This window comes from Miscanthus floridulus, chromosome 5, assembly GCF_019320115.1.
Source record: "Miscanthus floridulus cultivar M001 chromosome 5, ASM1932011v1, whole genome shotgun sequence".
Classification (NCBI taxonomy): Eukaryota; Viridiplantae; Streptophyta; class Magnoliopsida; order Poales; family Poaceae; genus Miscanthus; species Miscanthus floridulus.
In genome coordinates, this window is record NC_089584.1 from 143,644,715 (window position 1) to 143,716,238 (window position 71,524).

The following is a 71,524-nucleotide window of genomic DNA, read 5'->3' on the forward strand; positions in this document are numbered from 1 at the left end:
TGTCAAGAGGCCAGGGCTCTCCAGGCAGATCTTGGAGACGCGGTGGCTCGAAGGCTAGAGGCTGAGGAAATTTCTACCAGGCTGGGCACGGAACTCGTCGAGGTGCGGGGGATCCTTAGGTTGAAAGTGATCAACACGATCTTTTGTGCTCTGCCATCGTGGTGGTCTATGATGACCTACAAGTGGTGCAAGAGGAGGGGACCAGCTCCCTTACGACTCGTGCCGCTGGTATCATGGTGCGGGTGGGCCAGCTTGAGGAGGACGCCTTTCATGTTGGGATCAACCAAGCCTTCACTATTGCCCGTTCTCATTATGATCAGGAGATCAACTTGGAGGTAATGAGCCAAAGCTTCGCGCCTAGCTATGAAGACCTCGAGCTGGATGAGATTGAGAAGGCGATGACTCCCATTGTGCGGAACATGGCGAACAGGCTAAAAGACATGGTTCTCCCTTCGAGGAAGTAGTTGGTTAAATAAGTTTAATAAATATTTATCTGTAATATGTGGACAAGTGTCGGTACTTTCGTGTCTGAAAGCAGATTCGTGACTTTGTTTTGCAATTTTGTTTCATTTGTTTGATCTTACCTTCTTCCCTTTTTCAATGAAAAAAGATTTATGTGATCCTGACCCTTCCGCTCGTTACGACTTTAGGGCCAGAGGTGTTTAGGGTAAATTTCAGTTGTGCTAGGTGAGCAAAATTGTCAGTAGCTGTCTAGGAGTGGGCTTTTTACTGTCTTAGCCTATCTATTCCCCTGAACCTTGCCGCCAGTCCCGACACGAGGAAAAGGTCTGATGTAATGACTATTTTGAAAAAAGAAAGGAGGTACTCATACCTTTGTCAGCCCTCGAGTGAGATCTAACCCCTTATGGTCGCTAGCGCCAGATGTTACTGGACACCTGGAGTGAGGGTAGCGAACTTACTCTTGCACTGTACCCTTTACTTGGGATTTTGGCGATCGTTGTGTGACCGTGCTTTTTGGTCTTATTGCTGGCCCTGGCCTTCCCTGAGCCCTCGCGCATGGTGGGGATTCGGTCAAGGGCCAGCTCATTTTGTGACTGTCTGCCCCATCCTTAGTTTCCGTAACTGGAGGGGTTAAGGCGACGTCACTTGCCTCGACGGCTCGAGTGACGCACTTTATGAGCTCGCTAACGGAGATGTTCGAACGGAATCTGATCACGTTTGCTTTGCGATAGGGTCAGCAAAGCCCTCGGGTGGCCTTCCATTGCTCCTTGACCCACCTTCCAACAGATTCCCCCTTAATGGGGATTCTATGGGCTCGGCTAGAGGCTAGATTGAACTAGAAGGTTAAGATGACCCTTCCTGCCTTAATGCAGGTTGGGCAAAGGCCGCTAAGGCTCATCTACGTTTTTCTCCCTGGCTCTTATTGGATGTGAGGCGGCCTTAGACCCTTCGTGGGTTAGCCTTCAAACATCGGTCTCTCAATCATGGATCGAGCGGCTCGAGCCCCAAGCCCCTTAGGGTCTGTTAGGGGTCGGCCATGTTTTGCGCGTTACCCCATCCTCGGTTTCCATAACCGGAGGGGCTGAGTTGACGATACTTGCCTCGATGGCTCTAGTGTCGTGCTCAATGAGCTCGCTAATAGGTATGTTCGTGTGAAATTCGGGTCCATCATTTGTTGACGGGGTCGGCAGAGCCCTCATGTGGCATTTCACTACTTCTTAACCTGCCTCCCGGCAGATGCCCGAGCCATTTGATAGGCTCAGGTGGCCCATTGGCCTCTCCTCGATGGAGATTCTATGGGTTTGGCTCAGAGTTAGAATCAAACGAGAAAGGTCAAGATGTCCCTATCCGCTTCTGAGCGGGGTCAGGCAAGGCCACTAGGGCTCATCTCAGTTTTTCTCCCCTGGCTCTGTTTGACGCGAGGCGACCTCAAGCCCTTTACAGGCTGGCCTTCAAACCTCGATCAGTCACCGCTCATGTTGAATGAGGTGGCTGCCGCTTCGTGATGTGACACGAAGTGTTGAGATGCAGCGATTTGCATATGCAACGTTTGGATGATGGGATTAATATGCGATTTAATTGATACGAAAGCAGGGATTGGTAACGTTACCTTAGTGGCATGAGCGATGAGAAGCTCTTACTAGACATGTCCATGTGGGGTTCGAGTCTGACGTTTGCAATGGGGTTGGTGTGACCTGCATGAGCATCGTGATTTTTTGTTTTTGTCTCTCGGTAGCGATTTGAGCCATTCGATTGATTTAGGCGAACTAATAGCTTCTCCTCGAAGGAGATTCTATAGGAGGACCCCTCTGAACCCTTCTCGAGAAGGCAAGAGCTAAAGCTTGCAGTGCGGGGAACTGTGAATTCAATTATGCTGGTGAACAAAAAACACCATAGCCGTCGGAGCGTAGGGTCTGGCGGTTCATCCAGTTGTATTCAAAGTTTTATACCCACACACCGTGCTTCTGGTTTTAGACATAAGGAGGGGTCGAGTGAAGAGGATGTCTAAATAGGTAGACACTCTCGGTAGCCCCCGAGTGGTGTCCGTGCCCCTGCCGTTGCTGGGTTAGAAACTCGATAATGAAATTAACGCGCAAAGTAAGAAAATAGATGTGCTTATCTTTTTGCGGCCGTTCGTTCGTAGTTTCACCTAGGCCATCCGATCGACCTAGGAGGCCCATTGGGCCCCCTGGATAGGGGTTCCATCGTTGGGTCATTCCATGGTCCTACCTAGGGAAGCGGAGAGTCGCCTGCATGCGGGTGTGCCCTGGTTCTCGTGCCCAGCACGCATTAGTGGTGGGCCACTCCCAGGCAATGTCCTATTTGACCAGGCGATGTCTCATCGACCAGAGCACGTCTCATCGATTCTGACGTGTCCTCTCGGGTTCTCGTCGGCATTGATTTCCCATCTGCATTGAATAAAGGAAGGAAGAGAGTTTTTTGCCCCAACCATTCGCCTTTCCTCAGCCGTCGTGCCTCTTCCTTAAATAGGGAGGGGGTGGGAAGTTCTCATCCCATTCTCTCGCTTGTTCTTGGGCCGCTACCTCCTCTCCTTTCTTTCCATCGAATGCGTTTGTGCGTCGCGGTGGGTCCTAAGTGAGAGAGGGTAATGCCAGGGAGAGAAAAACTCATAGATCTGCCCATGAATCCGGAGCGCGATGTCTAGCTAGAGGTCATCCAACGTAGATGAGATGGTGCAGGCTGCCTTTGCTGACAAGGGGCCACTGCTGCCGAAGGAGGAGGGGCACTGGAGGGTGCTGAGCGTCGTCGGCTTTGCCGTCGTTCGTTGCGGCCTTTCCTCGGCAGGAGACGCCCCCACCCAGACACCGTTGTCAGGGTTGCGGCTGATGATGATGGCATAGTCCCTGGATGCCTCGGCGGAGGTGCCATTGTTAGGGTTGCGGCTGATGACGATGGCATAGTCCCTGGACGCACCGAGGAGGGCACCACAGTCACCGACGTGGTGCTCGACATTGCAGATGATGGTGCCCTCGAGGATCCCATGGAGCGGTAGGGCATCGCCGATGGAGAGCATGGCACGACGACCGTAGCATTGCTCATAGTAGGGCTGGTCAGAAACTTTAATCAACTAAGTTTGTGGGGGAGATCCCGAGTGAACACTCTTTTGTATTTATGAATACATTAGTCCTTTTCGTGATGGGATCACTATGTAAGCGGTGAATTTGTGCAAAAATGAACAAATTTTCATCTTTTGTTATGGCAAACAGTTTTTCAGCTTCCTCTTTTTTGTAGAAGAGGTTTCGGTGCCTTCCGACCCTTCCTATGGTTCAGGTCGCAAAAACTAGGAGTGCGGGTGAATCAATTCTGATCACGCTGGTGAGCAAGGAGGTCATAGCAGCTAGGGCATGGGATTCTCATAGTCCTACCAGTTGTACTCAGAATTTGTTCCCAAAATCTTAGCCCTTAGGACTTGTTATGAGAAGAATGGAAAACTTAGAGAATGTTTGTAAAGGTAACACAGGAAGTGTTTGTAAGACAAACGTACTTACATCAGCCCTGAGTGAGGTCCGACCCCTCGCAATTTGTAGGGTCGGATGTCACTAAAGATCGGGGATTTCTAAAGACAAAAACTGATAAGGGAAAGTATGCGTTTATTAAGGGGAAAACGATGTAGCTGCTCAATGTTCTAGGCATTGGTGAAGACCTCGCCGTCGAAGGTTTTCAACTTATAGGCGCCTAGCCGAAGTACTTCTGCGACGACGTACGGCCCCTCCCAGGGTGGGGAGAGCTTGTGGTGGTCCTTGTTGCTCTGCATGAGGCAGAGAACTAGGTCCCTAACGTTGAAGGCTCAGTCCCGCACCCATCGGCTGTGGTACCGACACAGTGCCTACTGGTATTTGGTCGAACAAAGGAGGGCGATGTTGTGGGCTTTGTCTAGTTGGTCCAAGGCGTCTTCGTGGGATGCCTCGGCTCCCTGTTCATCATATGCTCTAATTCTTGGCGCTCCATAGTCGAGGTCCGTCAGGAGGACAGCCTCGGAACCATAGACCATGAAGAAAGGTGTGTAGCCGGTGGCCCGGCTGGGAGTTGTCCTCAGGCTCTAGAGCACCAGTAGGGAGCTCAGCGACCCAGCGTGCGCTAAACTTATTCAAACGGTTGAAGATCCTAGGCTTGAGGCCTATAGCAGCATGCTGTTTGCAGCGCTTGACCTATTCGTTCGTTCGGGGGTGCGTGACGGTAGCCCAATCGACTCGGATGTATTGTTTATCGCAGAATCGAATGAATTTCTTACTAGTGAACTGTGTGTTGTTATCTGTGATGATAGAGTTTGGTACTCCTGAAGCGATGGATGATGTCGAGGAAGAATAGCATAGCTTGCTCGGACTTGATCGCGGAGATCGGCCGAGCTTTGATCCATTTTGTTAACTTGTCCATGCTGACAAGCAAGTGGGTGTAGCCCTCGGGCGTCCTTTTTGAGAGGCCCAACCTAGGTCAAGCCCCTAGACCACGAAGGGCCACGTGATGGGGATCATCTGGAGTGCTTGGGGCTAGAAAGTGAGTCTATCAAGTGTAGTACTGACACCCTTTGCAGGTGCGTACGATTTGCTCGGCGTCGGCCACTACAGTGGCCCAGTAGAAGCCCTATCGGAATGTGTTCCCAACCAAGGTTCTTGGCGCGGCATGGTGGCCTGCAAACCCCACCGTGGATGTCACTCAGCAGAAGTTTTCCCTGTTCGATGGGGATACAGAGCTATAGGATCCCGGTGTGGCTCCGCTTGTAGACTTCACCCTCCACAAGAACGAAGGATTTGGCATGACGTGCGAGCCATCGAGCCTCCATTCTTATCCATCAGTAGCGCGTCGCAGAGGAGGTAGTCGAGGTAGAGTGTTCTCTAGTTATCTAGAGGGTTAGGCTCTATCGCTGGATCCTTAGCCCCTGAGGTTGGATCAGATGGGCCATCGTCGGCCCATTCTGACCCTTCATAGCGCACGGAGGGTTTGTGTTGGTCGCTGATGAAGACGCCTGTTGGCACCGGTTCTTGTCCGGATGTCGCCTTTGTAAGTGCATCGGCTACCTCGTTGAGGCGTCTTGGGATGTGATTGAGTTTGAGGCCATCGAACTTGTCTTCCAGTCATCAAACTTCTTGGCAGTACGCAGCCATCTTGGCATCATAGGCAGCTTGACTCCTTCATGACTTGGTTAACGACAAGCTAAGAGTCACCCCGAATGTCGAGGCAGTCGGATGCCCAACTCGATGGCGATGCGTAGGCCGTTGACGAGTGCTTCGTATTCGGCCACATTATTTGATGAGGGGAAATAGAGCCAAACCATGTACGTCAAGTGGACCCCGAGGGGTGATACGAAGACCAGCCCTGCAGTCGATGCCCTTTTTCACCAGCGATCCATCGAAGTACATCGTCCTAGTACCCTTGATCGACGACCGCTGGTGGTATCTGGACCTCGGTCCATTCGGCGATGAAGTCAGCCAATACCTGAGATTTGATCATCGTTCGGGAGGCATATGTGATGCCTTGATCCATCAGCTCGAGTGCCCACTTTGCAAATCTTCCCATGGCGTCCTGGCTCTGGACAACCTCACCGAGGGGGAAATGCGTAATGACCGTCACTGGGATGTGACTCGAAGTAGTGGTGCAGCTTCCTCTTGGTGATGAGGACGGTATATAGGAGCATCTAGGATTTGGGAGTAGCAGGGTTTTAGAGTTGGACAGTACCTCGCTAATGAAGTACACATAGGTGCTGGACCTTGAGGGTGTGCCCCTCTTCCTCTCACTCTACCACTAGGGCGACTGCTGACCACTTGCGTGGTCGCCGCTATGTATAGCAGGAGGGATTCTCTATTGCTTGGAGGAATTAGGATCGGGGGCCTTGTCAGAAGTAGTTTGACCATGTCAAGGCACCTCTTGGGCCTCGGAATGTCCACTCGAAGCGGTCGGCTTTCTTCAGGAGCCGACAAAGGGGGAGTCCTCATTAGTCGAGGCGCGAGATGAATCGGCTGAGGGTGGCAAGGCACCCTGTGATTCGCTAAACCCCCTTTATGTTCTGAATCGGGCCCATCCTTATGATGGCTGAGATTTTCTCTAGGTTAGCTTCAATGCCACGCTCGGAGATGATGAAGTCGAGCAGCATACCCCTAGGGACCTCGAAAATACATTTCTCAGGAATTGAGTTTGATGCCATTCGCTCGAAGTTTCGCAAAGGTTTGCTCAAGATCGGCAATGAGGTGGTCAACCCGTTTGGACTTAACTATGATGTCATCAATGTAGGCCTCAATGGTCCGCCCGATGAGGTCCCCAAAGCATCTGAGCATACATCGCTGGTACGTTGCCCCAACGTTCTTCAGACCGAATGACATTAAAACATAGCAGAACGATCCAAAGGGGGTGATGAAAGACGTCGCGAGTTGGTTGGACTTTTTCATTGTGATTTGATGGTATCTAGAGTACTCTTCAAGGAAGCAGGGGGTTTCGCACCTTGAGGTATAGTTGACTATTTGGTCTATGCGTGGCAAAGGAAACGGATCCTTTGGGCATGCCTTGTTGAGGCCCATATAGTCAACACACATCCTCCATTTCCCGCTCTTCTTTCATACAAGGACGGGATTGGCTAACCACTCTGGGTGGTGTACTTCCTTGATGAATCCGGTAGTCGACAGTTTTGCTATCTCTTCACCGATGGCCCTATGCTTTTCCTCATCGAAGCGGCGTAGGAGTTGCTTTACTGGCTTGGAGCCTAGGATGGATTTTCAAGGTATGCTCAGGTGACCTCCCTCAGAATGTCTGGTCTATCCAAGGGTTTCCATGCAAAGATGTCTTTGTTGTCGCGGAGGAAGTCGACTGAGCAGCGCTTTCCTATTCGGAGGAGAGCGTGGTACCAATGCATACTATTTTACCCTTGAAGCTACTGGGATCTATGAGGACCTCCTTGGAGCCCTCTACCGATTCGAACGACCCAGGTCGACTTCTTTGCGTCGGGCGCTCCTTCGACGACCTCCTCCTTGTGGGCGGATGAGTTCCTCAGAGGCGACGATTGCTGTGGCTGTGACCACAGCACTCGACCTCGCACTCATAGGCACGCTAGAAGGAGGTGCCAATGGTGATGACCCTGTGGGAGCTCCGGCATCTTCAGCTTGAGGTACGTGTAGTTGGGGATGGCCATGAACTTCATGTAGCATGAACATCCTAGGATGGCGTGGAAGGTTCTGGGGAACCCAACCACCTCGAAGGTGAGGGTCTCAGTCCTATAATTGAACTGATCCCCAAAGGTAACGGGCAAATCAATCTGTCCAAGTGGCATGGCCTGCTTATCAGGCACGACGCCAGGGAAAGGCGCTCGGATTGGGTGGAGGTGCGTTCGGTCGACGCCCATTACATTGAGCGTCTTTGCGTACATGATGTTGAGGACCGCTGTCTTCATCCATCAGAACTTTGGTGAGGCGCTTTGGGACGATGATCGAGTCGACCAAAAGCGGATACCTTCCCGGGTGCGGGACGACATTTGGATGGTCGGTTCGATTAAAGGTTATGGCGGACTCCGACCATCGGAGAAAGGGAGGTGTGGCCAGTTGGGCCATGTAGACTTGGCGGCGTGCGACCTTCTGACAATGTTTGGAGTTATAGGCCGTTGATCCCCTGAAGATCATGAGGCAGCCGTCTGGCGTTGGAAAGCCATCGTCCTTCTCCATGGCGTCGTCAGTAGCGGGGGCAGGTTCCTTCCCCTGCTCCCCTTTGTTGGAGCCTCCAGACAAGAACTTCCACATGAGGCTGCAGTCCTTGAGCGGATGCTTTATGGGAAAGGCATGGTTCAGGCATGGCCCCTCAAGCATTTTTTTCGAAATGGATCGGAGCGCCCTCTGTGGGCTTCCGACCACCCTTGCGGTCAGCAGTAGCCACGAGCAGGTCCTCGCACCGTTGCTTCTTATTTTTTCTTTTAGCAGAATGATTGGAGGTGTCTTCACTAGTACCCTCGTCCCGCCTTGCCTTGCCCTCGAGGTGATCGAAGATCGCTTTGACCGCCTATTCTCCTGAGGCATGGCTGGTGGTGATGTCTAGAAACTCCTTGGTGGTCCGCAGGCCCTTGCATCCCAGCTTATGAACTAAGGACTCGCAGGTCGTCCCGGATAGGAAGGCTCCTATCATGTCGGCGTCAGCGACGTTAGGAAGCTCGTTGCACTGCCAGGAGAAGCACCGAATGTACCCGCAGAGGGTCTCACCGGCCTTCTGGCGGCAGTTCCTAGAGATCCCATGGGTTCCCAGGGCGTTTGTACTGTGCCCTGGAAGTTTCCCACAAAGATCTCCTTTAGATCCGCCCAACTCTGGATTGCGTTGGACGGTAGGTGTTCCAACCATGCCCGGCTCGAATCAGCCAAGAACAATAGAAGGTTGTGGATAATGAAGCCATCATTGTCCGCACCATCAGCTTGATAGGCAAGTCAATAGTCTTTAAGCCAAAGTCTAGGGGTTTGTCTCCCCAAAGTATTTATGAATATTGGTAGGTGGTCGATACCTTGGCGGGAATGCAGCATTGAGGATGTGCCTGGCTGAAGGCCTCAGGCCCTAGGGAGGTCAGGGGCTCGGGCTTCGGTCCTCGCCGTTGTCGTAATGTCCGCCGCATCGAGGATGATAGCCGTGGAGGGCTCCTTCCCTCGGGTCGCTGTAGGTGCGTTTGCGGGTGTCGAGGGTGTTGCGGGCATCGCAGGTTGTGGCCGAGACATTCCTATACCGAGATTGCGACGCGCTGCCCACCGCCTTGCGGCGCTTGGTGGACCGATGCGTCTCTGGTGGGGTGCACCAAGGGCGTACGCTGCTGGTGTCAGGCTCGTGTCGCCGAGACAACGAGCTCTCTGCCTGTTGCGCTGCTGCACGCTCAAGTAGCGTGCGAATTTTGTGGTGGACCCAGCAATCCTCGAGCGTCACAGCCTCTAGAACGCCATGAAGTAGGGCCGTTGTGGCGACGATGTTCTAGCTTGCCCGAACAAAGTGTGGAAGGGTTTCACCATCGGCGATGATCCTTCGGTTTACATCGTGGGCCACGGCGCGTGCGTGCCCACCATCTCCGTGGCGCTTGATCTCCTCATTGACCTCCACATACTCCCGAACAAGCTGTTGTCCGGCTTCCCGCTTTCGGGCTCTCAGCTGCTCCAACCCTACGTGAGGTGGGGCCACTGTCCCCCTTTCGGTTGCGCCACCGAGGTTGCATGACGGGGTAGTCTCCTCCGTGGAGACGCTTTCAATGTGTCCCTCGGAGGTTTCCGCCATGAAACATTCTCAGGAGGGATGATGGCTCCCCCTGCCGAAGTCAGAGCTAGAGTTCGACCTCAGACCTTCTGCGAGGAGGCCGTGGAGGGATTCTATTTTGCTTTTGATCATCCCCACGAACTTATCGTTCGCGGGGGGGGGGCGAGATCATGCGATGTGCCACAAGGTGGCTAACGGTCGTCGCGGCGTTGCGGAGACCGAACGGAAGCGCCATCAGGGTGCCTCCATGCGGAGTGTTTTAGAGAGAGGGTGAGGTGGCGTGGGTCCTCCCTGGATGGCTGTGGTCCAAGGGAGACACCAAGCTGGTGCCCAAGCCTCCCGTAGTTGAAGCTGACAGAGGGGAGAGACTGGACAGCGGCGTGGGCTAGCGCCAACTCTCCTCCCAGTGTGACAATGAAGTCTAGGTCACCGAAACACACGTGTGTGCCTGGGACCTAGCTGATTGCCTGGTTAGCCATCCAAGGCCTGATTTGGAACGCGCAAAGGCCCCTACCTGGCGCGCCAACTGTCGATGTTTCGAACAAACACCGGCTAGTAAATTTATAATTGTTGCACGTTAGGCCCAGATGGTGTACTAAAGGACATAAGGTTTATACTGGTTTGGGTCGAATGTCCCTACGTCTAGTCTGCCGCTGCTCGTGTTATTAGTACCGAAAAATGTTCGTAGTAGGGGATACAAACGGTCGAGAGAGGGAGAGGTCCTAGGTCTCTGATGGAATGGTCGAAAGGACGCCAAGAGCTTGGTCGCTACTTGGCTGTATGTGTGATGTGTTGTGTGTGTTGAACTGATCCCTTAAGAGTCGGTCTTCTTAGTGGGGGGCCCTGTCCTCCCTTTTATAGACCAAGGGGGAGCAGGGGTTACAGATGGGAGAAAGAGAAAAATACTAAAGGTATAGAAGGTCCTTTGAGGGAGCCGGGCCTTTCTTTTTCCCTGTGTCTGCCCTGCTTAACATGGTAGACCAGTGTCAGTGGTGGCTGTGTTCGCTGATCCTCGTAGGCCATGCCCTGGCCTCATTTAGCAAGTGGGTGTGTCCCATCCTACGCCGGCGGACGGTGCGGCGTGCCAGAGAGCCGAGCTATGAACCCTCGGGGAAGTGACCATACGTCCATCACTGTAGATGATGTGATTTCTGTCTTGAACCATAGTGGCTGTCGTATGCCTATGTTAGTATCCGCGCCCGAGGACTGAAGGCGGCGCCTACTACACTGTGGGACAAAAGTCGGCGCCTACAATACTATTCAGGGCACTGTTATGTCGGAAAGGGCTTAAAGCGCCCATCCCATGGTATCCTGATGGTACCTTCCTGTAGGCGTGCAGGGCATGGTCCTCGGTACTGCGTTTGACTCAAATGTCATGTCATACCATGTGCTTGTCATCATGAAGTAGGGTGCAATCGTCGAGCGAGGCGGAGCCCGCCCTCGGACGTCGGGCGAGGCGGAGCCAGCCCCTAGCCTTTGGGTGAGGCAGGAGCCCGCCCTCGACGTCGGGCGAGGCGGAGCCAGCCCTTAGCCATTGGGCTGAGGCGGAGTCCAGCCCTCGAGGGTCGGGCGAGGCGGAGCCAGCCCTTAGTCCGTCGGGCGAGGCGGAACTAATCTTCTGCCTGTTCGGGCAAGAAGCGTAGTAGTGTTTTTGTCTGATTGGAAGCGTCGACGTTCGATGGTTATTAGTTCCACCTCATTAGGTACACCGGTATTAGGTCCCCGACAATATGGAAACCAAAGTAGAGTACTCCTAGACAACAAACTAAAAATCAAACTAGTCGAATTGAACAGAGGAGAGAAATGATATAATCTTGTGTAGTGCTAGAAATCAAACTGGTCGAATAGAGGAATCGGATAAAAGCAGGGATCTATCACCCTAAAATAAAGAAACAGTTAAAATCTGAGGGAGCAAAATTAAATACAGGTGAAGAACAGCCATATAGTATAGAGCGAATCTCAAATTTTTGACAAGTAAAAGCTAAAATATCAACAAATATATATTTAAAGACCAAGTGAATATCTTCTCACATAAGGCCAAGTGTGACAAAGGTCCAGGAGGCATCGTTTGCTTGCATGCTCGTTGCCGCCGACAGGGTCCTGACGGCCCACCAATTACCGATAGGTCCCCTATCGGCTAGCCAGGGCCGACAACGTACTATATTTACAATTCCTACAATCCAAATGCTAGATTTGTATTTAATCATTAAAAAATATTATTTAAAATTCCCCAGAATTGCGGTGGGAATTTAACGCGGTTCAGGTCGAGCTATTGGTAGCTAGCTGCTGAGCTACGACTACAAGTACCTGGCGGGCAGATCGAGCTAGTCATGTAGGCTGGCCGGAGACAGAGGCAGGGTACTATGCTCACCCCATGCATGGTGCATGCACCAACTCGGTCGAATGCAGTTGAAGACTTGAAGTGTTAAACTGATCCAGACCCAAAGGACGGGACTGACGATCTGCCAAATAAATGTAAGCATGAACGTGTAGTACGGCACAGGAGATTTAGCTTGCGGGGAGAGAGAGAGAGAGAGAGAGAGAGCTGAAAAGGCGGTCCAAGACATCAAGTCAGAGCTACTAGCAGGTAGTAATCGATCGATCATTGTCTATGTCGATCCTCCACCTTAATTTCGTTGTTCATACCGTGCCTCCACGTGGCCGGTGCTCCGGTCCAGATATACACTAGGTACATATGATCGAACAGATGACGATGCATCATGCATGATTGTTGCATTTGAACGATCCATGCTCATGCACGAACGGCTCAGATCGCTGGTGTGGCCATATGGGTACTGTGGAAAATCCACACTCATCCTAGGTAGGAGTAGGATGATGAAGATTGAAGAAGAAAAACACAGGCTAAAGTGAGATCCAACATAGTGCAGCGCATCAGGGCTACCTCAGGCAGTGAAGTGAGCACTGCCAACACCTGGTGATGACGCAGCACAAACACAGCAGGCACACGCACACAGTGGCCGGCCGGAGTTCGAGATGCTCATCAATGTAATGTACAGTAATGCCGGTTGCCAGCTATCCCTACATACCATACGTACAGGGGCCCTGCAGCTGCCAGTATGCATTACACGTGTTGCATGCCCGGTAGAACACTACGGGGCCACGTGCACTGCAGCAGCAGGCCGCAGACAGGCACACACTGGCCCATGGCCCATCCAACTATCCAAGTCCATCCCATGCATGCACGAACGACCGCGCCGTGCCGTCGTCGTACATCGCCAGCAGCAAGGTTTTCAGCGTCATAACTCATGGTGTTGAGCTTCATCAGCGCTATATATATCACCATCTGGTCTTATTGCTCGGCGTGGTGGGCTATGGCGTCGAGGCGTGTTACCTCGGCACCGATATAGCGCCAAGAAAAGGGTTCAAAGATTATATTTTTGACGGCTAGATGGATAAACTTAAATTTTTAGAAAAAAAAGGCTAAATTGCAAAAACGTCTGCCTGACATGCACGTGAGCGGCCAGCCGGGCCGCAGCCGAGCACCGACCAGAGGATCCATCGCCATCGACCGTGTGTCGTCTGCGGCGTGCCATGATTTAAACGATCGAGAGAATAATGCACGAGAGGAGCTGTAGCTAGCACGTACATACGTAGCTGTTAGCCTGCTACTGCTAGCGAGGAGTGTCCCATCCTTCTACACGGCTGCCAAGTTATATATGATCAATCGATCTGCCGGGTACGTCCATGCACGTCGCCGCGTGAAGGGATTGACGTACATACGCATGCATGGCAATCGGCAATGGAACAATCACGCATGATGCATCGTCGTCTGTTCGAACACACGCCTCGACCGGAGCACCGGCCACGCAGAGGCACGGTTCGAACAACGAAATTAAGGTGGAGGATCGACATAGACAATGATCGATCGATTACTACTGCTACTGCTAGTAGCTCTGACTTGGCGTCTGCCTTTTATTTTAGGATGGGGTATTTTAATTTATTTTTCTATATTTAGCATTGAATTTTCTATACCTTAAGAATTAACATGGAGACTTAATTTGTTGGCCAAATACTTCGATAAAAAGATGGTATAGAGGGCTTGACCACTTGACCCTCGATCACGAGTCGTCTATGGTGACTTTTTGTCAATGTCAAGCTATGTCAGGTTATAGTATTGGTATATAATGTGTGCTGCGAACGTACATATGTTCATACGGTGAGTATATATGCTCATGCACAGAACGTCTATAATATATACACACGTTGTTTTGAAGCAAGAATAAACAACGATCGAGTAGAGTGAAGGACAAGCAGCACGCATAAATCCATTTTTATGGTTCTCGTGGCCAGCAGGCAACACGTACCCCACGGATGCATCGATAAGGAGTGCTGCATTGCTCATAGTGAGACACGCACGGTGGCAGGCTGGCAGCAGGTTTAGGCGCTGATTATTGCTCGTTGGTGCATGCCGAGATCTTCTCCGGACAGTTGCCTCGGAACGACAACGGAGGGAGACAGGGAGTATCGTCGGACGACGCTGCTACCGCGCACGCGGCACGTGCATTACTAGGCAGTGCTACTCCACTACACAGCACAGGCGATCGAGGCGACAGCAAGCGACGCGTCGTACCGGCGATCCGCCCCAGCTGCCGTATGTACGTATCTGCTCCAGCTTGCAGTGAGATCGATTGCTCTCCCCACTCCCCAGTTTTGTTTTGGCATCACTGCATGCCGAATCATTATTCTCGTACGTCTCCAATGGAAGCCCTAGGATGCCTGGCCGCGTGTGCCCTGCCGACGCTCTCACACTGCTGCATGCAAGCGATGACCATGCACGACGACGACGCAGCCTGCAGATCGAGCAGAGCTCCCGCGTCACGTCGCATGCGATTTTGCGTGCTGTACGCCGCTGTCTCTAGCTAGCTAGCTAGCAATTGGAAAGCATCATCAGCAAGGCTGCCAAGGCAGCAGCCGGGACGATGGATTCTGGACACGGGTGCTCATAAAGCCGCCATAAATTAAAACCGCATGTACGCAGTTCCAATTCGCCCCAGCTGCCACAAATGGAGCAGTTCCCGCGCGAGCACGCAGTACATATATACATACGCTGAAGAAAATTCAATTGGGACGTCCTCATGTTCGTATCTATAGTAAACTTTACAATGTTATTTTAAATGCTAAACAATAAACAGTGGTCACTTGTCATTTTTAGCCACTATTCGAACTAAACGGTCACCTAAACAGACAAAATAGACGTTTAAATAGGATAGGCTAGCTATCAGGTACACTACCTCTCTCGGATTCAAACATCATATGCATGCATTAACACATGTCGTGAAACTGCAATATGAATGTCCAATACTGCTTCGTGGGGATAATCCCCACCGAGACTTAATTTCCCACGTAGCATGGCACTCCATCAAATCCTTTGACAGACGTGGGATCATATCCCCATCCAATAAAAGCTATTCTAGCTCTCTTTTCTACTAATTTCTATCACCACCGCTGCCGCAAACTTGACTCGTCATCCTCTTTCTTTGCATTGATTCCCCTTCGCATTGGAGCCGCTACCACAACCTAATGCTGCCATGCATCTCTATGTTATGCTAAGTCGTCGTTGCCTCGTTCACCAAGACACCAACACCACTGTCATCTTCGCTTGATCCATGATCCATCCATCTCCGCCTGGCTCACCGTCGGTACTTCACTTGAGTGAATCCATCCGTCCATGGGCCCTACCCACTGTTCATTTGACTCGGGCCCACTTGAGTGAATGACTGATGGGCTGGGCTTTCTGATAGGCCAGCAAGCCTACTTTATTGGGCTGTACGCGGTAGCTAGCCCAGGCCCACCTATCCTTCCAGCGCAGAGCGCACACACGACATGGGTTCCATCGTGTACGTCCATATCTCATCGGTCGGCTCATATCAGCCCGCAGCACTCGCCAATGCTTCCACTGCCAGCCCACTCGCCGCCTCCGCGCCGCAAAAGCAGCTCCCCAAACCCTATACCCCGCCTCCCCGATTGCCGTCTCGGCTTCCCCTTCCCTGTCGACGGCGAGGACTCCCCGTCGCGCTCCCTCGCTCAGGCCTTGCTAGGCGATCAGAGGCGGCAGGGAGACCAGCTCGCGCCGACGAGCCCAGCGGCGGCGCGGTAATTAAGCAGGGGAGGAACCGGCCCGGGCGGCGGGGTCCAAAATGAGCGACGACGTGATATGGCACTGCATCCGCCACAACCACTGCAGCTTCATGGCCAAGTAAGTAGCCTTCCTTTTCTTCTCCGCTCTCGTCTTGGTTTCTTGTGTGGCTGTTTCCGATGTGGAATCTCGTCTGACGGAGGCCCCGTGGGTTGGGTTGTGTAGGATCACGACAGGGATATTCTGCCGCAACCCCTACAACGCGACGGGCATCTGCAACCGGAGCTCCTGCCCGCTTGCCAACAGTCGCTATGCCACCATCCGGGATCATGACGGTGATCACTGCAATGCCATGCTTCCCCTTTTTGTGTAAAATTAATAATGATGTACTACATGGATAGAGCTGCAAAACATGATCCTTACCTCCCTCTTGTCTCCAAGGTCACCCAAGCACTCAACTCAGTATGGCATCACAAATATGGCATAGCAACTAGCTAACCAATCAAATTCAAAGCCTCTTTAGTTTTAGCAAACCAATCGATTTTGGATGCAGCACTTTTCCTTCTATCACTAGATTGAAAAAAAACATCAAGTTAGCTTTGTAGCTGTTCTTTCATGAGATGACTAATCTTTTTCATGGAATTAGTTAGTTGTGATTAATCACAAATTAATCGTGTAGTTAAGAATCCTAGAGTACTGCTTTGTATTGTAATTCTGTAACTTTGCCTTTTCTTTCTGTGAGAACAAATTATGCTGGGATGTGGTGCTATTTGGATAAAATTACACAGAAACCATGATGAGTTGCAACATAAGTTTTGTCCAATGGTGCAGATTTTAATCTTGTGGCTAACAGATCTGCCAGTTCCTTATGCACCTTTATTTTTCATGCTATGGACTATTAATTTTGAGGGGGGCATATGCTCATTGGTCACCAAAATCTTTTTTCTGATGTTATCACGTTATGTTTCCTCCTAAAATGGCTGTGCAGGTATTTTCTATCTGTACATGAAAACTGCTGAAAGAGCTCATCTGCCAAACAAATTATGGGAGAGAGTCAAACTGCCAAAGAATTACGAGAAAGCAATGGATGTCATAAACAAGCATCTAGTATGCATCTCTAGCTAACGTATGCTGTCACTCCTTAAAATTATAGTATTTGGTCTAATTTCTTGGATTTTTTGTCATGAAGGAATTTTGGCCTAAGTTACTTGTGCACAAGATCAAACAACGGCTGACAAAAATGACTCAGTATCGTATAAGAATGAGGAAACTTCAACTGAAAGTGAGGTAGGCACTTCTATTTTAAATACTATAGGATGTAGTGTAGTTTTTTTTTAAATATTTGTCTATTTTAAATATTCAGTAGCATATAGTTTAAGGATAACATATAATAATAATTAATTCATGGTTCTGTTCAGTGGGTATCACCGTGTTCTATATATTGATTTACTAAAAAATGATAAACAAGAAGGTAGATCCATATGTACATTTTGAATCATTTTCTTTTAACTTTAGGAGAGCCTCTGAATTTCAGGCTGGAAACAATATTCGTTTACTACATTCAAAAAAACAATATTCATTTAAGCATAGCAAAGAAAAATATTCCAATGTGGAAGTAGTTAATTTGTAGCTCACGAATTTATATTGCAGATCATGAAGGAGAGGACTATTGCATGAGAAATGCCTTGTGCGTAGTTTGTACAATCCTGTTTACATTAGGATTTTGTGTTTGGTTTTCCAGATTTTAGGTTTCTGTGATTGTTTGAATGTTAAAATCTCTATTCTGTTTTGGATTCCCATCCTATGCAATAGTGTAGGCTGCATCAACCAAATTTTGTGTTACGGTCTTGTTTGGTTAAATGAAGATTAGACCAAATCCTTTATGATTGGCAGGGAGTTTAGTGTCCTTGTATCAGCCAAATGATTGAACCTAGTTCATACCTAACAAAAGTAACACTAAGTGTAATTATTGGAATTCTGAATTAAGATGGGTAAGAATAGGAAAAGCCAGTAATTTAGAATATTAAAATGGCTGTCTTGAGGTGTATTCGGTTCCGATCCTTGCTCTGCTTTTAGATAGATTGTTCTTTGCTCTGATGCGCCATTTGTCTGTAGCTAAGTATCATCAGGAAATGAGTATCTTGTGATGTGTTTTTAACTTCCATGTAACATGATAAGTTGTTTGACATATGCCTCCATTCTTTTAGGGAGAAGGTCATGACAATGCCCAGGAAGCAAACACAGCGTCATCTCCGGAGATTGGATAAAGCTGAAAGGGCTGCTCAATTAGAAAGGGTTATTTTCTTATACAGTTTCTCTTTTATCATTTTCTTTGTCCATTGTCACACAGTAACATATACTTGTTACCATGCAGAATCTTGAAAATGAATTGAAGGAGCGCCTGATTAAAGGTGTTTATGGTGACATCTATAATGTTCCCTTCAAAGAGTTTGGTGTTGTTCTTGATATGGAAAAAGGTGAAGTGGCTCCTGAAGAAGAGGAGGAAGAAGTAAGCATTGTACTTAGTACCTGCAGGCACGGTTTGTTTCTATGTTCTTTGTGTTCACCAGCTTTGACATGTGTTCACTTTATAAAACAGGAAGGCGAGATGGAATATGTCGAAGGTGATGATATGGAAGAGATGGATGACATGGAAGACTTTGAAGGCCTCAGTGATGGTAAAGATGTTTGCTGAAACTTTCCATGTCATGTCTTATGGACCTTGAATACTTCATTATAAACTGTCTTGGGCTCTTAGTCTGCTAGTATGTGCAAGGTGCAGCACTTGCATGTAAAGGATTATAGTGTTAGACTGTTACTGTAGTCTTCTTTTTTTTTTTAAATGTAAATTGGATGCAGGAGGCACAGATGAAGATGATGTTTTGGATGATCCAGTATCAAAGAAACCCAATGGATCCTCTTCTAATTCGAAGCAAAATGCTGGGAAAAGGTCTAGGAAGGTTATGACTGAGGTAAATATTGCAAGATACCAATTTAATCTCAGTATTTTCTTAGTTTTTCTCTTGCCTCTCTGATACATGTAGTTGCCCCTATAGTTATCTACTCTGCCCAAATGCCCATCAGGCCATCACAAAATTCGATTGTTTACTTAGCAGTCGTCACATATCTATGTTAGTAGTAAAATGAGTTGCTTGTAGGATACTGCCCAATATTCTTGATCGCAACACTGTTCAAAACTTCATGGATGGAATCATCTGTGATGAAATTTGTTGAAAGCATGCTTTCGTTATTGAATCGCCTTTGTTTGAGGAACGAAGTCAATGTTGTCAAAGTTGGTTTGGATTAGCTGAGTTCTTGGTTAGTTATAATTCTTTTGTTGTCCATCTGTGCCAGGTGGAACAAGACGAAGAGATAAATACGAGGCAGAGGCAAAGAATGTGAAATCTGCAAACTTAACTCCAGTTCTATGCTGTTAGATGCCGGTAGCCACTTTTGTTGTATGTTAGATCATTTTACTTGCATTCACACTGTAACGCGGAGAATTCACCTATGGTCCTTGTTGAGAAGTTGGCAATTAACTTTGGTCGTGGTTTACATGGCTATATGTTATCAGAAAAAAAACGGATTCTAGCTTAGTTGAGGATGTGGGAGACCATCTAGTTCTCGAGGCGAATTTAGGTATCATTTTTTTAGCGAGAATTTAGGTATCTATTTTGTACTGTTAACTCATAGATTGGTCAAGTTTTGTTTTTGTTACGAAGAAAGCCAGAGGCCTGCGTTTACTAATACATCGGTATCGAAGCAAGCTGGTGCAAAATATCTGGATTTTGAGGCAGTGTTTTGTACTCCCAAGGTTTGGAAGACTTGAAGATTGGGCTTATGCTGACTGTTGTGCCCGCGAGATATATTATAGCAATATAAAACCAATAAAAGCGTTGCCATCCCGGATGGGTAGCCCAAGTTATTCGTTGCTAGCTGCTATGCTGCCTTGCTAGGTTGCAAATTAGTGGTAAACTTGCGTTTGGTTCATGAGCCGGCTTACCTCGTAGTCTGTGCAGGCAAGGTCTTGCCTTGCTCCTGTGGGAGAGCCAAATTGGCTTGCCCGCCCGGGCAAGGCAAGGCTTGCTTGGCAGGCGAGGCAAGGCTTGCTGGAAACAAGCAGCCCCTCCATCTCTGTTCCCATGCTATAATTACTCACAAGCACGGATTGTATCACGGTGCCAACACTAGCTACAACAAAATCACATCCCACTTTCTCGGTTTCTAATGTTGAGCTACGGTGGTAATGCTAGCTATTACAAAATCACGTCCCACTTTCTCGATTTCTAATGTTGAACTACATTACACTTTCTCAATCTCTAACATGGAGCTACATTACATTAGGGCCTATAGCACACATGGACGCTGTTTAATGGGTTCTCAAGTACGTATGCATCTGATGTATTGGATAGGGTTCTTTTTGGGGGTTTGAATGGGTTGAACTCATGGATTAGTGTTGGGTTTTCTATAAACTGTATAGATGCATGTGTCTATTGGTTTGGAGTGAGTTTAGTAGGGATGCAAGCTGGGTTGTCTGGAAATTCATAAATAGACTTAATTTTTGCGGGTAATACAGTACTAGATGTTGTAGCCAGTATGTTGATTCATCATGTGATCCACGTGTTCAAACAAAGCTGCTCATTGGCGCAATGCAGTTTCTGATTACATTAAATCATTTACAACAAATTTCATTCAATTTGGCTAAAAAAATTAGGTGTGAACATAAGATTTAAGTTTTAGGTCTAACTATCTAGTAAACAAACATGTTAGGGTTTACACTATTTCACAACATATTTAAGAGCCCAATGTTTCCAATGTAAACTTGGAAAGTTGGTGAAGCACTAGAGCCACACAACAGTGGTTGGCGAAATATTGAAGGGTTGCACCCATAGCACTGTTGTCTGTCTAATTATGCTTCAAAAGAATGGGGCTATTATATGTAGCCTAGGCCATACGAGACTGTAATTGATTTGTAAAAAGAAAGGACCTTCTATATGCAACATAGGGCCATAAGAGACTAGAGGTGATCCATCTCTCAATGCGTCGGCAATGCTCCCCTCCATCCCTATGGCCCACAAGCTCCGTCCTTCGTGTTCCTCATCTTCTATAAGCTTTCCCTGCTTATGTCGCCCTGCTTTGCCTGCATTCACTGCCTTAGGATAGGGCACCATTATATCACCAACCACCGGTCCAAGGGCCTCCCTTTAAGCCTATAGAGAATAACTCAAACAGTCAAACCTAACAACTCATCTTTTCCATGCTAAATGATGACAACAATAAGGCGATAGGAGGGCCCACTAGCGGCAAAACAAGAGGGGCATGTGAAAAAAAAACAATTTGATTTGCATATGCGACATATAACATCTATCTAAAAAGAACAAGGCAACAGATAAACTTAAACCTAACCGACTTCAATACAACACGTCAACTAGTGGTGAAGATATATAGGGCAACTCATCTTCCTCACTCTATCTTCTTCCTCTTTCTTCTCTTCTCCTTCATCATCTGCATTTTCTCCTTTCTCTTGTTCGTTCATCCCAAGATGTTACATGTGAGGATAGGGGGTGAGGGGGCTTGAGCCCTTGTCCCATTGTTGGATTCACTCTGTCTTGCCTACCTTGAAATTCTGAGGCAGCAAATCAAGTTCCTTGTACATGGTTGGTGGCCAATGCACTTATGGTGTACCCAATCCCAAGTTCCCAAAGAAACACCCGCCTTATGGTAACATAAGGAGCAATAGGTGGGTGCTAGGTGTAGGGGGCAACTATTTGGGAGATACAATAACGAGAAGATGACAACTGACTTGCTTGAGATGCGACAGTGATCGACTAACGAACTCACAACTACAAAAGCATGGAAAGGTCATCAATGAGTCAATGTGAGTGCAAAGTGGATGGTAGGATTATGTGAAACATCACTTGCAGCAATGAGGCATTGAGGAACAAGTCATCTCATTAAGGAGGCAAGTCGGGGCTCTTATTATGCTCAAGTCACTCGACCAAGATCCGATTTATTATACTTCTCACAAAATACTCTACTAAAGGTAACATAGAGAGGTAGTGAGTATTGAAAGAAACTCATACCATTCCCTTGTTATGCATGGTCCTGGAAAGAAAAATGAGCATTCACGTTTACCTCTCACAAAAACCAGTTTTGGAAGGAATGGGTGATATTCATTATTGTCCCACTAGAATCGGTCCAAGTTAAGGCTGTCAACATGTATTTAATCAGAATCTACTGTGTGATACCAACTACAAACAATAACAAATATGGAGAATAGTGGTTGCATGACAAACATGGTTCTTGCACTAGAGTTCGAGCCCACCAATCAAATGGCATCACTATCAAAAAATATAACTTGCCATCATAAGAGAACCAATGCCATTTAGGGCAAAAACATTACCAAGTTCAATTGGTGGCTCATGTGTGACAACCCCTACCTCGATGCAAAAAAATTTGTGGTTAGCATGACGACAACATATAAATTCCTACTTTGTACTGCTATAGTCATCCATGTCATCTTAACAACAAGTCGTAGTTGTTCGTAAGGTTATGATATCACATTATAAGATCATGAAGCTAGTCGAGCATGATATCCTTTCCATTCGTATCGTTGACAACATTAAGGACTCAATGAAGCTGTGAGATAGTAAATTAAAGGTAGCAAGGAGCTCAATGCCATCTCGGTAGAATGGTAGGGTTTCATTATGATATGAGGACTTGTCTAGTTGTACAACATAGAAAGTTCTCACTATGGGATCTGTAATGGGCGTCACAAGGTTTACGAAGAGGACTTAACTGCAACACAAGCACAAATTAGATCATTAAAGAACACTACTCTCTACTATCCAAAGATATAATTGGACTAGGCATGCTGATGGCAAAGCACGTCAACTTGCTCTTGTTAGCACCTACACTAGCGGTGATGCTCACAACAGGCGTGATGCACACAAATGGGTGCCCATCACCGGTTACATCAAGCACAGATACGCCGGGTGTAAAGTTAGCTATGCTGAGACACCTACTTCATCATATGAACCCTCACGATACAATTGCAACACGCATTAGCCGATTAATCGAGATGGTATCACTAAAAACGACTAGTTATCTAAGGTGCACATTATGCTCCAACAAGAGTTAAAGGAACATGCATTTATACTAAGAATGTCAACATGAAACAAATGTACTAACGTTATCAAACAAGTTTGAGCTAAATACCATATATTATAGTGGGAGCATACATGATCCCACATATTATGTTGGGTGGCCCAGAATATGTAAAGGCACTATGAAAATTATGAACGGTTTACTTGCCCAAATGCTAGTGGCATTAAACTCACACACAAAAAAAACAAATAAAGCATGTAGCTTGGTTCACAAATCCATATGGTGTGGCATGGTTATAATGTAGTGGTTTTGAGTTAATACAATATATGCCATAATGTGGCACACTATATAAAAAATTCAAACATAATATGTCCCACTAGGTAATACAATTTTTTTTGAACGACAGAGAATCTAGAAAACCAATTATATTACTCAAAGATTGAAATGCATTGTGGGTCTTTAAACTTTTCCTACATTCTTATATGGGTTTATGAACTTCCAAAGTGATCGTATGGATCATTTAACTTTTCAACATGAAAGATGTATGTGTAAAATAGATGAAAATGTGTTCTTTATATCCCGATAGAACAGGACTGCGGGTTGATTTTTGAGAATTTAGAGGTTATTTATGCAAAACAACCGATGCCACGCGTCAACGCACTAGACTTTCGCGCGCTTTCCTAAGCAGCTGAGCGTTTCACGGTAGGTTTTAAGGAACCTGATTCATTCGTTAATTTTCAAATTGTAAGTCCATAATATTTTGGTCTCAGAGTTGCTGTCTAATTTTACAAGATCAAGGTTATATAGTAGTAATAAATATGATTACGAGTTATTGTCTAGTTTTTTAAGATTTTTGGTTTCGGAAGGCCGGAAAGTGTCACCTGTAAGGTTGTAACCAACCTTCTTGTAGTATGGGAAGGGAAGGTTGGAGTTTGTTTTTCTAGAGTGGGAACTCGATCCGCCTGATATTTTTTCTCTAATTAAATCATGTTATAATTAAGCATCTCTTTTGTTGGTAAAACCTTTTTTTCCCCAAGTATAACAGTTGGGAGGACCCTGGATCTCAGTTTAGCCCACATTACCGTACCTCCCCACAACCCCCGTAATCGATCTCCCTTCCCCTTCGACGCTCTCGCCCCGTGACGCGGGCCGCCACCGCCCTAGCGTGCTCCTCTCGTCTCGGACGATGAGGTCCTCCTCATTGCCGACGAGGTGAGCTGCACGCCTCCTCCCCCTTGCCTTCGGCGACTCCATGGTCGTCCATTGCCGCCGCCCTCCCCGTGACGTCCGCATTATTCACGAGCACCGTCGCGCCGTCGCGCAGGCCGAGGACCGCCCCGTCGTCGGATGCTAGGAGTCCTCCGCGCAGCCGATTCGGCTCCTCCCCGATTCGGTTCGTCGCAATCCAAACTGCTCTACCCAACTATTGTTTATCATTATGTTGTCTGTTTGGACATTGATCTTGTTTGCAAGTCCATTTCCCCCCCTCCTAATACCATACGATTACTGTTCTGTTCATTCTGTCGTGCATTCCGGGAATCGATTCTCTTCCTGTAATTTCTTATGGCATCCAAACATGAATACTGCAGTTCGAATCCAATCGGTGCTGATTTTAATGGAAACATAATCTGTTTTTAATGGAAACACGAATCTCATATTCAGTGAGAAGTGTGAAAGCCTAGTTACATACCTTAAATGTGGAGTTTTCGGTGAATATTGTATTTGACATTATTATTGAGAACTATGTATCTGCATTGTTCTGAACATTTGATGAGCCCCCTTCCATTAAGTGTGCTTGATCGAAAATACAGTAGCTGAATCCAGCTCTGAGTCCCCTTATTTCTTCGTTTTGATCGAGACCTCCGTTCTGTCCATGCCATGTCAAAGTTTGAGAGTTATATTCTTGCTTTATGATGAAACATGACTCATAAAACTTACCTGCAGATATGGAATGCAACAGAGATGACGCGGTGCGATCAAAGGATATTGCTGAAGCAAAGTTCAGGGAGAATGATATTGCTGGTGCGAAAAAGTTTGCCCTCAAAGCAAAGGCTCTTTTTGAGCCGCTTGAGGGCATTGATCAGATGATTGTAGCCTTAGATGTCCATGTAAGGGCACAGACAAAGATTGCAGGGGAGAATGACTGGTATGGGATCTTAGAAGTGCCACCAATGGCTGATGAGGAGGCAATCAAGAAGAAATACAAGAAGTTGGCCTTCCAAGCTCATCCTGACAAGAATAGCTCTGTTTGTGCTAAAGCCGCTTTTAACCTCATCTCAGATGCTTGGAATGTGTTGTCCGATAATGCCAAGAGGATGGTGCATGACCACAGGAGGCGGATGCATGCCCTAGCAGTGCATCAGAATAACTTCAAAGCAACTGCCCGTAAGACTTCAAACTCCTCTATGTCAGGTGTGAATAGATTTTGTGACAGACAGAGAAAAGTGGCACCCCACCTCTCCCACGAAGCAACAGAAACATTCTGGACACTCTGCCCTTCATGTCTTATGAACTTTCAGTACTCCAGGGAATACCTCAACCACCAACTGAAGTGTCTTAAATGTCATGCAGTGTTTGTTGCTACTGAAGTTCGACCACCAACTTCAGGTGTTCAGTTTTGCCCTAGTGAGCTAATGCCTATGGCTACTAATAATAACATTGGTGCCAATACAGTTCCTGGCATGGTGACACCAGGAGTAAAGGCAGGAGTGTCACAGGGCAATCAGAATTGCGATCCAACAGTGCTCAAATCTGCAACATGTGCACAAAGTACTAGACATACGGTCCAACAAACATGTGACAGATTTAGAAAAGAGGAGGCAGCTGGAGCTAGTATTCCCGCAAATGAAGAAGCACATTCCAGAGAAGTTCTGCAGCACGCTGCAAGGAAACATGCACATGCAGTCTCTTCTGTCGGACGAGCAAATGCAGCAACAAGGGACCTTGAAGCTGCAAAGAGAAAACGCGCCAATGCTGGCAAGCAAGGAACCTGGCAGTCGGCAACCTCCTTCCCTGATGGTGATGGATGCAAACCAGTGTGCCCAGCAAAAGGAAAGCCTCGCTCAACCTCTGAAACATCAGGTGCCAAGAAACGCAAAGTGTCTTCTGGTGATTTTAACTCTGAATCTCCTAGTAATGCTGGAAGGACCAGCTTTAGCAGGGAGCTCATGAAGTTAGATGTCCGTAGCATCCTAATTGAAAAGGGGAAACTTCAAGCTCAGAAATTGCAGGAGCTCAGTAGCAAGAAAGCCAATGTGAAAAACAGAGAAAAGATACAGAATAGTAAGAAAAGGAAAAGCAGTGCAAAACTTGCAGGCAACATAGAAAATGGTGTCAATAAAATCGAGATGAAACAAAGCAGCAGTTCAGTTGATCCAAAAAAAGATGTCCTGGAGTTAGTTAGCAAAAGGGTTGATTCAGAAGAAAAGGAGAGGGAGAAGTGCAGTAAACAGGTTGGGTTAGAAGAAAAGCTGAAGTCATGGCAATGGAGGGTACCTGAAGTACGCATAGTATACACGAGGAGAAACCGCAAGCAACACAAGAAGGAACTGGGAGATGAAGTAACTGGTGTTAATACGGCAACAGAGCACCATATGCCTGCCAAATATGGTTGTTTGAACCAAGAGCCATCTCATGATGAAGGCTCTGACAAAATGCCTATCCCTGATGCAGATTTGTACAGTGTCCCTGATGCAGATTTCAACAGTTTCGGTGATCATTCTGAAAGTTCATTTCAAAATGATCAAGTATGGGCCATGTATGATGAAGAAGATGGTATGCCGCGCTACTATGCTTTGATCAGAAAAGTCATTTCCACCCGCCCTTTTAAAGTTAGACTAGCCCACCTCAAAGCAAATGACTGCAATGAATTCGGAGCCTCCAATTGGATCTCATATGGATACTCCAAGATCTGCGGTGAGTTCAAGGTTGATGTGTCCAGACATACTGACCAAGTGAATATCTTCTCGCATAAGGTCAAGTGTGACAAAGGTCCAGGAGGCATCATCAGAATTTTTCCTAAGAAAGGTGATATCTGGGCTCTGTACCAGAACTGGTCTCCTGACTGGGATCAATTTACACCTGATGATACAATTTACAAGTATGAACTGGTTGAGGTTCTTGATAGCTACAACCCTGTCAAAGGCATTTCTGTGATGCCTATTGTGAAAGTTCCTGGGTTTGTGTCAGTGTTTAAGCCCCTCCACAACGCAACGAAAAGCTGGAGGATACCAAGGGAAGAGATGATGCGGTTTTTCACACCAAGTGCCATTCCATGTCCTTACTGGAGAAGAAGCTCATAATGCTCCCAAGGGGTGCTATGAATTGGATCCAGGTTCAACTCCACAGGAGCTTCTTCATGTAGTTCCACCATCTGGCGATGCTAAATAAGTTTGCACTTGAAGCTGGAGCTTGCTCTGTACTTAAGTTTTGTGTTTGAAACTTTTTAATCCTTTGACCTAGCAACAGTTGGGGGTAAGCTGTTTCCTTTTGAAGTATAAATTATATACCTTATGTTGTGCTGATGTAGCAGCTTACTATCAGGATTTTGCAGACTTAAATTGTCATGTACAATGTGCTCAGTTCTCGTTCTCGATGCAAGCATTGAGAGCTGTAGAAATCCGTGGCTATGCCTTCCCAACACAATTGCGCCTCCGTGTGTGATTTTTATTTCCACCATATACCATATGCTTCTGCTCATTGGTGCTTGTCAAAGTTGATTTGGCATTGTTTTTTTCTCCCTAGTATGCAATGTCTTTCCTGTAGTTGATGTCCTTTTTTCCAAATATGCAACGGTATGGACGGTTCGAATCAGTTGTTTCAGGGATGGGGCAGGTTCTTGTCTTGGAACTTAGTAGTAGCTAGCTGCAGAGGCATCTTAGTTGCAGAAAGCTCTGGTTGGAAAATTGTTGGTGCTGTCCTGCAGGAGCTGAAATCATACATTTTTTACACAGTTTGAGCTTTGTACCTCTGAGGCCTTGTTTGGATGCACATCAATCCATATGTGTTGAGGTGGATTGGAGTGGAAATTAGTTTAAGTTCCACTCCAATTCACTTCAACACATGTGAATTGAAGGTGGATACATGTGCATCCAAACAAGGCTCAGAGGAAAACTGCTGTGCTTATGACATGTATAATGTCCTCAACCTGGAGGAGGGTTTAAATGAGGACCTGATGGTTTTCTCTGATGACTGGGTGGAGTGGATCCTCTGCCTGGTTCAGTGTTCATCGCTGTTGTTGGGACAAAGGAAGGAAAGATCTGGTACTGATGAAAGCCGTTCCTGCACTGTGCGGCGACGGTGTGGGGGTATAACCCTGCCGGCGACGACGGATCGTGACTACGAGTTGCGTAGTCGAGGTCCAGCTACCTTGGGCAATACCGCCCTTGACAACCTGGTATCACGAAGCCGTCGATCCTCATCTTCCCAGTCGTCCAGCGCCACCACAGCCGCCGCCGATCAATCCAGCCCACCATCCTCGCCACAATCCTCCACCTCAGCCGCTCCTCTTTTATCCGCCATGTCTGAGCCCACCATCAAGGACGTGGTCGAGATGCTGCAGGCCTTCAAGACCGAGATGTCCACCATGAAGAGCGACATGGCCGTGCTCAAGGACAAGTCGGCTTCCTCATCGGACAGCAGCGGCAGCGGAGGGCCGCGCGACCTTGATCGACCCCCGAAGTTCCAAAAACTGGATTTCCCCCGTTTCGACGGCAAGTCCGATCCGCTGCTCTTCATCAACAAGTGCGAGTCCTATTTCCGGCAACAACGCACCCTGGCGGAGGAACGTGTCTGGATGGCGTCGTACAATTTGGAGGACGTTGCCCAGCTCTGGTTCATCCAGCTGCAAGAGGACGAGGGCACGCCACCGTGGGGCCGTTTCAAGGACCTCCTCAATCTAAGGTTTGGGCCACCACTACGATCCGCACCGCTTTCGAGTTGGCGGAGTGTCGGCGCACGGGGACCGTGGAGGAGTACTCCAACCGGTTCCAGGGCTCTTCTACCCGCGCCGGCCACCTGGAGGAAGCCCAACGCGTGCAGCTCTACACTGGGGGTCTCCTGCCGCCGTTGAGCCACGCTGTGCGCATCCACAACCCGGAGACACTCGCGGCGGCCATGAGTCTCGCCCGCCAGGTCGAGCTGATGGAACTCGAGCGGGCGCCAGCTGCTGCCGCCCGGGCCGCGCCGCGCGCGCTGCTACCAGCTCCGGCGCCCCGCCAAGCGCCTGCAGCCGCCCCTGCGTCACTTGCGCTCCCGGCGCCCGCCGTTCCGGCCCTGCCACCACCACACACCAGAGGGGGCGCTGCCAATCCACCGCGGCGGCTCTCGACCGAGGAACAAGCGGAACGGCGCCGATTGGGCCTCATGCTACAACTGCAACGAGCCGTACTCGAGGGGCCACAACCGCGTGTGCCGTCGCATCTTCTACATCGACGGCGTGGAGCTGGCAGAGGGTGGTGCAGACGAGGAAGCTCCGGTGTTCTCCCTGCACGCGGTCGCTGGCGTTCCTGGCAGCAACACGATCCAACTCCGGGTGCAAGTCGGCGCAGCGGAGTTCACCGCGCTCATCGACACCGGCTCCACGCACAGCTTCATTGGGGAGGATGCCGCCCGCCGCACTGGCCTCACCATCGAACCGCGCCCTGGGCTGACGGCGACCTTGGCGAACGGCGAGCGCATCGCCTGCCCCAGGGTGCTCCGCCGCACATCAGTGCTCATCGATGGCCTGGAGTTTCAGGTCGATCTTTTTATTATGCCCCTTGCAGGCTATGACGTGGTGTTGGGCACCAACTGGATGGCGCCCTTGGGGGACATCACGTGGAACCTGGCGGCTGGCACCATGGCGTTCCAGCATGCGGGCAGGCCTGTCTGTTGGCACGGCACCGCTCCCAAGACTCCCGCCCGCCTCCACGCTACTGAGCCCGTGGAACCCCTCCTCAACGCACTCCTGGCCGATTTCCCGGACGTCTTCGCCGCGCCGAGTGGTCTGCCACCGGAGCGGGGCCGCACCCACCGCATCATCCTCAAGCCTGATGCGACCCCCGTGGCGGTCCGACCGTACCGCTACCCGGCTGCGCACAAGGACGAGTTGGAGAAGCAGTGCGACGCTATGATCGGCCAAGGCATCATCTGGCGCAGCGACTCCGCCTTCTCATCCCCGGTCCTCCTCGTCAAGAAGCCGGATGGATCATGGCGGTTCTGCGTCGACTACCGCGAGCTGAACGCCATCACGGTGAAGGATGCGTACCCCATCCCCGTCGTCGACGAGCTGCTTGATGAGCTCCATGGTGCCCGGTTCTTCACAAAGCTCGACTTACGTTCCGGGTACCATCAGGTGCGCATGAGGACGGAGGACATCCACAAGACGGCGTTCCGCACCCACGAAGGCCTCTACGAATTCTTGGTGATGCCATTCGGGCTGTGCAACGCCCCGGCAACATTCCAGGCCCTCATGAACGATGTACTACGCTCTTTCCTTCGCCGCTTTGTACTCGTTTTCTTTGACGATATATTGATCTACAGCAAGTCATGGGCCGACCACCTCCGTCACCTCCGCGCGGTCCTCAGTGAGCTCCGCCGCCATGTCCTCTTCGTCAAGCGCTCCAAGTGTGAGTTCGGGGTGTCGTCGGTCACCTACCTCGGCCACACGATCTCGGCAGCAGGCGTGGCCATGGACTTCGGCCAAGGTGCGGGCCATACACGACTGACCGGTGCCACGCTCGGCGCGGGCGGTACGCGGCTTCCTTGGCTTGGCGGGTTACTACCGCAAGTTCATCCACAACTATGGCGCCATGGCGGCACCACTCACCAGCCTGCTCAAGAAGGAGGGCTTTTCATGGAGCACGGAGGCCGCTGCGGCGTTCGAGAACCTCAAGACCGTCGTGACCGCAGCCCCGGTTTTGGCCATGCCCGACTTCGCCAAGACGTTCGTGGTCGAGTGTGACGCGTCGTCTCACGGCTTCGGGGCGGTGCTTCTCCAAGAAGGGCACCCGATCGCCTTCTTCAGTCGGCCGGTGGTGCCGCGACACCGCGCTCTTGCTGCCTACGAGCGCGAGCTGATCGGGTTGGTCCAGGCGGTCCGGCATTGGCGCCCATATCTCTGGGGACGCCGTTTCAGCGTCAAGACGGACCACTACAGTCTCAAGTACCTGCTGGACCAGCGCCTTGCCACCATTCCACAACACCATTGGGTTGGCAAGCTGCTTGGGTTAGACTTCTCCGTCGAGTACAAGCCCGGCGCTGCGAACGCCGTGGCGGACGCACTGTCCAGACGAGACACGGAGGACGGGGCACTGCTCGCCCTTTCGGCTCCCCGCTTCGACTTCATCGACCGCCTGCGTCAAGCACACCTCGACGACCCGGCCCTCGTCGCCCTCCATGCTGCGATCACCGCAGGGACTCGCCAGGCGCCTTGGACGATCATCGACGGCATGGTCCACTTCGGCGGCAGGCTGTACGTCCCACCCGACTCCCCACTTCTCCAAGAAATCATGGGGGCGATCCATGAGGACGGCCACGAGGGCGTCCAGCGCACCTTGCACCGCCTACGCCGCGATTTCCACTTCCCAAACATGAAGAAAAGGGTGCAGGACATGGTGCGCACGTGCACGGTGTGCCAACAGTACAAATCCGAGCACCTTCAGCCAGCAGGCCTGCTCCTTCCTCTGCCAGTGCCACAAGGGGTCTGGACGGACATCGCGCTTGATTTTGTGGAAGCCCTCCCGCGCGTCCGCGGCAAGTCGGTGATTCTCACCGTGGTGGATCGATTCAGCAAGTACTGCCACTTCATACCCTTGGCGCATCCGTTATTCCTGCTGAATCGTCGCCTCACGCTTCTTCATTCGCCGACACTAGTTCGCCTACACACGGTTGTTCCCCCAGTCATCGTCTCTGACAGGGACAACGGGTCTCTTCACGTCGGCCTTTTGGCAAGAGCTCATGCGACTGAATGGGCCACCAAGTACAGATGACGACACGGACGGCGTTTCCATTCCCCAGTCAGATGGGCAGGTCCGAGTCGGTCCAACCCGTGGTCATCGTCATGTACCTGCGGTGTTTGATAGGGGTGATAGGGATCGGCCGTCGACAATGAGTTTCGGTGGCTGCCATGGGCGGAGTACCCTCTTCAACACGGCGTACCAGTCCTCCCTGTGGGACACTCCTTTCCATGTGGTTGTACGGGCGTGACCGCCCTCGATCCGCTCATACGAGCCGGGCGACACCAAGGTGCAAGCCGTCGCCAAGACGATGGAAGAGCGTGACGAGTTCTTGGCCGATGTTCGCTACCGTCTGGAGCAGGCGCAGGCCCACGCAGAAGATGTACTACGACCGGAACCACCGCCCCCGTCAGCTACCAGGTCGGTGATTGGGCACTACTTCGTCTCCGGCAACGCTCGGCGTCTTCGCTGCCTCAAGCTCCGGGCGGCAAGCTCAAGGCCCGCTTCGTCGGGCCGTACCGCGTCGTTGAACTCATCAATGACGTTGCCGTCCGTCTCGCTCTTCCGGCGGGCCGCTCGCATCCATGATGTTTTCCACGTGAGCCTACTCAAGAAGTTCCAAGGCGCACCACCAGCTGAGACGCCATCGCTGCCGTCGCTTCGCCATGGCGCCATCGAGCGGAGCCTGAGCGCCCGGTGCGCTACCGTTTAGCCCGCGGCGTTCCGCAGGTGGCTCATCAAGTGGAAAGATTGTTCAGCAGCATCGTCTACGTGGGAGGACACGGACACGTTCCGCACCAGGTTTCCCTCCTTCCAGCTCGAGGACGAGCTGACTCTCGACGGAGAGGGAGAATGTCATGGTCGGGCGCACGTACGTGAGACGGCGTTGCGCCCGTGACGTGCGCCGCGCCCTGGAGCGAATGGCCCCTACGCAGGAGGACGCGCAGGGCGCAAGCACCGCGAGTGGCTAGGCAAGAAAGTAGGATAGCCTTCTGTTATTAGTTCCTTAGATTGAGGAGATTGTTACTCCTTTTGGTTAGGCCTTTGGCCATATAAGATTGTAATCGCACACTCAATGAATCAATCAAGTATTATCAGCTTATCCCCTCCCTTTGTCTTCCTAAGCCGGCAACTCGGGGGCATAACCCAGTTGACGAAGGCGGCGACGGCGTGGGGGTATAACCCTGCCGGCGACGACGGATCGTGACTACGAGTTGCGTAGTCGAGGTCCAGCTACCTTGGGCAATACCGCCCTTGACACACTGTGAATTTGTCTTCATCATTTGGTACAGTAACTGTGTCACTGCACTGACCCACTTGACTGGGAGGGGGCATTCCATCCTTGCAAATAAACTCTTGTTCGGTATATCAGAAGATTGCACCATGGCTGCGCTTAGACTAATATCACCATTAGTAGTAATTTTCTTCTCACAATTGGTTGTGTTGACCTCTGAACTTGCTGTACTTTTTATGTCAAGCTTTTGTATGATAGTGTCAGGTATCAAACATTTGCAGGATGGGACCAAATAGGTTGGTGAGTCAGGTTCAGACGGTTCAGACTGGTTGGTATTTTCAGCATAACCAATCGTAGAACTGGAGCAAGCACTGCTGTCTTCCTTGGTTGCTAAAGCCCTAGGTGGAGCAGATTTTGCTCGTGAATTGCTTGTTTTTCTCTGAAGATCTTCCAGGTGACTTGGAGTAACAATTGGAACAGAGTAAAGTGCATCAGCGGTCCCTAAACTTGTACCTGTTGTGTCATCCCGGTCCATAAACTCGTAAATCGACCGTTTAGGTCCTCAAACTTGTTCATCTGTGTCATCTCGGTTCATAAACTTGTTTGGTTGTGTCATCCCAGTTCCTAAACTTGCAAATCACCCGTTTAGGTCCTCAAACTTGTTCAGTTGTATCATCCCGGTCCCTAACTTGGTTTTGAGTCTCATTTAGGTCAAAACAGGGTGATTTAAAAATTTTATATCAAAAAATAATTGATAACTTTTTCATATGAACTCGAATGAACACAAATTTTATATCAAAATTGTAGCCCTCGACGCGATCTACGACTTTGTAGTTGAAAAGTTTTTGAATTAAAACTGTTTAGGGTCATGAAATATTATTGTATGTTTATAGATTTTGAATTTTAAAATTTAAAATTATCAAACAATCTTGGATATTGATATGGTCTATATGAAAGTTATAGTTCTCGATACGATCTACAACTTTATAGTTGAAAGTTTTTTGTTTGAAGTCATTTAGTGTCCCAAAATATAATTTTAAATTTTAAATTTCAAAATCTATAAACACACAATAATATTTTGGGACCCTAAACAGTTTTAATTCAAAAACTTTTCAACTACAAAGTCGTAGATCGCGTCGAGGGCTATAATTTTAATATAAAGTTTGTTTTCATTCGAGTTCATATGAAAAAGTTATGAATTATTTTTTAATATAAAGTTTTTAGATGACCCAGATGAGACTCAAAACCAAGTTTAGAGACCAGGATGACACAACTGAACAAGTTTGAGGACCTAAATGGGTGATTTGCAAGTTTAGGGACTGGGATGACACAGCCGAATAAGTTTAAGGACCGAGATGACACAGATGAACAAGTTTGAGGACATAAACAGGTCGATTTGCGAGTCGTTTAGGGACCGGGATGACACAACGATACAAGTTTAGAGACCGCTGGTGCACTTTACTCGTTGCAACACTTGGAAGTTCCACAAGAGCATTGCTTGGACTATGGGGACGCCGACAAGGACTCCTTGGATGCTCTGCCATGACCTTATTGTGAGCTCGCTTTACCCCAGTGTGTTGACGGCTTGGACTTGCTAGTTGCTACTCATTGCCTCCGAGCAGGAATACTGGTGCATCTAATAAAAATGGCGCGGTGTTCTGTTCTTAACCTTCCCTGCAGCTTCTCCAACCTGCTTGGCAGGGTGTGGATGTAGCAGCCCATCTACTTTAATTGTAACCTTCGGAGAATGCTCAACAATTGGTGACTGCAAGATGGAACCAGAAAAGAATTAGCAAACACAGAGAAGTGGATTTAAGGCTTTTAGCACAAGAAAAACCATTGTACATAAGAAACCTAGACTTTGACACGGGAGCTTCTGTAATTTTCAGAATGCCTGAAATTATACGAAGTCACAGGAAACGGTTCAGGCAACATATTCATCTGATCAATGATACTTGAAATGAGTAAAATATTAACGTGCTCGGCCAAAGAAGGTAAATTTTCCATGTTAGGCCAAGTCACAGGGGACCGGATCAAATGCTGTCCCACATGCTATCCCACGGCCTTTTGAGTTTGTGGGCCGATACGATACGGCCCAGCCAGCCCAACAAGCGGCAGCCGGAACGGCAGTAACCTGCCACCCCGGTGCCCTAAACCCCTTCCCAACGCCAGACCGCTTCGCGCCGCGCCGCCTCCCCACTCGCGCAACGCCGAGCCGCAGGCGCAGCAGCGGGAGGAGCGAGCGGCCCCGCTTTCCGGCAGTCGGCGACGAGCCTAAGCGCCGTGCTGCGTAGGACACACGTGTCGCCTAAGGGAGGTGATATTTGTTTTCTTGCTGAGTTAATTGGGCGACTGGTTCTGGGAGGAGATGTTGGTGCTCTTCGAAACCCCCGCGGGTTTCGCCCTATTCAAGGTGCTCGACGAGGGGAAGCTCGACAAGGTCGAGGTCAGTGACCGCCGCTTCGGATTGCTAAGCCTGGTTTTGATTGGGTTTGTTCAATTTGGTCTGTTCCGTGCTTGTTTATTGAAGTATCAGTGCTATGTCTCTGTTTGCAGGATCTGTGGAAGGAGTTCACGACGTCGGACTCAGCGAGAAAGGTTTGTGATTTCGGTGGAACACTGTCTCGTTATGACATTCTGTGTCTCTTTTTGAGCAAATGGTATCAATTTGATTCTTTTACTTCGGTGGAACACTTGATTTATCCGGTAGGATATGAACTTTACTTGACTTAGGGTAGCTCAGCTGAACATGTTTCAGAATGCGTTTTCTGAAAGCTATTTCAAATATTTCACCTTTCAAGCCAAGTGCCTAGAGATTTGTGCTGCTATTTCATGCTGATGCTAGTTGTATGCAAATAATGGATGAAGGCATTTGGAAATCATGCATACTGTGACCTCCAACAGACTTGCTGGTTTCGTTCAAATGCAAAATAAGAAATAAGAATCCAATGAAATGCAAAATATAGAGAAAAAAAAGAAAATAAAACTTGATGACTCGTCCTAGTTATATTATATTTTTTGCTTCTGTACCTTAGTTTTCTGTTCTGACTAATATAGTCAACTTTCATGTAGGTGGTTGAGCTGAAGGCTTTCAACAAGTTTGAGAACACTTCTGACGCCCTATCTGCAGCAACCCTGATTATTGATAGCAAGCCTAGCAAGGGTCTGCGCAAGTTCTTGCAGAAACATTGTGAGGGTGAAACGTTAGCTGTTGCTGATTCCAAGCTTGGAAATGCTATCAAAGAAAAGCTGGTCGGTAGTGTTTGTCAATTTGTTACTTTTTTGTAGAATGATGATGAGCCCTTCTTAACATTTTTATTGCGCTATTGCAGAAAATTGACTGCCTTCACAATAGTGCTGTGATGGAACTGATGAGAGGGCTGAGAAATCAGCTCACTGAGCTTATAACTGGGTTGGGTGCACAAGACCTTGGTCCAATGAGCTTGGGATTGTCACACAGCTTGTCTAGATATAAGCTGAAGTTCAGTCCTGAGAAGGTGGGTCTTATATTGGTGCTACTGGCCATCTTATTTATCATGCTGTTATGTGCTCTGTTTCTGGCTTTTATTCTGTCAGCATTTGTGCTTGGCATGAATTATTTATCATTTTCCATATTGTACTCGTGCATTTTTATCCTTTGATTGCCCTTTGGTGTTGCTTTGTTATCTAGCTTACATTTGCGATTCTCATAATATGTAACATCTTGCAAGTTTTGATAATTGAAGATTCTTCTTGATCTTTGTTATTAAAGAATCCATTTTGACCTGTTTAAGTGATTTTTTATTGTTTCTGTTCCACAGGTTGATACCATGATTATTCAGGCCATTGGCTTATTGGATGATCTTGACAAGGAGCTTAACACTTATGCCATGAGAGTTCGTGAATGGTATGGTTGGCACTTTCCAGAGCTCACCAAAATAGTTACAGATAATATACAGTATGCTAAAGTTGTGAAGACGATGGGCAACAGAGCTAATGCAGTCAACCTTGACTTCTCTGAGGTAATTATTGACATCCAAATATGATCTCCATGCGACCATGCTTATTAAGGAAACTGTTTAGTAAGAAGCTCTGTTGTTTTCAGATATTGTCAGATGAAGAGCTAGAAACACAGCTAAAGGAGGCTGCAGTAATATCCATGGGAACAGAAGTTAGTGACCTTGACTTGTTAAATATCAGAGAGCTATGTGATCAAGTGTTGGCCCTTTCTGAGTACAGAGCCCAGTTGTATGAGTATTTAAGAAGCAGGATGAACACTATCGCGCCAAATCTGACAGCACTGGTGGGTGAATTAGTTGGTGCTCGCCTTATTGCGCATGGTGGAAGTTTGCTAAATTTGGCCAAGCAACCTGGTAGCACGATTCAGATACTTGGTGCAGAGAAGGTTTGTTTACTGCTTATGAATGGTTCTGGAACATTGTTTTAATTTCTAGCTCTCTTTTTTGTGTGTATCTGAACCTTATGTGCATCAATGCTTAGTATGGCATATGTAAACATTATTTGCTTATGTTGTCTGCTAAAATCGTCTAACATCTTGCAAATCATGTGAATTTCTTGTCCGTGTCTTCTTTTTTTAATTGTTTGTTCACTAATAATGTTGTAGTGATATCAATTGATGGCATGTGTTAACTTTATTTGCTTATGCTGTCTGCTAGAATTTGCTTTCTCCAGTAAGAAATAAAGATTGTGTTTCTCTACAGGCTTTATTCAGAGCTCTAAAGACAAAGCACTCTACGCCTAAGTATGGGCTCATTTACCATGCATCCTTAATTGGTAAGGCTTCTCAAAAGCACAAGGGAAAAATATCTCGTTCTCTTGCTGCAAAAACTGCTCTTGCCATCAGATATGATGCCCTTGGTGATGGCGAGGACAACTCTATTGGCACTGAGAGTCGACTCAAGGTATATGAACTGTAGAAATAATTTTGCTTTTCATAGTTTGTATGATATACATGGCCTTGTGACACGCTACAATTGAACAGCTTGAGACACGGCTTCAAGTTCTTGAACATAAAGAACTTGGGAAATCTGCTGGTTCCACAAAAGGAAAGCCCAAGATAGAAGTGTATGAAAAGGACAGGAAGAAGGGTGCTGGGGCTTTGACGACTCCTGCTAAGGTAAGCTGTGTTAATGTTGCTCTCCATGGGAAAAAAAAATCTTGAACAGTTGGGCTGAAAGCTTGACCAACACTTAAGAAATATATTCTCCAGAACCTTGTGCTGTTCTAGTATTGGATTGTTTTAACTTTTAACTAGTTACTGTAAAAGGTCCCCATTTGTTTTGATAAAGTATCATTAGGCAAATGCTCCTTTTATTTTGCTCTAAATGTACTGCGCGAAGGAACGTGTTTTGACTTGATGCTTTGCTTTTGTTTTAGACATACAACCCTGCAGCTGATCTGGTGCTTGGACAATCCACTGAAGAAACGCCAAAGAAGTCAGAATTGGCTTCAAAGAAGAGGAAACATCATGAGGCGGAAACTGCACCATCAGCAGAACCTGAAGAGGAGGCAATCCAGGAGGATGGTGACCAGGAGGATCGGAAGAAGAAGAAGAAAAAGAAGTCCAAGGAAACCAAGGAGACTCCTGCTGTTGAAGCTGATGGTGAGAAGAAAAAGAAGTCCAAGGAGGCCGAGGAGCCTGCTGTGGCTGCCTCTGAAGGTGAGAAGAAGAAAAAGAAACAGACATCTGACGTGGATGGTGAGGATGTTGCAATGCAAACCGAAGGGTCTGCTAAGAAAGATAAGAAGAAAAAGAAGAAAAGGCGTGCCGATGATGAGTGAGGCATTTACTCTTTTTATGGAAAAAAAGAATGAACCAGAGGCTGGGAATGGCTGTTCTGAAAATGGGTATCACAGGGTTAGAAACCATGTTGAGTTTAATTTAGCGTCCTGTTCGTTTGGCTTATAAGCCGTATTTTTTCAGCCAACGAACAGTATTTTTCTCTCACGACAAATCAGCCAATGGTACTTTCAGTCATGGTTTATCAGCCAAGAGATCAGGGCACTAGGTTTTTTGGACTCGGATTGTATTGAAGTACTTTACTTTCTGGATGGTTGATGGATTTAAATTTTGCTGCTGAGGTCTCATAAATAAATTAATATGATGATTGCTCATGGTAACTGTGCTGATGAGAGACCTTCCATGCTCAATACTGACCTGAACGTGTTGGTAGTATAATGCTGGAGAGATGCAACATGCAAGTTCTCTATTGCCTTGGCATCCCTGCTAGTCTGGAACGTTCGAAGCTATATTTGTAGCAACAGCCTTACGGCTCCTGCTCCTTAATGACAGTAATTCATCAGACCTTGTGTCTGTGAGACATAGCAACTCAGGGTAGAGCATGCTTGTGTTGTACTAAAACCCAAAACAATTTAACCCCAAGGTTGTGCATCGAACTATCGATTTTGAAAGGCGAAAGGCGGAGAGAAGAGATGTAAGTATGTAACCACCATGTTTAGCGTGCGTTAGTGATGGAAACTGCAAGGCACTTGACTACTTGAGGTTGCCTTCTATGAGATATTTGAACCATCTATCTAAGCTCCAACGTCTTTGCTGAGGGTGCCTTTTCTGTGTGCCGTATTGTGTCTTAAGATGTCTGATTTTATGCTTGTATTGTGTTCTAAGATGTCTGATGATATCTGTTTTTCTTCGTGATAGCCACTCCCTTTTTTTTACACTAATTGAAGAAAAGTTTGTCCAACACTGGTTGAGATGGTTTAGACATGTCCAACGGAGACCTTCAGAGGCACCAGTGCATAGTGAAATCCTAAGCCAGGATAGTAACGGGAAGAGAGACAGAGTAAGACCGAAGTTGACTTGGGTAAAGACAATAAAAAGAGACTTGAAATGATGGAATATACCTAAAGACTTAGCCTTAGATAGGAGTGCTTGAAAAACAGTTATTCACGTGCCTGAACCTTGATGGTTTCTGCTGGGTTTCAACTCTAGCTTACCCTAACTTGTTTGGGATTTAAAGGCTTTGTTGTTGTTGTTGTGAGATTTATTTTTTACATCGTTTGCAGCGCGAGATTTCAGAACACGATAAGATACGAGGATCAAGAAGCTTCTCTAAATATCCCTGCATCTACATTACATATAAGATACTGTACATAAGAAACCTAAACTTCTGACACGGGAGCTAGTGTAGAATGTAGATTTCAGAATGACTGGAATCATAGGAAGTCGCAGCAAACAATTCAGGCATCAAAACAGCTTCAGGCAACACACAAATAGTAGGCAGCCTGAAACAGAAGACGGATATTTTTCGTGGTAATAACAAGCACCACTACATCTCTATGCACCAGAATCAAAACATTAACATCTCGGTCTTTATTGTATAATAAACTCAGTTCTGGCCTTCTGGGCAGGTAACTGCAAGTTCAGAATATTACAAGCTTAACGGGACACAGACTAAACATATCAAAACCAACATACAGATACCTGGCGTTCCATTTTTTACTTCCATGAAACATATTCAGGTCGGCTTGCCCAATTGATGTAGCACTGACCCAAGTAGCAGCAGGTAATAAAAGGAAACGGTTCGATTGCTTCAGCGTGATACAAAACAAACCACAGTGATGCGGTTTTGCAGAACTTATCACAACAACATAGAAATATTATCTAAAGATAGGCCAATGATATGAAATGATTAAAATATTAACGCGCTCTGCTCGGCCAAAGAAGGTAAATTCCATGTCAGGCCAAGGCGCAGGGGACCGGATCAAATGCTGTGCCACATGCTATCCATTGCTTTTTGCGGCTGCATGGTAGCATGCAGTCAGGAACCTTCTGCCACTCCCTTTTCAAAAGGTTGTATGTAACAAGGCGGTTCATACGCTTCGCCTTCAAGGAGAGCATGAGCAAACCACTGTTGCCCAGGCATGTCATCTTCATGTGCTTACCGTAGAACTCTAAGCACCAGATATTTGGCATTCTGTCCACCTCCTTCCAGAGGAGAGTCATCTTCTGCAACTCCCATATGCAGACACAGGTCGCTGCATTTTTGCACAGCAGACCCACTAGCATAACCCTTCCCTGGAACTCGGCAAGTGTGTGGTCAGTCAGATGCAGTGGCAGTGGGATGGCAAATTGCCTCCAAATCCCGGTGCTTACATCACATGACAAAACACCATCTGGTTCTGCGCACATGAAGTATACCGTGCTGCCAACCGCCACAGGCTGTGACCTGAAATTTAGAGCAAGTGGAAGTTTGATGCCCGGAGGAAAAGTTCCAGGGCAAGACCACATGTTCTTTGTAGAGTCATAGACTTCATAAGTCCCATCATTTCCTAACCACATTACTTTGTAGCCATCACTAGAACTTCTTCCATTCAACACCATCCCTACAGCGACTCTTGACCATCCCTGGACTGATCTTGGTGGGATCTCCTTGAGTGATTGCATAAGAGGGTTGCAAATGTAGAAATTCCTGTGGCTCAGATCCAATAAACATACAAGACCACCCACGGATGCCACTGGAATAACTATCTTTGTAGGAGTGAGAGGAACAGATGAGTGGTGCCATTTCTTCAGCAAAGGATCATACATTGCAACATTGTTGTTTGCATTCTCATGGGTGATTGTATAGAACCATGGCAGTTCACGTGGAGCTTCAGAGTACTGATGAGAGAAACTGTCTGAGCCCAAAAGAGAGGACCACTTTTGGCAGACAGTGCGGAATCGAAAAATTGCAGCAACTGGAAGCCTTGCAATGACAGTTTCAAAAAGATCTTCGGGGAAATCTCTCCAGATCTCTTGTTGCATTACTTCAGTTTTGTTTGAGGAAGGTGCCTTTTCACGGTTTCGATCTCTCCGTGGTCGCTTCCGAAGGGGAGATTGGTTAGTTTCCATGATCTTCAGTAATTCTGAGTTGTATCCAGACCTTCCCCCACAATAATCATCCTTGATTGAACCATGTTCGAAGTCAAGTAAATACCACCTGTAAGATATTCATAAACCCAGTTAGTCCATCTTATTCAAGGGAAAACTAGTCTGGAGGGTACCGACAAGATTTTTTTACTGCAAAAGAAAAGGCATAATACAATCTATAACCCCCAGTTTAGTTGTTTACCATTGAAGCATTGTTTTGGACAAAAATGCATACAGAAGTATGAAAGCGGCATATCAACAATTTCACAGAATCACTTGACTGAATGCACGATTCAGTCACATAGTTGCACATGGAGCTACATACTTACACTCAAAAAAGGGTACTTTGTAACTGTTTTATCTGGCTTGTCCAATGGGAAATAAGAATTTCTCAACTAGTTGGCTTTCTGTAATGCACAAGTATCAACCTTGTCATCCATTTTCGCATCAACATTCATCGACCCTCTCTAAAGCCTAGATATGATATTTATATTATTTGCCAGGCCAATCAGAGGTGCCCTGGTCAACCAAGCGATTTATATATCAGTAACAATGCCAATCATATGTTTCTCAGCAGATTAGAGTAGGTACACAGAGGATAATCTATTATATTCTTCTGAAGGGAAAAAGAAGCTCAAATGACTGGATTCTATGTGAATGTGAGGTAAATTGAAGCTGAGAGGATATTCCTTATGGTCTGACAGGCAATGCAGTGAGGGCCTGTTTGGATTACATCCATGCAAGACGCGAGAAGCTTTCCCAGGCGTCCGAATGGGTTCGGATCGACGCCTAGGCGTCCACTTGCCTGGAAGGGGCGTTCAAGCAAACACGCCCTCATGATCTAAGCAGGCATTGAACCAAAACCTGGAACTCCAAGGGAGCATGTGCTGCTTATTGCCAAAACTCGATTTACATGCTACAGGATGACACATAACTTTCCATAGAACAAACCCGGAAATTCTAGAAAAGAAAAGAATTGCAAGCACAACGTTTAGCGAAGCAACAATAGTGACTAAGTGCTAGAATTAGTCGCAGCCGCAGGAAGGGCATATTACATATTAGAATGGCATCTCATGTTTCCACCGCATGCCCAGCTGGGCACATTACATATTAGAATGGCATCTCGTGTTTCCACCGCATGCCCAGCTAAGCCCCGGGAGCATGTTTACCAAGTCTGCCTCCATTAAAAACTAGTAAAGCACGTGAGTCGTGAGGTAAGTTGATTTCCTCGTCCCCCTTTGCTTTGGTCCCCTCGCCCGCCAACAAAGCTCCACGGCGCGGCCCCAAAGTCAAACTGACCGGGATATGTTAAGATTATCATCCACTGTCACGTACGCTAAACTAACCTAGGGTGGAAGACTTTCCCGGGCTGAATTCCATGGGGTTGCGTAAATAATCTTGTCCTATGCATGCAGCAATGCCAAAACCTGTGACCATGGCATGGGGCACATAAACCAGCAACAGCAAAGTCAGCAAAATGTAAAACTAAAGGGAGGGGGGCACGGGATTGTTCCATTTCTACGGCGCACGCCCTGCTTCTCCGTTCAACCCTGCCGCTACGGCCAAATCTAGCGATGTAGGAGGGACACAAGTGAGACCAATTCGCGGAGACGGAGACAGTGGATCGTGAACGGAAATCCCTGTGTCGCTCAGAGAAGCATGCCAAGGATCTGCGCGACCTAATCTGCTTGGGTAAGTGAATCAACACGAACCGACAAACAAACAAAAAGGTAGCGAAGCCAGCAAATTCGCGATGCGATTGCAAACCCCCGCCGCAGCGGGGCGAGTAGATCCGCACGAGGCGGGGGGCGGGGAGGACGCGGACGAGAGCGCGAGGTGGGAGCGGAGTAACCAAAAGGGGCGGTGCGAGAGGAAGAGGGGGAGAGGAGGCTTTTGGTTCGTTCGCCTTGCCTGGGGACGGGGTGGGCGTTGGCGCCGTAGAGGTCCCAGAGCTCCTGGACCTGGCCGACGAGCTGGCGCAGCGCGGCCACCTCCCCCATCGCCTGGCCGCCGGCGCCGCGAGCGCGCGCCGCCGCCGGCCTCCTCGCCGCGCCCCGTCTCTCCCTCACTCTCTCTGCTCTTCTTCCGGGTCGGGTCGGGTCGGGTCGGGGCTTCCGCTCGACTCTCGCCCCCCTCCCTCCCTTTCCGCCCGCCTCGCTAAATGGACCTGGACGGCAGCGGAGCGGAGAAGGCGACGGCGTGAGGCCGCGTGCCGTGTGCTTGTCTTCGCCGTGTGGGTGCGGTTTGCTTTTGCTTGCTGGGGTTTATAGATAGTGTGTCATCGGTTGCGTTGCGTTGGGTGTGGTGCGGTTTAAGTAAGCATCAATGATGCCTTTTGTTTTATGGATTGTGGATGGGATTGGATTGTGTGGAGGGTTAGAACGAAAGGAGTAGTGTTGGGAGAGATTTGCGTGTGTGTTGGCCATATATAGGTTGATGATCATAGACAATGCCATTCTTTAGGGTGTTATGGTATCCCGTTTCTGCCCTCGCTTATACTATTGTTGCTTTCTTCGTTTGGACCACAGTTTATAGATAATGAAATATACGACCGATTGATGATGCACGTAGTGTGGCAATCTGCTACGAGATATGTAGGACTGATATATTCTTTAGAAAATCAATAAAAATTTCTAGTATTCAACATGGGTAGAGATAAAAAACGATCAGAAACCATGCTATATATAACACAAAATCCAAGAACAAGTATGATGCTTTTCTTTTTTTATCAAAATAGTATAATAAAAATATAACAACAGTTATACCAAAATCTCAAAATAGTATCATATATACAAAAAAAAGAGACAGTGCCGATCAGTACGGAATGTTCTCGTTGCGGCCCCAAGCATAACCATAGTCATTGTGAAAGGAAAACTTATAATATATTAGAGGAATATAAAATTTAGGGTATGCATAGTTACTAACTGTCGGGTTCATAAATCCGGGGTCTCTCATGGACCGGCTTTCCAGCAAAGGCTTCGCCCAGTAAAAAAGTTGCGAAATAACGCGCAACTCTTGGGCCGGCCCAAATACCTAAACTGCAGGCCAGAAGGGCATCCAATTTCTGACCGGAAGGCCTGACCGAAGAGGAACGACGCCCGCTTTCAACTCCGGCCCACCTCTCCGACCGGAGCACTCGCTTCGGTCTCCAACCCGTCTCCGGACGGCCTCTCCGACCGGAAGGCCTAGCCAAACACCACTTCCGACTCTGACCCGCGTCTCCGACCGGGGACGTACTGAACCCCTGCTTACAGCTCTTCACCGACTGGCGCAGTCGGAGCCAACTGGGACCAACCGACCGGGGACGTCCGCTCGGTGAGGACCAGAAACGGACGGAGCAAGTAAGGTAGGGCGCTCAGGTCAACTACAATACCAAGGACCATACCCTGTGCACCTGCCACACAGTACCCTGCGACCTCCCTAGCATGACCGAACCGAAGCAGTGTTGTAGGCGCCGATATTTTCTCCTACAGTATTGTGGGCACCATCAACTCCCATACCTCAGAGGCATCGACAATGTTGTGGGCGTCGACATTTATCGTGACAGACGAACATGGTAAAACCCTCTGTATGCCTCTTGGCGTCAACAGTATATCAGACACCGACATCTGCCATACCAGAAGAAGAAGACGCAACCTCCCACGTGCATCCGACATCAAAATAGTATTGCGAGCGCCTACCATCATCATGTACCCGCCGGCGTAGGCAACAAGACTTGTAAGCATATGCACTCTCTCCCTCTCACTTGTAAGGCCATCCCCTTCATCTATAATAGGGGATGTGCTCTCTCCAACACAACTCAGTTCATTCAGATCGATCAAGTTCACTAGTATACAACAACAAAACCACTAGGTTCAAACCTCGAGCATACGCTCGAACAGATAGCGCATAGCGGAGCTCCCGTCACTCTCGGCCCCTCTGACCAGAGTCCGACCAGACCTCTTGTACCCCCATCTTTCTTCTTCTCATTTGTAACCCCACTGCAAACTTCGAGCACCTAGGCTTAGGAATAAAGTCATCGACCGATTTAAACTGGACGTAGGGCACGTTGCCTGAACTAGTATAAACCCTGTGTCATTGAGTGCTAGGCCACCTTCGATCACAACATATGATAAAACTACAAATATTTACGTGTTGATCACTTTCTGCACCGATACTAACCATTGTCTATATATATATATATATATATATATATATATATATATATATATATATATATATATATATATATGACGCATAAAAAGGAAAAAAAAAGAAATGCGTTGGCAAAAAAAAAGAAAGAAAAGAAATGGTGATGGCATGATTATTATTGTTGATTGATGCCCGGATGGGCTGGTGGACAGCATTATGGAAGATGGCAACCCGGGCGGCCCATGCATGCCAAATCTTTTGTTGCGTAGCTTTGAGTGCTTTGGATCGATTGAGCTGATGAGCAGATTCGGTCCTCCCGTGGCGATCGACTTGTCTCCATCCACCCCGATTCCTTGATCTTGATCCTCTGCCCCGGCCGCGTCTAATCGCCATCATATATATTCAGGACCATCAGCGAATCAAATTGCATTGGATGCAATGATCGCATAAAGCCAATGCAAGTACTAGCTTCCCCGTTTCAAATCACATTTCATTTCAGATTTGTCCTACATCAAATTTATCAAATTTACTCTCGCAAAAAAAAAAACAGTCATACAAAAACACGTACTTACATACTACACCAAAAACTTCGTCCATCGTTTTTTCACTTGCTAATGGTAGTAAATATATAAACTATATTAGCAAGTACGGTAACACTAATGCTAATGCTAATGCATCTGCAGGCAGGAACGAGGAGCGAGGTGGTTGATGACCGAGTTTGTAGCTGGCTTGCAAGTGACCTTTCCATGATGAGGAAAGCGATCGAGCGACAGTCATCAGTCATCAGTCTGCCGTGGTTGGGGTTGCCCGGTTGGGGAAGGATCGCCCGGATTTTACTCATTCGCCATCATGGCTGCTTGGAACGAATGAAGATGAACCCGCAGTGGTAACTTCCCTCTACCTCAAAGTAATCATCAACCCCATCCTCCTCCGATCCGATCCGCCCATCCATCCATGCATAATCCGACCCATCACGCAACGCAACCACGACATATTTGCATTTTGCAACACGCACTAGTTATTGCGTACGTACATACGTAGCACAAATAATATATGCACACGTATGCAAATTAATTAATACTCCGTACCTGCTGGACCGGACCGGACCTACGTGCGTATAATACGGGTCATGAACAATACTCCTTGTTATACTCATCATCGATATATATATATATATATATATATAGGGAGAGGCTATTCAGTAGCCGGCTACAAAATAAGTTATTTTGTAGCCACCTCCATTTACTATAATTTTATATACTAATTTACTATAATGTCAATACATATTTACGATAGTTGGGTTACTATAACACATGGGGATATTTACCATAACGTTATATTAAACCACTTAGTAAGGAGTTACTATAATCTCGTAAATTAACATAGTAATTATCATAACTCAAAGTGGCTACAGAATAAGTTATTCTGTAGCCAGCTACAGGATAGTAGTTCTATATATATATATATATATATATATATATATATATATATAACTTATTCTTTAGCCACTTCAAGTTATGTTAATTACTATATTAATTTATGAGATTATAGTAACTTCTTGCTAAGTGGTTTAATATAACGTTATGATAAATATCTCATGTGTTATAGTAACCCAACTATCATAAATATGTATTGACATTATCGTAAATAGAGGTGGCTACAAAATAACTTATTTTGTAGCTGGCTAATATATATATATATATATAAGGAGTTACTATAATCTCGTAAATTAATATAGTAATTATCGTAACTCAAAGTGGCTACAGAATAAGTTATTTTGATATATCTATACAATAGTATAATAAGCGTGCAATCCAAAAACTCCGTCTCCTCTCACAGAACACTGTTACCGGCACAGTCAACGCGTGACGTGTTTTCCCTGCTGAACAGTAACGGGTTTTGTAAACAGCAACCGGGATTTGGAACAGTAACGGGTACTATGAACAGCATTTACCCGTTAAGGAACAGTACCACCCTGTTTTTTCCTTTTTTTTGGACGCAATACAAATATTTTTTCCCCACTATTACCCGCGCAAAGCGCGGGGTTCCCTGCTAGTATATATATATAACCCATCCGCTGCCGTAGGATCATTTTTGTGAGGCCAGCCAGGATCGGAGGTTAGGCAGTGTCTTAAATGAGTAATGACTTCTGAGCACTCGTACAACGTCTGACGCTTATACACAGCCTGTTCGTTTCGTCGTAAATGATTATGAATTATTTACTACTGACTGATTTGGTGTGAGAGAAAAATACTATTCCAGCTTATAATCCACGATCGTATACGAGTAAACGAACAGACGCAGAATAGAAAAATTATTCCCTTGCTTACACCCATCCTCTCCCAACTCTCCTCCTAACAGGCGCAGAATAGAAAAAATCGTTCCCTTGCCTACACCCATCCTCTCCCAGCTCTCCTCCTCCTATGTCTCCTCTCAAAGCCCCGTCTTCTTCCATAGCGCATCCCAAATCCGTTGAAAATCAGAGATACTTGTGTGTTAGCACAATGTAATTATAGTAGGCTACCCTTGATTGTGGCTGTAATCTTGCCTGTGTGGTTAGCTGCATGTCACCCCGGCTATATGTACACATGTACAAGATATGAATGACAATCAATTCCAATCACATTTACATGGTATCAATCGTGGTTATGATCCGCTTCTATTTTGCAACGCTAGCCACTGCCGCCGATACGATCGCCCACCTCGTCGCAGACTCCGTTGCCGAGCGTCGTCGCTGATCCAATCGCCAGTGCCCCTGCAGCCGCTGGTTCGCCACGCTGCCCTTCCCTATCCTGATGCCGGACGACGATGACGCTACGGCTGCCGCGGCTGCCAAGGCTGCTGAAGACCGCCGTCTAGCCGAAGAGGCCGAGGCCGCCCATCGCGCAGAGAAGGCGCGTCTTCGCGCCGCCGCCATGGATGCGTATGAGTCTGCCCACGAGGCTCTTTAGGCACAGGCCACCGCCGTCATCAATGTTCGCACCCTCATCCCCGTCGTGCTCGATCAGGCTGCCAACAACTACACCAAGTGACGTGGCTTGTTCCTCACCGTCCTCGGCAAATATGCCCTAACTCGCCATGTCCTCGAGGACACGTCCTTCACCACGCTCCCGGTGTGGGCGTAGGTGGACTGCGTCGTCTTGACATGGATCTACGGCATCGTCTCCAATGACCTACAGTAGTCCCTAATGGTGCGGCAATCCTCGGCTCGCCATGCCTGGTGCTATCTCGAAGGTGAGTTCCTTGGCCACAGCGAATCTCGCACGCTCCTCCTCAAGACGTAGTTTCGCAACCTCCGTCAAGGTTCTCTAAACATCACCAACTATTGTCACCGTCTCGAGTCGATGGCCACCTCTTTTGCCAAGTACGGCGATCCAATCGGTGATCGGCAGCTCGTCCTCACGCTTCTTCGTGGCCTCAATGACAAGTTCCGCCATATGGTCTCCATTCTCAAGATGCATTGCCCGTTCCCGACCTTTACGAAGGCTCGGACTCATCTTTTGCTGGAGGAGATCAAGAACAATGCACGACCACCATCGCTGCCCCTCTGCCCTCGTCGCTACTGCGCCTCGCCCGCCAGCTCCTAGGACTTTGGCACCACCACGCCTACCACTAGGGGCGGTGGACAGCGCAACGACCGACGGCGTGGCCGTGGTGGTCGTGGTGCGCCAACTGCACCCGCGGGTGGCTCTCCACCAGGACCTCATCCGTCCTTCACGCATCCGTGGGCGGGTACTATCCATATGTGGTTGTATGATAGTGTAGGATCTACAGGAAGATAAAGAAGGCCTAGAGGGGGGTGAATAGGCCTAAAAAAATTTAACTCAAAACTCTGTTAGAACAGAGGGCGGCACTGCCGGCCTTACAGGGCGACACTGTCGCTCTATGAAAAATAATCTAACACAGTTGAGATTTAACAGAGATAAACCTGACCCCACTAGCTGTTTAATCCTGCAATATAACTTCAAGATCCAGTTCGAAGACTGGATACCACAGAAACTTCATACAAATGTGAATCGATCAACTAAACCCTAACAACAGCTAGCAATAAGATAAACAACATGTATAGTAAAGATGAAGCACGCAAGACACAAGGTTTATCTCGTGGTTCAGCTCACCACTAAGGTTTGCCTAAGTCCACGTTGTCGAGGAAGCCACAAAAGGCTTGAGCTTGCCACAAAGGCTTGCCTTACCCTAGTTCTCAAATCAAGAGAGCGAACTCTTGAAATGAGGGGTGATTTCTTAGCTTTCGAATGAGGTTACAAACCTCCCAAGGCTGCCACACAAGTTGGCAAGCACAAGGGCGCCGCCTAGCCGGCTAGGAGCAAGCTCTAAGAGTAACAAACCCTAGAACCACCGGCCAAACATGAACCAAATGCTCTTAGACTTTGGGAATCAGTGGATCTTCTCTCCAATCGAGTTTTGCTGCCTTTTCTCTCAAGTTTTGATGATTGGAATCAAGGATTAGCTTGAGGGGTGGAGGAGCAACAATGGAGGAGAGAGGTGAGTTTTGGTTCTGTCTGGTTTCAAGCAGAATGATTCAGTGGAGAAGATGACCGTTGTGGGCTGGGCCTAAAGGGTATAAATACCCCCTGAGCCCAACAATCAGTTAAGGGCGGCACTGCCGCTCTTAACAGGGCGGCACTGCCGCCCTAGCCAAAACAGGTAATATTGGCTGGCTGTTTTGACTAGGTGGGAGGATGTAAATATGTGAATTTGAGCATCTGATTCAATAGTTGACCAACTGTCCTAAAATCTCTCTTAATATTATGGCTTTCCCTAAACTCAAATTTAAAATATAAAAGAATTTAAACCTCCTTTGAGCTAGGTCTGGCCACCTTTTGTAATTAGGACACCTGCAACCTATTTATCATCCTCATTCTTTGATTCTCTGCTTATCATCTCGATAGATCTCATTAGTCCTCTAATTTGGTGGTCATCAATACCAAAACCCACAATAGGGCTTGATTGCACTTACAATCTCTCCCTTTTTGGTAATTGCTAACAACCTAATTAGAGCTTATAAATGATATGAAATCTAGACTGAGATTTTCGAATCATGGGTGTAGGAGCCTCCCCCTAAATATGTGAATGGAGATTTGAATTCTCAATTTGGCATAAAAGGCCATGATTCACATTTTAGGTGTGATAGGAACCTCCCCCTACATCCATGCCTGTTGTGGGGTGCTGAACAAAGTGTCACAGGAATAAACTTGATGCATATGACAGGTTTTATTAGTTCAAGCATATAAGATCCTGGCTGATACAGCATAGAGTGGCACTGTCAGCCCTAGAGGGCGGCACTGCCGTTCTGACTATATTAGTCAGGTAGCAATCGAATTTCTACAGCATATCATGTGAATATAAAACAATCAGAGTATGACAAGCTAAAACAGTAACCATGAATACATGTCCATATCCAAAGCAAATTAAGTCATAAAGTAGCATAATTTCATAAAATAGAGTTTTAAGCGACTCTCAAACTCACAACCTAACTACTCTCATCGGATCTGAACATCAAGCGCAGCAGCGAAGAACATATGGCATCAAAAAACTATTGACCCCTCTAATTTTCTCCCCCTTTGGCATCAAGTACCAAAAATATAAGAAAAAGAAGAGAAATCACTCATCACTATCGGAGTCGACGCAGGCACGTCCGATGACATGGGTGTGTGAAGTGAAGCATGCTGAACATCACGGAGGTGCTGCCCTAGCTGAAGTAGAAGTCCCTGGCTGATCCGTCGAAGGACGCGGTCTCCTAGAATATGTGCGAAACAAAACTGCCTGAACTTGTGGATCGGCCTCTGTAGGGTGGATCTCTGCACCAAGGTCCTGCTGACTTGGGGGCTCCTCAAAATGCTGTCCCTATGGGTACCCGTAGTACTGACTAAATGGCTCATGTGAGTGTCCATGCTGCCGATCATCTGGCTGTTCATCATGGTGCTCATCTGTCTGATCCTGCTCCTTATCAGAAAAAGAAAGGCGAGGCAAGTTAGGAAACTGAGGTGGTGGCTGCACTAGTGGAAGTGGTGGCAGCCCTGCCATCTCCCAAGCATACCTTACTACTTTCATGTTCTCCATTCGATCCTCATAAGCAGTCTGTGAAGCATATGCACAATGAGTAAAGATTGCCTTCATCCATGCACTCATCTTTCCCCACTTTGACTTCTTCTTTTGTTCCCTAGCCCTGGACGGCTCAGGAATATCTCTTTGTGTAGCTCCAGAAGGGTGAAAGCCTGCTGCCCCACTATCTCTAGGTCCTCCAGAACTAGTGCGCTGAGTAGCTGATCCAAGTCCTCCTAAACCACCATGGGTCTTCTTGATCTTGTTAACAGTGTGCTCACAATCCTTAGGGAACCACATGCCAGTCACTCTCTCAATCATAAATATGAGGTAAGGAGCATAGGGCAAAGATCTCCTCCCATCATCCATGGCATATGCTAGCTCAACCCAAATGAATCTTGGAACATTAAAGTTTTCACTACTGGGAAACCTAGACAACATATTAGTGATATAACCATTCAAATCTGTTGCATTGTCTTTAGGGTTGAGAGTGATCCTGAAAAGATTTTTCAAGATGTAATAGAAACTCTTGAGCTTGGTCCTTGACCAATCAGGAACTGCAAGATTTTGATCCTCCCACATGAAGCTTACTTCTATTGGCTCAAGACGACGCTCATTATGAATCCTCTCATATCCCCTGTGGATGTGTCCAAAACCAAGAATACGATAGAAGGTCACAAAATCAATGCGATAATGTCACCCATCAGTCATCCAATGAAGCTCATCCACTTCTCTATTCCAATAGTAAGTAGCATGAAACTGAGCAAGAATCTCCCTGTTCTAATCATACCTGAAACTCATGATGTCTGTCATCTCAAAGCGGTCACATGTCTTGATTGCTGTAGCAAACTGATGATCATCCCTGCTCTCCAAGTCACCAAAGTCAATGTACTGCATCTTGCTAATCTTGCCCTTTAACTTAGATAGAATGGCTGTAACATAAAAATCAGATTGGAAAGCATTTCAAAATCTATAATCAATGCAATTTGATCTATCAGAGGAGTAGGGATCAATCTCTCTAGCTTCACATGTCTTCTTCCAACTCATAGAATAATCAACAACTCTATGATCGTCACTGTTTTGGGGAGGATTGAGATCGAACCTATCATTGTTATCTCTCATGTAGCTGCTATCAAACTCTAAAATATGCAAAGGAGAATCAGGCCACACATAAATAGTTCCTCCCATCCTCTGAATGTTTTCCTCTTCAGCAAGGTCTTCATCAAGATTTCTGTCTCTAGGAGTATAGCTCGCCTGTCCCCTGCCTCTCTTGACCTTTTGCTTGGTTGTCAACACCTTCCTTTTACCTCAGTCCATCTATGCAGTTTAAATGAGACTTGATAAGAAACTGTATAAGATAATGAGTTAGACACAGCTGCAAGCAGGTTTTAACAAGAAAAAGAATTTTGAAAATGACACAGGAAGCTTTGCTGGATTTGGATTCAGCATGGTAGGGTGGCACTACCACCCCCTGAGGCCAGCACTACCGCCCTCAGTTGCTTCACTATTTTATTTTTAACTTTCTCGTTCTGGTTAAATCCTATTTCCAACAGTGTCTATTCATCATTACAATTTCAGAATCATAGTCTAAGCAAGGAATACATGAAACCCTAGCCATGAATTTGAAAGATTGGGTATAAAAAACTTTAGAAACAAATTTTTTGATAAATGAATCCAATCCATTCTGAAATTCATCGAATTTATGAGCTTGAGTATAGCAGTTAGAATCTGCTAGGGGTGCCATTAATGGTCCCAAGGGCGGCATTGCCGCTCTCCCCAAAATCATCCAACTAGTGAAATCCAAAATCAACTCGATTCAACCATCAAAAACCTTTCTAAACCCTTTATACTCCCCCTAGAAACTAAAATCAATGACTAAAAGCTTCACATTGCATAGATCAAAGGGGGTTAGGGTTTCACCTTGCTTCCAAACCATTGGAGTGGAGGGAGAAGAGAAGAAACGGCTCGTCCAAGAGCCTCCTGCAGTGACCAGTGAAGAAGAAACTTGGCTGGCAGCAGGGGCAGCACTGCTAGGGTGGCAGGTCGCAAGAAACGGCAGCGGCGCATGCTTGAGAGAGAGGAAGGGAGGAGCATGGGCGTCGGCGTCAGCTGGGGGAGAAGAAGAGAGTTGGGTCAGGGGCCAGAGAAGGAATAAGTAGAAGAAAACGGGCCTCGCAACCCAGCCAAAATTGGCTAAAAATGGCTCAGTTTTCAGAGAGCGGCACTGCCGGTCATAATAGGCGGCACTGCCGCCCTACTAATCTTGCAGGGATTACACTGAAACTTTATGGCCTCCTTTACCTCAGATATGGATATATTCTCTAAATATCAGGACCAGTAAGCAATCAACAATACAGACAATGGTCATGACACTTAGTTGGCCTTTTGAAATGGTTTTGAAACACAATATAGTATCCTTTTAAATCATTTTCCTATGTCACTAGGTTATCAAACAGAGGCGTGTCATATTTCAAACCACGTTACGAGAATCAAGTGTATTTAGCTCACTACGCAAAGCACAAAACCTTGACTCATCGAGAGGCTTAGTGAAGATATCAGCTAGTTGTTTTTCGGTGCTCACATGACGAATTTCGATGTATCCTTTGATTTCATGGTCTCTCAAGAAGTGATATCGGATGTCTATATGTTTGGTTCTTGAGTGGCTTACGGGATTGTTTGCAAGCTTTATGGCACTTTCATTGTCACACAAGAGCAGAATTTTGGTGAATTGACATCCAAAATCACGAAGGGTTTGCCTCATCCAAAGTAGTTGAGCACAACATGCACCAGCTGCAACATACTCGGCCTTGGTGGTGGAAAGGGCTACACAATTTTGCTTCTTTGAACTCTAAGACACTAGGGACCGTCCAAGGAATTGACACATCCCTGAAGTACTTTTTCTATCTACCTTGCAACCGGCATAATCAGAATCCGAATAGCCAAGTAGATTGAACTTAGAGCCCTTGGGATACCATAAGCCAAGGTTAGAAGTGTGTACTAAATATCTCAAGATTCTTTTAACAGCCACTAAATGGCACTCTTTCGGGTTGGCTTGAAATATAGCACACATACACACACTAAGCATTATGTCCGGCCTAGATGCACATAAGTAAAGTAGAGAGCCGATCATGGAGCGATATACCTTGATGTCCATGGCTTTCTCTTCTTTATTTAGATCAAGATGTCCATTGGTTGGCATTGGAGTTTTGATAGGCTTGGCATTCACCATGTCGAATTTGTTAAGCATATCATGGGTGTACTTGGTTTGTCTAATGAACGTTCCTTCCTTCGTTTGCTTGATTTGAAATCCAAGGAAGAATTTCAGCTCACCCATCATGGACATCTCAAATCTCTTAGTCATAATCCTACTAAACTCATCACAATACATATGATTAGTACTACCAAACATTATGTCATCGACATATATTTGGCACACAAATATATTATTTCCAACTTTGTGAGTAAAGAGTGTAGGGTCGACTTTGCCTATTTCAAAGCCTTATTTGAGCAAGAACTCCTTAAGGCATTCATACCATGGTCTTGGTGCTTGCTTAAGCCCATAGAGCGCCTTTTCGAGTTTATAGACATGGTCGGAGAACTTGGGATCTTCAAATTCCGGTGGCTGCTCCACATACATCAACTCTTGTATTGGGCCATTGAGGAATGCACTCTTGACATCCATTTGGTACAACTTGAAGTCATGATGGGCAGCAAAACCTAGAAGCATTCGGATTGCTTCAAGTCTTGCCACTAGTGCATATGTTTCTTCAAAGTCCAAGCCCTCTACTTGAGTGAAGCCTTGGGCCACCAATCTTGCTTTGTTCCTAGTCACCACACCATTTTCATCTTGCTTGTTGCGGAAGACCCCCTTGGTACCAATGACATTGGTGTTAGGCCTTTTTACCAATTTCCACACTTGATTTCTCTCAAAGTTGTTGAGCTCTTCTTGCATGGCCATGACCCAATCCAGATCTTCAAGTGCTTATTCTACCTTGAGAGGTTCCAAAGAGGAAACAAACAAGTAATATTGATAAAAATTTGCTAAATGTGAACAAGTTGTTACCCCCTTTCGAATGCTCCTAAGAATGTTATCAATGGGGCGATCCCGTTGTATAGTTTGACGTAGCCTTGGATGCTCAACACCTCCTTGTTCTTCTTCTGGACTTTTAGCTTCTTCTTGTTCAAAAATAGGCTCCAAGTTGAGCCCTTGAAGTGATGGAGTAGGAGTTGAAGGAGCTGCTGCTGAGGTGGATGGGATGGCACTACCGCTCTCAGGAGCGGCACTACTGCCCTGTTGAAATTCAGCAAGTGAGCACTGCCCTTGTCGATGAAGTACGTCAGCGGAAATTTATGCAGCAACATCCTGGGGATCCTCATCATTAGTGGCTCGATCTTCTTGTGGCCTAATGTCACCTATAGCCATTTGTTTAATTGCTTCACATGGTGGATCCTCCTTTTCTACAACACTTGAATCAACTTGCTCCACTTGAGAGCCATTAGATTCATCAAATGTCACATCTACCATGACTTCAACTCTACCCATGGTTTTGTTGAAGACATGATAGGCATGTTTATTTGATCCATAACCAAGAAGAATGCCTTTATCAACTTTAGGTGCGAATTTAGAGGTTTTGGGTCTTTTGTTAAGTATAAAACACTTGCACCCAAACACTCTAAAGTATGACACCTTTGGTTTATTACCGGTTAGAAGCTCATATGAAGTCTTCTTGAGTTTCTTGTGTAAGTAGAGGCGGTTGATTGCATGACAAGCGATGTTGACGGTGTCACTCCAAAAGAGGTCCGACGTCTTATACTCATCTAGCATTGTCCTTGCCATATCAAGAAGTGTACGATTCTTCCTCTCTATTACACCATTTTGTTGAGGGGTGTAAGGAGTTGAAAACTCATGCTTGATGCTCTCATCATCAAGAAACTCTTCAACTAGAGTGTTCTTGAATTTGGTCCCATTATCACTTCTTATCTTTTTGATAGGAAGACCGAACTCTCTTTGTGCCCTTCTCACAAATATCTTGACTTTCTCTTGTACCTGGGGCTTATCATAAACAAAGAACACCCGAGTGAAATGGGAATAATCATCAATAATAACTAGACCATATTTGTTACCCCTGATGCTTAGGTAGGCGACCGGTCCAAAGAGATCCATGTGAATCAACTCTAACGATTGTGTGGTGGTCATGATGCTCTTTGGTGGGTGAGGTACACCTACTTGCTTTCTGGCTTGGCAAGCACTACAAATCATGTCTTTCTTAAATTGAACATTGGTTAGTCCAAAGATGTGGTTGTCTTTTAGGAGTTTGGCCAAGTTCCTCGTCCCAACATGAGTTAGTCGGCGATGCCATAGCCAACCCATGCTAGATTTTGCCACTAAACAGGTCTCAAGCTTAGCTTTTTCTTTGCTGAAATCAACTAGGTAAAGCTTGTTCTTGAGGTGAACCGTAAAGACAATAGAGGAATCCTCCCTCTTAGAGACTTCCACACCCTTATCTATAAAGAGACAATTATAGCCCATCTCACATAATTGAGAAACAGACAGCAGATTGTATTTTAAGGAATCAACATGTAAGACATTTGTAATTGAATGATCAAGTGTAATAGCTACTTTACCAAATCCAATCACACCCCCTTTTGAATTGTCACCAAGTATGATATTCTTATCTGAATTTGTAGTTGGGGAGTATGATGAGAACATACTCCTTTCTCCGGTCATATGATTTATACAGCCACTGTCAAGCACCCAACTTGACCCACCGGAGGAGTATGCCTGCAATACAAGTTTAGTTCCTAGTTTTAGGTCCCTAAATATTCTTGGGGCCTTGCATGTTAGTCATAAGAACTTTAGGAATCCAAATGGAAGTATTATGATAAACATTTCGACCATTGCCAACAAACTTGGCAAACACCTCCCCCTTGCTGTTGTGCTACAAACAAAGTTAGAATCCAAATATTATGGCTGTGTTTTTGCTTTTGGTTGGTAAGCATATCTATTTGGAGTGACCCAGATAGATTTCTTTGATTTCTGGACAACCTGCTCTGGATGAGACACCTTCTTTGGCTTGACATGAGCAGATGAGTAGGAGGTGGTCTTCCCTTTTCTATGGGGGCGGCACTGCCACCCTTCACAGCGGCACTGCCGCCCATAGGCCGCGGTGCTGCTCTGGACTAACCTTGTGCCACCATCTATGCAGACCTATCTGTACCTTCCTGCCCTTTGCTCATGAACTGAACACACTCATATCCATTGATTACCTTTCTCCCATTAGTTTTACCTCCATGAGTGTGCCCACGCCCATCTTTGATGCGTGGATTTCTTCTATCTTTGTATTGTGGCCTCTTTGGTTTTTCACCTTTGCCACCAGCAGGTTTCTTGCCTTCCATGCGCCTTTTTCCTAACATAGCATTGAGCCTAGCAATCTCCTTTTTCATAACCTCCAAGTTTGCAAGGTTAGTGGAATGAACATTTAAGTCAAGATTATGGCAATTTCCACATCCTTCGCTAGTGGAGGGAATAGAAGTGTCATTTGTGATGGAGGGAAGTAGGATGCTCTCACATAGAAGGTTATATTGCTTCTCAAGTTTGTTGTGCTTTTCAACTAAGACACAATACTTGTCATTGAGTGCAATATTTGCCTTCTTTGTGAGAGCATGTTCTCTTTGTTCTTCGGCCAAGGCCTTGTTCAAAGAGTCCACCTCACTCCTCTCTAACTCAAGAGCTTCCTTGTAGCCAATATACATCTTTTCGGTTTCCTCAAGATAATCATCTCTATCGGCTAGCTCGGCTTTGACACTTTCTAATTCCTCTATTAGATTCATGATAAAGAGCTTGGTCTTAGAATCTAACTTTTTAGTCAATTTAGCGTATTTCTCAACATCACTAGTATCATCATCACTAGAATCACTAAGTTCACTACTAGAGATGTCACTAGGAGGTGGAGGAGATTTGGCTCTTCGTTTTACCTTCTCACCCTTTGCCATAAGACAAACGTGAGCGGAGCGGTGGTCATCATCATTAGACATGTTGTTTAAGAGCCTTGATGTAGAGGATGGCTTTTGAATAGCCATGGTTGCAACTTTCACATCCTCTTCACTTGACTCCTTAGTTGAGTCCCACTCATGCCCAATGTGCGCCTCTCCCATTTGTTTGTATCTCTTTTTGTGTTCGTGCTTGCCTTCATTATTGTCCCTCTTGTATTTGTTTTCTTTCTTGTCATAGGGACACTTAGCAATGAAGTGCTCTGTGCTGCCACAATTGTAGCAAGTCCTCTTCTTCTTATTGGGGAACCTTCTTTACACTATTTTATATCCATTATTTTTTAACCCCTTGTGATAGCTCTTCATGAACAAAGCCATGTCATCAATCTTCATATAATCAGCCCCATCATCTTCATCTTCACTTGAGGATGAACTTGGATCATCATTTTGTGGAGTTGACTTGATTTCTTTGGGTTGACTTGTTGATGCTTGCTTCCTGCCCTTTGCCTTGTTGGAGATGCCTTGATTGCTTGATTTATTGGCCTTGAGAGTTACTTCCTTGATTTTCATGCCTTCTAGCTTGGCTTGCAACTCACCAAGTCTTCTCCTCTCATTAGCTTCTTCTCTTTGCATATCAAATATCAACAATCTTCTAAGCACATCATTAGGTGTGAAGTGCTCAAACTTCTTCTTATCCCTAATCAAGGTGACTACGGTCTCATTTCTTGGTGAGTAGGCTTCCAACATAACCTTCACCACTTTGTGATCATCAAGATCATCACATCCATAGTCTCTAATCTTGTCCACCAAGGTCATCAATCTATCAAACATCTCTTGTGGCCCCTCTCCATCTACAATCATGAACCTATTGAGCTTGGCTATCAACAAATCAATCTTTGCCTTCCTTACTTTATCAACACCTTCATGTGCTGGATGCAAAGTGTCCTAAATTTGTTTTGCAACATTGACATTCATCACTCGGTTGTACTCATTTTCATCTAAGGCACTAAGAAGAATACTTGTGGCTTGGCCATTGAGATGGACAACAGCTAGTTCTTTATTTATTGGTGCTTTGGGATCTTTCGGTGGCTGTAATCCATTCACCACAATCTCCCAAAGACCGGGGTGAAGACCTACAAGATATGCACTCATCAAGTGCTTCCACTTAGCAAAATTTATCCCATCAAAATAAGGCAACTTGCCGCGGGCACATTGACAAAAGACCTTTTGTTATGGTTAGACAAATAAGAATAATGAAAGGATACGGTGGCATATTTATTCTTGTTGTTGTTGCTGCCCTTGTCCTTGCTATCCTTTTTTTTGTCCTTGCTCTTCACCTCCTTGCTATCTTTTGAAGTATGGTATGACACATCATCATCTTCATTGTCCGAGCTACTAGAGAGCTCACTAGATGATGCATCATACTTATTCTTCTCTTGCTCTTGAGCTCTTGCTGCCCTTCTCTTAGCTCTTGCCTCTCTTATGATTCTTCTAGCTTCTTTTCTCTTCTTCTTGTCTTTGAGCCGCTGCTCTTCCTTCTTCTTTTCTCTAGCTTCTCTTATTGCGATCTTTGTGGCTTTTCTTTCTTTTCTTGCCTTTCTTCTTTCAGCATCGGTGGTCTTGGGTTCCTTGATGGTGGCATCACTTGCTGTGGACATGGATAGCTCGCTGCTGCTACCAACATCCTCAACGTGCACACCACTTGCGTCCGCAACACAAACGGTCTTTGAACCTTCTCCTTCATCCATACTTCACACGGTGAAACATATACGAAGCAACCTTGCTCTGATACCACTTATAGGATCTACAGGAAGATAAAGAAGGCATAGAGGGGGGGTGAATAGGTCTGAAAAAAATTCAACTCAAAACTCTGTTAGAACAGAGGGCGGCACTGCTGCTCTACGAAAAATAATCTAACACAGTTGAGATTTAACAGAGATGAACCTGACCCCACTAGCTGCTTAATCCTGCAATATAACTTCAAGATCCAGTTTGAAGATTGGATACCATAGAAACTTCATACAAATGTAAATCGAGCAACTAAACCCTAACAACAGCTAGCAATAAGATAAACAGCATGTATAGTAAAGATGAAGCACGCAAGACACAAGGTTTATCCCGTAGTTGAGCTCACCACTAAGGTTTGCCTAAGTCCACGTTGTTGAGGAAGTCACAAAAGGCTTGAGCTTGCCACAAAGGCTTGCCTTACCCTCGTTCTCAAATTAAGAGAGTAAACTCTTGAAGTGAGGGGTGATTTCTTAGCTTTTGAATGAGGTTACAAACCTTCCAAGACTACCACACAAATTGGCAAGCACAAGGGCGATGCCTAGCCGGCTAGAAGCAAGCTCCAAGAGTAACAAACCCTAAAACCGTCGACCAAACGTGAACCAAATGCTCTTAGACTTTGGGAATCAGTCGATATTCTCTCCAATCGAGTTTTGTTGCCTTTTCTCTCAAGTTTTGATGGTTGGAATCAAGGATTAGCTTGAAGGATGGAGGAGCAACAATGGAGGAGAGAGGTGAGTTTTGGTTCTATCTAGTTTTGAGCAGAATGATTCAATTGAGAAGATGACCATTGTGGGCCAGGCCTAAAGGGTATAAATACCCCCTAAGCCCAACGGTCAGTTAAGGGCGACACTACCGCTCTTAACAGGGCAGCACTGCCGCCCTAGCTAAAATAGGTAATATGATATCAAATTTGGCTGGCTATTTTGACTAGGTGGGAGGATGTAAATCTATGAATTTGAGCATCTAATTTAACAGTTGACCAACTGTCCTAAAATCCCTCTTAATAGTACAACTTTCTCTAAACTCAAATTCAAAATATAAAAGAATTTAAACCTTCTTTGAGCTAGGTCTAGCCACCTTTTGTAATTAGGACACCTGCAACCTGTTCATCATCCTCATTCTTCGATTCCCTGCTTATCATCTCGATAGATCTTATTAGTCCTCTAATTTGGTGGTCATCAATACCAAAACCCACAATAGGGCTTGATTGCACTTACAGATAGGTCTGGCCACTCTCTGCAAGCTCTACCTGCGTTCGCCACCGTACCACACTATGGCAGCAACCACGGTGGCGTCTATGGTAGCACCTACGGCGGCGTCTACGGCAGCACCTACGGTGGCGTCTATGGCCCTCCCCCGCACTGTTCATACTACGAGGGAGCTTGCATTTTGCAACACGCACTAGTTGTTGCGTACGTACATACGTAGCACAAATAAATATGCACACGTATGCAAATTAATTAATACTCCGTACCTACTGGATCGGACCAGACCTATATGGGGGAGCTTCACCACCACCACCTACCTTCTAGGGGCTCTTGCCAGTCTTCCAGACTCCATCGGTGGTGCCCTAGTCGACCCCGTTGATGCCCTAGAACCCTGTCCAAGGGGGCTCCTAGAATCAGGACTCACTGGCACACTTGTTCAACACCATGATGCTCACTCCGCCAGTGCCCTCCTCTGAGTGGTATGCCGATTCTGGTGTTGGTTCTCATATGACTGCGGACGCTGGTAAACTCTCCACCATTTTTTCATCTTCATCAAGTACTCCTTCATCTATCATTGTGGGCAATGGGGCGCTCCTTCTTGTTACTGCCACTGGATCACACACTTTTTCTTTCCCGCATCGTAATCTTGTTCTTAACGATGTCCTGGTCTCTCCAAACATAATTAAGAACCTGATTTCCATTCATCGTTTTACCACCAATAATAACTGTTTCATTGAGTTTGATCCTTTTGGCCTTTCTATGAAGGACTTGCACACCAGGAACGTGATCGCTATGTGCAATAGCTCTGGCGACCTCTACCCGTTCTACCCTACCTCCACTAGCGCCACTGCGTTCCTCGTCGCTCCCACTTCCCTTTGGCATCGTCATCTCGGGCATCTTGGGCGTGAAGCTCTGTCCAAACTTATTAGTTCTAGTGTTATTTCTTGTAATAAGGATGATCTAGACCACATATGTCATGCGTGCCAACTTGGTCGTCATGTGCGTCTTCTTTTTAGTTCCTCCAGCTCTCGGGCTATTCATAATTTTGATTTAATACACTATGATCTCTGAACATCTCCTATTGTTAGTGTGTCAGGCTATAAGTATTACCTTGTTATTCTTGATGAATGCTCGCACTACATGTGGACCTTTCCTCTTCACCTCAAATCTGAGACTTTTTCTGTTCTTTCTAATTTTTTTGCTCATATTCGCATGTAGTTCGGCACCACCATCAAGAGCATCCAGTGCGACAATGGCCGAGAATTCAACAATTCTCAGGCCCGCACATTCCTCCTCTCCTACAGTGTTGCACTCCGCATGTCGTGCCCATATACATCCCAATTAAATAGAAAAGCGGAACGTTCTATTTGCACCATCAATAACATTTTGTGTTCCCTTTTGTTTCAGGTGAGCCTCCCTCTGGTTTACTGGGTTGAGGCCATTCACACTACGACATATCTTGTGAACCGGCTCCCCACTAAAACCCTCGCTTTTTTGACCCCTCACACCTCTCTTTATTCCACTCAGCCCTCTTACGCCCATCTTTGGGTTTTTGGCTGTGCCTGCTATCCCAACATGTCATCCATGGCACCTCAAAAACTCGCCCTCCATTCCTCTTTATGTGTTTTCCTTGGGTATTCCTCGGAACACAAGGGCTATTAGTGTCTTGAACTCCAATCCAATCGCATTCTCATCTCCCGACATGTCGTTTTTATGAATCTTTTTTTCCTTTCTCTACCATATCCACCACGCCCATGGCATCCTCCGCCCTAGATTTTTTAGTTGATGAACATGATTTTACCGCTCCCTTCCCTAGAGCCCGTGCTGTGCCTGCAGGTCTTCCACCGTCAGCTGCCACCGTGCCGCATGCTGTGCATGGCCTATGCACCTGCGTGGCCTTGTAGCCGCACCTACAGGTTCACCACCATCGGCGCCGCATGCTGTGCATGGCCCTTATGCACATGCATGGTCCTGTAGTCGCTCTGAAGCAAGCGCCTGTGCCGCAGCCACCTGGGCCACTACTGCCCAGTCCCACTGTGCTGCCCCAGCCGACCAGCGCTGCTGCCCCTGTGCATCTCGCATAGGCTGTTGCCAGCCATGTTGGCTCCTCGTCCTCCACGGTGCCTCCAAGTGCTATCAGTTCTGCTGCCCCTGATGCTCGTGCATAGGTTGTTGCCAGCGGCACCGGCCGCACTGCTGCCACTAGGCCGATCTCCATCATCCCAGTCACCAATGCGCATTCCATGCGCACGCGCGACAAGGCTGGCATTGTGCAGCCCATGGATCATCTAAACCTCCATGTTGTGCCCATGTTGCCATTGCCACGCTCTGTTCGGGATGCTCCTATCAGATCCCAATTGGTGTGTTGCTATGCAAGCTGAGTATGATTCACATCTCGCCAATGACACCTAGAGTCTTGTCCCTCGGCTCCTTGGCATCAATCTGGTAACTAGCAAGTGGATTTATCATCATAAGCTACTCACCGATGGTTCTCTTGATCGCTACAAGGCTCGCTGGGTTCTACGGGGTTTCACACAGCACCCGGGTATTGATTATGACGAAACTTTTAGTCCAGTGGTCAAGCCAGCGACAGTTCGGGTGGTTCCGTCCTTGGCCCTCTCTTAGCATTGGCCCATTCATCAGCTTGATGTCAAGAATATGTTCTTACATGGCACTCTGACAGAAGACAGTCTACTATGTCAAACCTTCTAGTTTCGTTGACTCGTCCCGTCTGAATTTTGTCTATCGACTCAACAAATCTCTTTATGGTCTAAAGCACGCTCCTCATGCTTGGCATACCAGGTTTGCCACACACCTCCTATCCCTTGGGTTTATTGAGGCCAAGTCAGATACATCGTTGTTTACATATCATCGGGGCTCCGACACCGCCTATCTGTTATTATATGTTAATGACATTGTTCTCACTGCCTCCTCAGTTGGGTTTCTTCAACATATCATTGCCACCTTACAACGTGAGTTTGCTATGACAGACATGGTCCAACTTCACCATTTTCTTGGTGTCTCCGTCGCACACTGTGACGATGGTTTATTCCTCTCTCAGCGGCAGTATACTCTGGATATTTTGGAGCGTTTCGGGATGAGTGCTTGCAAACCTTGCAGCACCCCCGTTGACCTGCACTCCAAATTGTCTACAGATGGTCCTCCAGTTGCTGACTCCACACACTACCGTAGTTTAGCTAGTGCTCTCCAGTATCTGACATTCACTCGTCCAGACATTACCTATGTCGTCCAACAGATCTGTCTCTGTATGCATGATCCTCGAGAACCACACCTTACTGCTCTCAAACAGATCTTATGCTACTTACAGGGCACTTTGTCACTTGGCTTGACTCTGCTCCCCTTGTCGCCAGCTGAGCTTGTTGCCTATACTGATGCTGACTGGGCCAGCTGCCCCGACACTCGTCGATTGACCTCTAGCTATGCAGCGTTCCTCGGGGATAATCTGGTGTCCTGGTCCTCCAAGCATCAACACACAGTCTCTCGGTCAAGTGAAGAAGCCGAGTATCGCGCTGTGGCAAATGGTGTCGCTGAAGCTTCTTGGCTACGTCAGTTACTCATGGAGCTTTGCCACCCACCTCGCCGAGCCACATTGGTCTATTGTGATAACATTAGTGTTGTCTACCTCTCCACCAACTCAGTCCAGCATCAGCGCACGATGCATGTTGAGATTGATCTCCATCTTGTTCGGGAGCGAGTCGCCCTTAGCCAAGTTCGGGTTCTTCATGTCCCAACGACATCTCAGTACGTCGATGTCTTCACCAAGGGTCTCCCCACCTCTGTGTTTCAGGAGTTTCATTCCAGTCTGAATGTTCATTGTGCTCCCATTCTGACTGCGGGGGAGTGTTAGCACAATGTAATTATAGTAGGCTGCCCTTGATTGTGACTGTAATATTGCCTGTGTGATTGACTGCATGCCACCTCGACTATATGTACACCTATACAAAATATGGATGACAATAAATTCTAATCACATTTACAATGTGGAGCTGTGGGACTGGATCCAAAGGCAAAAGAGGAAGCTAGTGTCGGTCGCAGAAGGGGAGGGCAATTCATTGCTACGCGCGCGAGTCTGTCCATGGACGCCGATGACATCCATGAAGCCGCCACTACGGGCCACGCTGGCCGAGCGAGCTCGACGACGGGTCGGAAGCGTCAGAGGCGGTGTTGGTGGGAAGCTCGGTGGCTGTGGTGGTGGGGAGCTCGATCATTGTCGACGCAGGTCAAAGGCGGGCCGGAGCATGAGCGTGGGCACGCCGTCGAGCCGCTGGTGGATAGAAGAGGATGGGCGATGAGGATGTTGGGCACCGTCGAGCCGCTGGTGGATAGAAGAAGAGGACGGGTGATGAGGATGCTAGGTGACGCACAGTATTTTGGCTGCGTTTAGTTCGCGAAATAAAAATTTTTGGAAGTCACGTCGGATGTTTCGGGGGATGTCGGAAGGAGTTTTCGGATACTAATAAAAAAAACTAATTACATAGCTCGCCTGGAAACTACGAGACGAATTTATTAAGCCTAATTAATCCGCCATTAACGCATGCTAGTTACTGTAGCACTTATGGCTAATCATGGACTAATTAGTCTTAAAACATTCGTCTCGCGATTTCCAACCAAACTGTGCAATTAGTTTTTTTGTCTATATTTAATACTTCATGCATATGCCGCAAGATTCGATGTGATAGTTTGGGGTGAAAATTTTTAGGAAATAAACAAGGCCTTTTTTTTCTTGGAAAAAACATGAGTTCCTGTAGAAGGTCTAATCATTGATTTCCGTGTTGTTTCTTGCGGGAGCACCGTACACATACTGACACGGTATTCAGAGGATTTGCAGAGGTTCTCAGGTTTCATACATGATTATCGAATGCGAGGCGCTAATTTAAGGAAACACGGAAACGAATCTTCGAGCGAATCCAACGTCCAGCGGTACGTGCGCAGCTACACCCGGTAGCAGGAAATCCACACTCATATTCCTAAAAACCATCACGTTGTCCCACGAATTTTGCCTCACTGTCGACGCCATGTTGCCTACCACAGCAGAAATGTGACGAACGAGCCATGTCCAAATTTTCCGAATAATTCGAACCAATTCGTGGCCTCTCTTTACTGTCTATTGCAATGTCGATTAGAGACAGTGGGGACTCGAGTTTACCCCACTCCGTGCAAGATCCGCCCCAAGCATTGCTGGGAGACATGGGGGTTAGTATTAGCTTCTGCCTATCTCTTTTTGAGAGTCCTCGACGGATTATTCGTGGGAATTAAAAGGCAGAATTTAGGACGAGGAGGCAGCAAAGCAAAAGGGAGTGGTTCCGCACGGTGGCCCTCACACGTGTGGAGTCCCGACGAGCCATCAGCATCAGCTAGCTGTGTGCTGTCTGTGTGTGACACTGGAGGCTGAGTGAGGCAGCCAACAGCCCGTACGAGAGGAGAGACCTTTAATTTCCTCGCTTTATTCTCTTCAAAAAATTCAATTCACTCACTCGCACGCCCCACCTTGGCGGAGGCGGTTGAATCCATCATGGTAGATGATTTCTTTCTTTCTTTCACCATATGCATGCCCGCCTTGCTAATTACTAATCACCCAAAGATTACTTTCCCTAAAGCCTTCTCCGTTTCGATGCTCGATGCATGTCTTTTCATTTTCTTTTTCCTTTTCTTTCTTTCTTTGTGTTTTTTTCTTCTTCTTTTTGCTCCGGTAGATAGATCTAACAGCTGAGGGGAGGTAGCTTTGGATGGCAGGGATCATTGCAATGTTGAACCGCTGGCTCTTAGCTCTCACTCACTCTCATGGCCAGCTATCGTTTTCCTTTGCCCCCTTTAATTCAACAGTTGCTTCATTTCTCTCTCTCCCCCCCCCCCCCCCCCCCTGATGATCTACCATGCATGCCGTCTCCAGATCCTTGGATCATTGCATTCTTGAAGGGTTTGCCTTGGCCTCCCCGTGGTAATAATTAGCAATGATAATTATTCTCCTCATGCTGCTTTTACTAAAGCACTTCTTTCGCATAGGGCATAATATGTCTTCATGACACATTATTGCCATTGGAAAGACGGTTAAAGGCACCTTGATTATTTTGTATCATGATATGACCGGAGTTTTACTTCCTTCCTTTGAAAAAAAGCTGGTTGTTACTCTCTCCGTCAAATTAAAAGTGACGTTTTTTACTTTTAGACTTCTTATTTGACCGTTTGTCTTATTCAAAAGTTTTATGTAAATAATAAAATAAATAAATCATTACTAAGTATCTCTAATGATAAAATAAGTCATAACAAAATAAAAAATATTTATAAAAAATGAATAAAACGAACAGTCAAAAAAGAAATCTAAAAGTAAAAAACGACATTTTTAATGGAACGGAGGGAGTATCCTTTTATCTAAGCCTGGGCAAAATACCCGATACCCATTACCCGTACCCAAATTACCCGAACCCGGATCCGAATTACCCGAACCCGAGGTACCCGATCACAAATTCGGATAGCGATTTTGATTACCCGAAATTAGTTTGGGTAATTCGGGTAATATCCCCCGGTACCCAAACTACCCGAACTACCCAAAGATTTGTTTTGTCTTTGTATTCATCATGTGTTGTTAGCTGAATCATTTAACTTATCACTTTATTAGAATATAATTTTCTCTATTTGAATGAGTGACTGTAATATATTATTCTCTATAAATTGCTATTGAAATTCTATACAAATTGCTGCTGAAATTATGTATAGATCGCTACTGAAATTTAGTGTAGTTTGTTGTTTTCTGTAAATTTGGGTATATCGGGTAATACCCGAACCCGAACCCAAATTATCGGGTACCCGAATTTGCGGGTAGTGTTTTTTCGGGGGTAATATCGGGTAGCAATTTTTATTACCCGAATTTTGAATTACCCGAATTACCCGACCCGAAAAAATCGGGTAACCCGAACGCCCAGGCTTACTTTTATCCCACGACGTCTAAATTTTTTATATATAATGGAGGGTTTTTTGTTTCAGACAACTTCTAATGAAGGCGTATCAGATCATAATTATTATAAAGTGAGCACATCTCCCGACAATGAAACATGTAGCCAAGACATCAGAAACTCTGATATACCAAATAAAAATTACAATCCAAAGAAAAGGAATAAATCAAAATCTTCAAATTGCAGCTTAAGTAATCTTCCTCTTACGGTTTTTCCGTAATGTTGGCAGAAGCCAAATCCAACATAGGGGAAGAGAAATAACTTCATCTACTGCTTGAAGCTCTGACCACCAAACCAAGAGCACTGATCATTTGACTGGAAAACATTGATGTTTTGGCCGCCAGCATACGGGATTAGCTTCCTAATGGAAATCCACAACGGACTACAGAGCAACCTAACAGTGGAGGAGCGAGCACCAAAATTGCATGGGTAGGTAGGAATTGTCATTGGACATGATTGGTAGAGAAGATCCACATGTGAAGGGTGACTAACGGCGGCGTGATGGGTACTGGAATGCAGTGTAGGGGAGCAAGTTTTGTTGGCATGCTATACATAGGCCTTGTTTAGATCACCTCTAAATTCCAAGTTTTTTCACTCTCTCTCCATCACATTAATTTTTGGACGCATGCATGGAGCATTAAATGTAGGTAAAAAAATAACTAATTGCACAGTTTTGTTGTAAATCACGAGACGAATCTTTTGAGCCTAGTTAGTCCATGATCGGACAAAGTTTGTCAAATACAAACGAAACGTGCTACAGTATCCAGATTGCAAAAATTTGCAATCTAAACAAGGCCATACTATAGACGGTGAAGAGTTAATTAACTATTTTGACTTGAGAAAGAAGAAGAGAAAAATCCTTCCTTGGCCCTAAAAACTTCGGCTTATTTCCTTAGGCCTTTTAGATCCGAAGTTACCTATTTAGCCTGAAATCCAACTTTGCTTCGTTACATGGCTCTTCCGTCATATTTGTCCACTGATGGTTTTAAGTGGAGGACGAAATGACGATTTTACACCCGAGCAAAATCGGTAAGTTCATTTTTCATGTATTTGATTTTGAGGTTTATTTTAGACTATTTTTATATGGTTTCAACGTAATTGTTTCAAGTCACCCAGGAACGCCACTAGCTATAGGTGACAAAAGACACCCAGATGAAAGAGACTTATGGCAAGAGTGGCGGTGACATAGGTGAACATGGATGTCGGGTACCATAAAAAGGGGTCCCCTAAGCGAAAACAAAAAAAAATCACTTAGACCATGTCAAAATCAAAGCCAAGATACAACTACTGGCTAACCCCCACCTTGTCCGAGGCTACCGATTCTCCGCCTCACTCGAGGCCTCGCACGAAGGGTCTCGGACAGGGAACCGATTCTCCGTCTCGCTCGAGGCCTCGCACGAAGGGCCTCGGACAGGGAACCGATTCTCCGTCTCTCTCGAGGCCTCACACGTAAGGCCTCGGACGGGGAACCGATTCTCCATCTCGCTCGAGGCCCCGCACGTAAAGCCTCGGACGAGGTGCCAATTCTCCGCCTCACTCGAGGCCCCGCACGTAAAGCCTCGGACGAGGTGCCAATTCTCCGCCTTGCTCGAGGCCGGCTCGGCAACAACCCCGCCGCCTCCGCCTCGATCGATCTCCCTGACAGAACGTCACGTCCAACTAAACGTGACCAACCACTCCCGCGACGTCAGCCGGACGACGGCTCGACACAACAGAGTGGCCGACGAGATGGAAAGTCGCATCAACACTAGGCCGTTCGGGACAGGATGGGGCAGGGGTTATCGGCCGCTGTGCTCGGTACTGTGCCCATGACAGACGGCTGCACTGCACTGTGCTACCTAATCCCTGCTCCAAGGACAATGCGGTGTGGGGAGTCAAGTCCGGGTTACTGTAGCCTCGGAATCAGCGTATAGGACCAATTGCTCCCTCCGAGCCTCAGCGATCCACTTCAGGGTCTCAGCAGCCTTGGGATTCGCGTCCACCGAGCCCCCCACGATGGCTCGGCCTCGGCACCAACTGAGCCTCGGCTTTTTACACTGTCAACACACAGCGACCGACACGTCGTCCGCCATGTCCTGTGTCAAGCTATCACTGGAGCTCCCACGTCGCACAGGATCGGACGTGACCGGCGCGTCGCTCCAGTGCATCAAGGACAAGACCGCTCCGTCGACCATGCCGCCACAGTAACAAGCTACAGGGCTCGGAAACGCCACCTCCGCTCATAGGACGCCGCGTAGCAAACACATGTATCACCCATGTTCCCCCTTCAACTATAAAAGGGAGAGACCGGGGCCGTTTCTAGACACGCACGCACAGACAGACGGGGAAAAACACAGACAAACACGCACGCATAGACAGATAGAGGAACATAGACGGACGAACACTCACACGAGCACACGAGCTCACGGGTTCACGAACTCACGCATAGACGCTCAGACGAACACACGCTCAA

At 46.9% G+C, this 71,524-nt stretch overlaps 3 protein-coding genes and 2 pseudogenes across 3 annotated transcripts; 3 read left to right on the plus strand and 2 right to left on the minus strand.

Annotated features, from left to right (window-relative positions):
• Positions 1-15,587: 15,587 nt before the first annotated feature.
• Positions 15,588-19,330, plus strand: LOC136453940 (uncharacterized). The gene is made up of 9 exons (XM_066454487.1): positions 15,588-15,895; positions 16,001-16,110; positions 16,764-16,882; positions 16,965-17,062; positions 17,983-18,070; positions 18,150-18,284; positions 18,375-18,453; positions 18,635-18,747; positions 19,130-19,330. The coding sequence occupies exons 1-9, from the start codon at positions 15,837-15,839 to the stop codon at positions 19,175-19,177; spliced, it is 849 nt and encodes a 282-aa protein (XP_066310584.1). The 5' UTR covers positions 15,588-15,836; the 3' UTR covers positions 19,178-19,330.
• Positions 19,331-23,979: 4,649 nt separating this feature from the next.
• On the plus strand, positions 23,980-27,541 carry LOC136453941 (uncharacterized; annotated as a pseudogene).
• Positions 27,542-27,983: 442 nt separating this feature from the next.
• Positions 27,984-34,596, minus strand: LOC136455537 (serine/threonine-protein kinase Nek5-like; annotated as a pseudogene).
• A 626-nt stretch (positions 34,597-35,222) lies between these two features.
• Positions 35,223-39,172, plus strand: LOC136453942 (probable nucleolar protein 5-2). Its single transcript, XM_066454488.1, has 9 exons — positions 35,223-35,498; positions 35,609-35,650; positions 36,125-36,304; positions 36,385-36,549; positions 36,853-37,053; positions 37,137-37,436; positions 37,753-37,953; positions 38,034-38,168; positions 38,429-39,172. The coding sequence occupies exons 1-9, from the start codon at positions 35,421-35,423 to the stop codon at positions 38,831-38,833; spliced, it is 1,707 nt and encodes a 568-aa protein (XP_066310585.1). The 5' UTR covers positions 35,223-35,420; the 3' UTR covers positions 38,834-39,172.
• Positions 39,173-40,361: 1,189 nt separating this feature from the next.
• LOC136451036 (F-box only protein 6-like) lies at positions 40,362-44,294 on the minus strand. The gene is made up of 2 exons (XM_066451769.1): positions 43,833-44,294; positions 40,362-41,991 (listed from the first exon to the last, which is right to left on the minus strand). The coding sequence occupies exons 1-2, from the start codon at positions 43,919-43,921 to the stop codon at positions 40,749-40,751; spliced, it is 1,332 nt and encodes a 443-aa protein (XP_066307866.1). The 5' UTR covers positions 43,922-44,294; the 3' UTR covers positions 40,362-40,748.
• Positions 44,295-71,524: the final 27,230 nt, after the last annotated feature.

Coding starts and splice junctions, on each gene's coding strand:
- LOC136453942 (XM_066454488.1), top strand. CDS start 35,421: ATGTTGGTGCTCTTCGAAACCCCCGCGGGTTTCGCCCTATTCAAGGTG. Junction 36,305..36,384: donor ATGCTATCAAAGAAAAGCTG/GTCGGTAGTGTT, acceptor GCGCTATTGCAG/AAAATTGACTGCCTTCACAA. Junction 37,954..38,033: donor GCACTGAGAGTCGACTCAAG/GTATATGAACTG, acceptor ACAATTGAACAG/CTTGAGACACGGCTTCAAGT.
- LOC136453940 (XM_066454487.1), top strand. CDS start 15,837: ATGAGCGACGACGTGATATGGCACTGCATCCGCCACAACCACTGCAGC. Junction 15,896..16,000: donor CACTGCAGCTTCATGGCCAA/GTAAGTAGCCTT, acceptor TGGGTTGTGTAG/GATCACGACAGGGATATTCT. Junction 18,454..18,634: donor CTTTGAAGGCCTCAGTGATG/GTAAAGATGTTT, acceptor AATTGGATGCAG/GAGGCACAGATGAAGATGAT.
- LOC136451036 (XM_066451769.1), bottom strand. CDS start 43,921: ATGGGGGAGGTGGCCGCGCTGCGCCAGCTCGTCGGCCAGGTCCAGGAG. Junction 41,992..43,832: donor AACGCCCACCCCGTCCCCAG/GCAAGGCGAACG, acceptor AATATCTTACAG/GTGGTATTTACTTGACTTCG.